Here is a 72,089-nt window from a genome sequence, read left to right as displayed (position 1 = left end):
CAATCATTAAGAGTATCTCTACTGCTCCTGCTGTCTCTAGAGAGTTGAAAACAGCAGGTCTGGGAGGATTCCCACCCACAAGCTCCACCACCACCACCAACACCATGTAGTAATCTCAGATCGTAACACACCACTGATATTGATTATGAAGAGGCTGTTTAAGCTAACAGATGGTGTGCTGCACACATTCACCCCTCCCTCAATGGGCTTTTTGGAGGAGGAGTGTGTCCCCCGGCCCCCTCCCACAACCAGAGGTGTATCCGTCTAGGGTGCAACAGTGGTGGAACATCCATTCTAGACAGGCCACTCCCTCTGGATGTCAGCAGACAGAACAGGGGACTGGGTGGCTGAATCACAGCCAGTGTGTTGTACGGCCACATTTACAACACAGAGAGGCCTGAGCAAGGTGCAACACACCAGACCAGTAAAAATCTGACACCCTCTGAGTTCCTTATAGTATATTTGGCGGAGACCATATTTCACCGAACTTTCATCTTTCATTATCTTACACAACTGTATGTGTACATTTGTATCTAATCCTCTGAAGTACTGTAAAATGTGAACTTCTGTTGAAGGCTGGCTTTGTAAACGTTTCTGGTGGAAAATCTGGTCATCTGAAACTGAGAAGGCAGTGTGTGAGGGAATTGGTGCTGTGCGTTGATGGTCCGGTTAAGGGAGTGATGTGTTGAAAAGCGGAGGGGGAATGGGGATTTGTATGGTAGGTCGTTTTATCACTGGGGTCATGAGGGACACATGAATAACTGGCTGCTGACGTGCTATAACTCATATATGTTGGGTCCTCAAGCTGGAGGAAACACAGACACTCTAAAGATGTGAGGTCGCCCTGAAGTATCAGATAGGCCAAGGGGTGAAGGACTACTAAAAGAACCCAAAGAGTGGGTTTATGGGAGAGGAGAGAGCTACAGGTTAGGAAACGCTCATATTTAGGGTTCCTAAAAAATCTCCAACTTGGGTTTTAGGATTTACAGGAGGCGATCTGTTTGTGTGGAAGTGAACAAAACACAGGAAGCACAAGCAGGCTACTGGGCAAGCGCCAGTACTGCTTCTCACCATATAATGGGGTGAATCTGAATGACTTCACCAGACAGACGAGCAGGACTGTGCATGATCAGCTCACACGGACAGAATCAAAGAACTAGAGCGTGGAGAGAGAAGTACCCCCCCCCCCAAGCCCTTCTTCCTTCTTTCGTCAGATTCTGCAATGGGCTGCTTGTGTTGCCCCCCTCAGAGTTTTCCTGGACCCATCAGCTCTGCCCTCCTGACCTCAACTCTTCTTACACACTACGACCCCTCACTGAAGCCAGCTGTGAGCTGGATCAGGTCCAACGCCCCCCTTTCATCCAGCCACTTTGAGGTACCGCAGGAAATCCAGGAAATTCCGAACGGATCTGTGGTCCAGTCGAGTGTTCCACAGGGGGAGGTTCAGGTTAGGAAACGCTCGCTGTCATCTAGTGTCTGTGGAACTGTAGCGACTATAGTGTAAGGATCATGTACACTCAGTGGTGATGAAGACGTTGCTCATGGCTTTGTTGTGGTGCTTGTATGATTATTCTGGCTGCTGTTGAGTATGAGGTAGACTACATTCCAAGGACCAATTTTAAGATTAAAAGAATTTCCCCATGCAGAGATAGTTTGAACTACAGACGCCAACGGTCATGCATTTGCTGTAATGTCAGAGAATGAGTGAGCTATCAATATTGTAGCTGTGGACATTATGTATAACGTCTGGATTACTCATATTGAAGAAGTAAATCAGTGAAACAGGCCTCTTTTTATATTTTCCATTTATTTGTAGGGGAGAGGGAGAGTCATCATTTCATGGAGTCTGTGAAGGAAGAAACCACATGGAAAAGGTGGTAAGCAAGTTGGGTCCACATGTATGTTGTTATAGGTTTCATGATGCTTGTATCTAAACCAAGGTAGATGTTTTAAGATTGTTTCATACATCATTTGGAGTCTCTATAAGCTACAATATGAGGTCCTCAACCTGGCATGAAAGTGCATCCTTGTAACTGTGTGGGCTAATATAGTCCAAATGTTTGCCTTGGGGTAAGTTGAGTCAATAGCCACCATACCCCATACATATTATAATTACGTTTTGGCAGTTTTATGCTTAAAATGCATAGTATTTTTGCATTGTGTCATGCTGTCATAGGGCTTACGCCACATTACATTGAAGAGGTACATTGACAAAAAATAAAACAAACTTACCTGTGTGAAAGAGAGGCTATGATAGAGTAGCAGAGGCACACAAGGTCTTATCTGATGACATCGAGTCTGAGCTTGCTAAACATATTACAAATCTTGCAGACCAGTTTCATGGGTTAGCTAGTAGCCTCAAATGCAGAGAAATTGTCTATGAAGTGACACATCGAAACAACATCCCCGTCCCTGCAACAGGTCAAGAAATGGAAGGGTAAGTGATATTGAAAAGAGAGACCTATATTTGAATGTAGGCATACATTTAAGATTTACAATATACCACACCCCCATTCCATGAATGAAACTTTGACCTTCCAGCACCACTCTCACAGGACAACATCACCCACTTACCCCAAGACGGCTCACCTTATGCTCAACGTACCCCATAAATTGTGTCAAGAGACCACTTATTTTGGACAAGCTATGTTTTCAAAACTGTTATGATTACATGAATTCTGATTATTTTTACACAACATTCGGAACATATGCAGCGCCACCCCAATTTTTTTAAACAAATCAAAATACATTGTAGATTCTTCAAAGTTGCCACCCTTTGCCTTGATGACAGCTTTGCACACTCTTGGCATTCTCTCAACCAGCTTCATGAGGAATGCTTTTCCAACAGTCTTGAAGTTCCCACATATGCTGAGCACTTGTTGGCTGCTTTTCAGTCACTCTGCGGTCCAACTCATCCCAAACCATCTCAATTGGGTTGTCGGGTGATTGTGGAGGCCAAGTCATCTGATGCAGCACTCCTTCACTCTCCTTCTTGGTCAAATAGCCCTTACACAGCCTGGAGGCACAAACCAGATGGGATGGTGTATCACTGCAGAATGCTGTGGTAGCCATGCTGGTTAAGTGTGCCTTGAATTCTAAATAAATCACTGACAGTGTCACCAGCCCCACACCATCATACCTTCTCCTCCGTGCTTCACAGTGGGAGCCACACATGCAGAGATCATCCGTTCACCTATATCTACGTCTCACAAAGAAAAGCGGTTGGTACCAAAAATCGCAAATTCTGGCCGAAGGACACATTTCCACCGGTCTAATGTCCATTACTCGTGTTTCTTGGCCCAAGCAAGTCTCTTCTTATTATTGGTGTCCTTTAGTAGTGGTTTCTTTGCAGCAATTCGACCATGAAGACCTGATTCACGCAGTCTCCTCTGAACAGTTGATGTTGAGACGTGTCTGTTACTTGAACTCTGTGAAGCATTTATTTGGGCTGCAATCTGAGGTGCACTTAACTCTAATGAATTTATCCTCTGCAGCAGAGGTAACTCTGGGTCTTCCTTTCCTGTGGCGGTCCTCATTAGAGCCAGTTTCATCATAGATGGTTTTTGCGACTGCACTTGAAGAAACTTTCAAAGTTCTAGAAATTTTCCGGATTGACTGACCTTCATGTCTTAAAGTAATGATGGACTATTGTTTCTCTTTGCTTATTTGAGCTGTTCTTGCCATAATATGGACTTGGTCTTTTACCAAATAGAGCTATCTTCTGTATACCACCCCTACCTTGTCACAACACAACTGATTGGCTCAAATGCATTAAGAAGGAAAAAAATTCCACAAATTAACTTTTAACAAGGCACACCTGTTAATTGAAATGCAAAGAGTGTGCAAAGCTGTCATCAAGGCAATGGGTGGCTACTTTTAAAGAATCTCAAATATAAAATATATGTTGATTTGTTTAACACTTTTTTTTGTTACTACATGATTCCATATGTGTTATTAGTTTTAATGTCTTCACTAATATTCTAATGTCATGCTTTGACCATGGAGAGCCCTTGGTTCTCTATGGTGTTGTATGTCAGGGCAGGACTAGGGGGGTGTTCTAGTTTTTCTATTTCTATGTTGGTGTACTTGGTATTGTTCCCAATTAGAGGCAGTTGATTATCGTTGTCTCTAATTGGGATCATACTTAAGTTCTCCAATGTTCCCAATTAGAGATATTGTTTGTGTTTGTGCTGGTTGCGCCACGTAAGTCGCTTGTTGTTTTTGTTTGAAAGTTTCACTTCAATAAACGATGTGGAACTCAACACACGCTGCGCCTTGGTCAGACGTTTTCAACAACCGTGACATCTAAAATGTAGAACATAGTAAAAAATAAAGAAACCCTGGAATGAGTAGGTGTATACAAACTTTTGACTGGTAATGTATGTAGATATCTTTGTTAAAAAGAATACCTTGTAGTGATGCTGAATGTACCCCTCTCTCCCCTACTCAATAAACTGTAAACACACGTCAGCACAAAGCAGGAGAATACAGCACAGACATTGATTATTTTTAGAAGTAAGAACGCTTACTACTTACAATAACAATACCCTAAGATGTAAGAGTTGAGAGAATTGGGAAATGTGCCATCTGTCTAGTGTATGGAAGAAAAGGAAGAGGAGGGTGACAGTTGCAAAGAGGAAGATTATCCACCTCCTCTGACCTGTGACCCCTACCACATGTCATGTACACTGCAAATTGACCACAACTAAGCCCAAAAAGAGATTGTATTTGAAAATAACTATAATTTAATATAATTTTACATGATCACATATGTATTTATTTATTTGTGGGAATACTTGGTGAACAGATTTCCTAAATGAAACCCATTGTTAGCTAAATTCCTGGTGATTTTATTATTTTTTGACCAAAGAGAATCACCTGTTTCCGACCACTGATGTAGAACGTAATGCTGAGTAAAAGGTATATAGAGTATGACATTCAGAACTTGGGTATCAATCCGCCTGTGCTCTGAGTTACCCGTGAGACCCACGGTATGTGGACTACGCCTCACAAATTTTAACTGTTGTATATTTTAACGAGGTATATTAGGATTTTTGACTCTACTTTCAATGCGTTTGACGTTGAGACATTCCCCCTGACCCAAACCACAAAACTCTCCCTGTCAGTCTGGTCTCTGTGGTGCGATGGATATAAGGTCCATGGCAACCTCTTAAAGATCTTGTTGGCTGGCGTTTAAAGCAACTTCTTCCTCCACACTCATTTCTTCTCTGGGAAAAAACAGTGCTGGAACTTTTTAAATTCCTCATTAGATTCTGTAACCAAGAAGGCTTTTGAGTATTTCGATTTGTGTATCCTCTGATATATTTGTTTGTACTTTTGTAGTAGTGCACATTGTCTGAACATGTTTCATGGTAAGTGTTGTTTACCAGTTTCCTGTGTCCGAGTGTTAGAGCTGATTATAACCCATGTTTCATCCAACAAATTGTGGACAGTGAGTACACAGAGACCTTAATCCTCAAGAGTCTATTAACGCACCCGTGCTACAATCTAAGTAACATAATAAAAAATAACCATCAAATTCCGTCAGTTTATTGCATGGGCTGCGACCCACCTATGTAGGTCTTCCACATCTGCGGTGGAAGGTGGCCGAGGTACAGCGGTGTTTGTCAGACCAGGAGACATCCCGGAAATCGGTCTTCTCACAAAAACATCTGTAGCGTCCGAACGGTTGGCCTACAAATTATGACCCCTTCATGGAAAGATGAGACTCACAGGTGTCAGGGTCTCGTCTGAAGGGAACCCATACAAATTATTATGACCCCTTTATGGAAAGATGAGACTCACAGGTGTCAGGGTCTCGTCTGAAGGGAACCCATACAAATTATTATGACCCCTTCATGGAAAGATGAGACTCACAGGTGTCAGGGTCTTGTCTGAAGGGAACCCATACAAATTATTATGACCCCTTTATGGAAAGATGAGACTCACAGGTGTCAGGGTCTCGTCTGAAGGGAACCCATACAAATTAATGGAGGTAGTTTTGTGCAAATGAAAATAAGGGGTTAAATATGTGTCCAAAAAACACCAAAATATTTCACGAGCTTTCTTATATCTCCTAGATATAGAACAGACACTTTACAACCTTATTCCTTATGATTTATTTTTTGACTGTCTTTTTGCCATTTATTAATGTGCTATTCCAGGCTTATCTATGAGATATAGCAGTAAAGGCTAAACTCAATATTTTGTCCAAATAGTTTGTAAATATTATTTTTTGATACCTAAAGGGTTCCTAAAATGTCAAAATCAAATAGCTAAATGATCCATGGTACTTAGTACTTTTAGAGGCATCTGCATGCTTCTCAGATGAAACAGTTTGGAAGAGTTTGTGCATATATTATAACAACATTTTGTGAAATTTTTGTTTGTTTTGGTCTTCATTAATTTTTTGGGGGGCTGTTCGAGCACACCAAACAAAATTCTCAAGGCAAGCTCAAGTCAGTAGCCGAAGTCTACGCCCCTTCGTCGGTGATTGGTCAACAGCAAGGATTCTTCAATAAAATCTTTGTTGTCATTCAATGAGAGAGAACTCGTTTTCATGCACATTTTTTTAATTGAGAAATACTGCATCAAACATCTTAGTAAGATGTAAAATTGTGTGACTAAGATCTCTCCTGCAAAAACTACAGATTTCTTGAGTTATCTTAGGTAAATTCGGACTATTCTGAGAAAGTGTGTATTGCATGAAACCGAGTTGGACTACAGGAAAAGGAGGGCCGAACAGGCCTCCATTAACATAGGCAGGGTTGTAGTGGAGCGTGTTGAGAGTTTCAAGTTCCTTCGTGTCACATCACCAACAAACTATCATGGTCCAAACACACCAAGACAGTTGTGAAGAGGGTACAACAACACCCTTTCCCCCTCAGAAGGCTGAAAAGATTTGGCATGGGTCCCCAGATCCTCAAGTTATACAGCTGCATCATCGAGAGCATACTGACCTGTTGCGTCGCCGCCTGGTATGGCAACTGCTCAGCATCCGACCATAAGGCGCTACAGAGGGTAGTGCGTACGGCCCAATACATCACTGAGGCCAAGCTTCCTGCCATCCAGGACCTATATACTAGGCGGTGTCAGAGGAAGGCCCAAAACATTTTCAAAGACTCCAGTCACCCAGGTCATAGACTGTTCTCTCTGCTACCGCACAGCAAGCGGTACCGCAGCACCAAGTCTAGGTCCAAAAGGCTCCTTAACAGCTTCTATCCCCAAGCTATAAGACTGCTGAACAATTAATCAAATGGCCATCCGGACTATTTACATTGAACCTCCACCCCCTTTGTTTTTACACTGCTGCTACTCACTGTTTATTATCTATGCATAGTCACTTTACCCCTACCTACATATACAAACTACCTCGACTAACCTGTACCCCCGCACATTCACTCTGTCTTGGTAACCCCTGTATATAGCCTTGTTATTGTTATGTCATTTTATTGTGTTACTTTTAATTTTTTACTTTAGTTTATTTAGTAAATATTTTCTTGAACAGCATTGTTGGTTAAGGACTTGTAAAGAAAGCATTTCACGGTAAGGTCTACACCTGTTGTATTCGGCTCATGTGACAAATACAATTTGATTTGATTTGGCTATGGCATCTCAAAATTGACAAACAGTACTATTGTCGCTTTCAAGGAAGGTATTTTAAGGGATTATGCAAAAACACTTGTTCGGTTTGTCTAGCCGTCGCTGGGTGCCAGCCGAACTGAAGCCTGCTGACACCTTTAGTGGGTGCTGCAGTTGAAAAGGGGGGGGGGGGGGGGGGGGGGGCATGTTGTTTGAGGATAGGTCTTGTTGCTAGTAGAGCCCTCTACAGCACCATCTCTCTGTTTTCCATTTTGAAGTAGAGACGTTACCATATTATTCTAGGGCCTTTTGTTTTTGTTTCCTGGAAGTGTGTTTGTTACGCCTGACTGCACAAGGCGACAGCAGTGAAGTTACTTTTTTTTCTCCCTCGTTAAACATTACAATGAGTAGAAGTCACAACCAAAAGCCTCTAAAATGAAGGCAAATTCATTTTTCATAATATCTGTTATTCTCAGACGATGGTCTGTGACTGTGTGTGCAGTGTTATGGTATAAGTTTACAATGCTCTGTTTTGGAGTCTTGTGTCTTACACTGGGTTTTTTTTTTCCAGCGGTGGGAGTGAGTGTTGTGTAGTGTCTCCAGCTGCTCCTTGTCTGACTCAGTCAGCCCATGGTATTTCCGCCTGCCAGACTAGTGTTCTCTATCTCTCTCTCTTTCTCTGCACACCACTAATCACAGAAGCCAAATCAAATATATTTGACAATCTGTGGACCTTGAGTCAGGTGTTCTAACTTGACTCCTATCTCTTCACCTCCTCCTTTCCGCTCTCCATCTTCCTCCCTTCTTCCACATCTTCCGTCCTTATGTTTTTAATATTCGTCCTCATGCAGCTTCTTTCCTCTCTCTTCACTTCCTTTCTTCCTCTCTAGTCTTTCCCTCTGTGTTTGATTTGGTCTTGACTGTCTAGGTCAAGCCTTATTCTATAGCAGGCTCCTATTACTTTCCCCCCATTTATCCACCAGTCGTACAGAAGCCCATACATAGGAAGCGTAGGCATACGTCAGGCTCCGCAACTGAACACTTCCCATTGAGAAAGGCTCCTGTCCCACGGTTTAGCAGGATGTTATGCTGGCCATCTAGAGATGGTGGAGACAAATACCAGGACTTGTATGTTTGTTTTGGGAGCTCATCTGTTTCGCTTGCTTTCTCTCTGCAATTATTCGTTCTATTTTCTCCACATCATCAGACAGCCAGGAAGAGACAATCGTAGCTTGTTTTGGTTACAACTAAACCCTGACACAGGCATGCTGTTGATGGATGGCCACGGGTGCAACATAGCGGTTGCCAAACACAATCCTCTCGTCTGGGCCTGCAACAGGCCTACAGTTTCAGCAATCTTATTTCATCTTGTTTGATCACATCTGACATCTAAACATCATGATGAGGTATAGCCAACTGTATGTACAGTAAATCTGGCCCATGTCATTTCTAGGTCTTGTGTTGCCTTGTATTGGATTAGGGAGACAATGTGCCGGCTTTGAGGGGGATGGAGTCTGGAGACACTTGGCTGCCTACAGGAACAGCTGAAAAAGCTTTGTCTGTCTGTCTTTTTGTCTGTCTGTCTGTGCCTGCCTGCCTGTCTGCCTGTCTGTCTGTCTTCCTGTCTATCTGGGGCAGGGCAAGGCTGCATCTGCTAGAGCCATGCAGACCCTAAATGTCTTTATGATGGTGTAATAGCTGCACGTAGTATGTGACCACTGAAACTGATCTGGGCAAACTGTAACATGCATTTGAAAGCCTCTGGTCATGTGACCATTTGTGGCGTTAGCTTGATTAAGCTGAAACTGTTTTATGTTTGTCTGGTTTAGCTAGCAGTGCTTACTGTATATGGTTTTCAGTAACTCACAGGTTTGGCTTCTCCTTTTTGCAGAGACGTTCCCTGAATCTCAGTGTAGCCCAACCAATATATTTCAATAGCATGGAATCAAGGTTGCTCATACTGTATCTTTACCCTAATCCATTTTTTTTGTCACATTTTACAAGTATATCAGTCCATACATGTATATATTGCCTATCTGCATGCTATAGACACACCTCAACACATGAAAACACGTGCAGTGTGTGTCTGATAACCATGTGCAGTGCAGTAGAGTTCTCGTTTTGTCTTCCTCCAGTCAGAGAGGTCCCACGGAGCGATGGAGCGTGGCAGGATGTGGCTGAACATCTCTGCTGCCTTTACCTGAGAACAGCTTTCATCTTCTCTTTTTTACTCTCTTTCTCTCTCACTCTTTCTCTCTCTCTCTTCCTGTGTCTGCTTTGCAACAGCCCACGCAGCTTGAGCTCAGAGAGAGAAAACATCCTGTCCTCAGGAAAAATGTGTGTTGAAAATATGATTGAAACATCAGCACTGGGCATCCAGCCGTGCATCTACAGAGCTAATGTAGCCTACTGTGTGTTCATTCTGGGGAGCGATAGCTGTTTGTTTACCCAAACGATGCAGACCTGTTTCAGTGATAAACACATGCTGCAGCCAGAACCCTAATGTACTGTTAATGAAGCAGTGTGTGTGGGAAAGACAGGCCGTTGAGCTTCATGCTCCTAGCGTGCCTCAATCTGTCTCTCATCATTGACTCACCCTCAAGCTCTCTCTCTCTCACTCTCTCTCGCTCTCTGAGTCCGTCCCATCATTCCTTCCCTATTACACAGTGTTCAGGACAGGAGAGCTGAACTGGGACCAGACATTGTAGCTTGATTAACAGTCATGATTCATCTAGTCGGCCTGTCTCTCCTGTTGATATACTATTGTAGGTGTTAAGAAATGACTAACATTATTCACGCTTATGAATGGCGCTCCCAGGCTGGCAAACGGGGTGTTAGCTTTGGCTAGGGTTCAACTCGGAGAAACGCAAGCAATTAGGAGTGTATATACGCCCTGGGGGAAAGGCTTGATAGATGAGTGCTATTTGGGTCTGCCGGAGGAAAATAAATAATTTCACCCCATTTAGACAAGGGTGTGTGGGTTTTGCACTAATTCAGCCCAAACAGTAGTCTACCTTGATAGCTGAAGGAGTTCCCCCATTTTGGTCATCAAGGAAAAGTTAATTAGACTGGAACAAAGAGTACTTTTAGCAGTTAATGAAAAAAGTGATTCATGAAACATATTTTACCTTGAAGCAACACAGAGAAACTCTCCAGGCCTAAGGTTAGATGCCAATCAAAAACAAGTTGGTATCTATGTGTAATATCAGTGCATAAATAATATAAAGTACCTACAGTTGAAGTCAAAAGTTTACATCCACTTAGGTAGGAGTCATTAAAACTTGTTGTTCAACCACTCCACAAATTTCTTGTTAACAAACTACAGTTTTGGCAAGTCGGTTAAGACATCTACTTTGTGCATGACACAAGTAATTTTTCCAACAATTGTTTACAGACAGATTATTTCACTCATAATTCACTGTATCACAATTCCAGTGGGTCAGAAGTTTACATAAACTAAGTTGACTGTGCCTTTAAACAGCTTGGAAAATTCCAGAAAATTATGTCATGGCTTCAGAAGCTTCTGATAGGCTAAATGACAACATTTGAGTAAATTGGAGGTGTACCTGTGGATGTATGTCAAGACCTACCTTCAAACTCAGTGCCTCTTTGCTTGACATCATGGGAAAATCTAAAGAAATCAACTAATACCTCCACAATTGTAAACCTCCACAAGTCTGGTTCATCCTTGGGAGCAATTTCTAAACGCCTGAAGGTACCACGTTCATCTGTACAAACAATAGTACGCAAGTATAAACACCATGGTGCCACGCAGCCATCATACCGCTCACGCGTTCTGTCTCCTAGAGATGAACGTACTTTGGTGCAAAAAGTGCAAATAAATCCCAGAACAACAGCAAAGGACCTTGTGAAGATGCTGGAGGAAACAGGTACAAAAGTATCTATATCCACAGTAAAACGACATAACCCGAAAGGCCGCTCAGCAAGGAAGAAGCCACTGCTCCAAAACTGCCATAAAAAAGCCAGACTACGGTTTGCAACTGCACTTGGGGACAAAGATTGTACTTTTTGGAGAATTATTCTCTGGTCTGATGAAACAAAAATAGAACTGTTTGGCCATAATGACCATCGTCATGTTTGGTGGAAAAAGGGGGAGGCTTGCAAGCCGAAGAACACCATCCCAACCTTGAAGCACAGGGGTGGCAGCATCATGTTGTGGGGGTGCTTTTCTGCAGGAGGGACTGGTGCACTTCACAAAATAGATGGCATCATGAGGGGGGAAAATGATGTGGATATATTGAAGCAACATCTCAAGACATCAGTCAGGAATTTAAAGCTTGGTCGCAAATGGGTCTTCTAAATGGACAATGACCCCAAAGTTGTGGCATAATGGCTTAAGGACAACAAAGTCAAGGTTTTGGAGTGACCATCACAAAGCCCTGACCTCAAACCTATAGAAAATTTGTGGGCAGAACTGAAAAAGCGTGTGCGAGCAAGGAGGCCTACAAACCTGACTCAGTTACACCAGATCTGTCAGGAGGAATGGGCCAAAATTCACCCAACTTATTGTGGGAAGCTTGAGGAAGGCTACCTGAAACATTTGACCCCCAAAAAATTATTTAAAGGCAATGCTACCAAATACTAATTGAGTGTATGTAAACTTCTGACCCACTGGGAATGTGATGAAAGAAATAAAAACTGAAATAAATTATTCTCTCTACGATTATTCTGACATTTCACATTCTTAAAATAAAGTGGCCATCCTAACTGACCTAAGACAGGGAATTCTTACTCGGATTAAATATCAGGAATTGTGAAAAACTGAGTTTAAATGTATTTGGCTAAGGTGTATGCAAACTTCCGACTTCAACTGTATGTCACCTCCATCAGATTGCATTTTGAATGTATCAGCTCTAACCTGGCATTGGAATCTAAATGAGAACACACAGAAATGCGCACAAGGCCCTCCTTTGCCCTCCATTTGGCAAATCAGACCATAACTCCATCCTTCTGCTTCTTACTTACAAGCAAAAACTCAAACAGGAAGTACCTGTGACACGCTCAATACGGATGTCGTCCGATTAAGTGGATGCTAAGCTACAGGACTGTTTTGCTAGCACAGACTGCAATATGTTTCAGGATTCATCTGATAACATTGAGGAGTTTACCACATCAGTCACCAGCTTCATTAATAAGTGCTGTGGCAGAACAAGGGGTTTAATCAAAATGTTTACACTGATCAGACATGGACACATGTGTGATCGTTCAGTTTCAAGTGTGTTTATTAAAATAATAAATAAAAATAAAATAATAGCTCTTCTCCAGGAGACGACCTCCAGGTTACCGTCTTTTGGGCTCCGGGGTATTTCTGCCTCCTTGGGGGGGGGGGGGAAACAGAGCTCCCTCGGTTCTAGCGGACCATGAGGATGCCTATATGGGAGCAACCTCTCTCCCCAAAAAACCCTGCGTGCTGCCCTTCTGGCAGCTTTATGGGACTAGCTCCCGGGTGATACCCTTGCAGACCGCTTCCCATAGGGAAATGGCCTCGGGATGTCGAGTGGCATAATCTACTTTTACCAGGATGTACCGGAGTCCTCGTGACGTTTTTACCAGTGGTCCCACTATATCCAAGGCGAAGCGTTCAAATGGCACCCGATGATCTGTAGGGGGACCAGCGGGTTTCGGAAGTGTGCTTTTGGGGCAGTGATTTGACACTGGGCAGCTGTGACAATAGCCTTCCACGGCCCACCTCATCCCGGGCCAGTGGAACCAGGCAGCGATTCGTTCCCGGGTCTTCTCCATTCCCAGGTATGCCCCAAATAGATGGGTGTGGGCCAGTTGGAGAACAGTTCCCACGTATCGTTGGGTCAGCAACAGCACCTCTCTAAGTTCACCCTGTTGGTGCGACACCTGATACAAAAGGTTATTCTTGATTTAGAAGTGGGGATATCGCCAGTGACTCAACCCCAGAAATGGCTGGCCATCCACCACTATCACATGGGCCACGGCGGCTTTCAAGTTCGGGTCCTTCACTGGGCGGTCCCGAACTGTCCCCACAGTTGGTCCATGGCAGGTGTCTCGGCTGGTCTCTCAAAATCGATGACTTGGAGATTGAGCTCCTCTTCAGGTTGTTCACTGGGGGAGATTGGTTCCGGCGCCCTCTTGGACTCAGACTCCAGACCCGTAGATGCGGGTTTGGCAACCGCTTGCGTCTGGGTCACGCAGGCTATGGGCCATCCTCGCTCTTGTCTCCTGTCGACTCGTACCTTTTTTCCCAGCTCGTGCCTCCACAGTGCTGCTAACAAGAGACAATCTCGTCCCACAAGGAGAGATCCCGGCAACTCGGGTACAGCACCCACCATAATCCGGCAGTTCCCTTGTGACGTCACAATGTTGGCCTGCACGGTCAGATACTGCTTGGTGTCGCCGTGGACACAGGGGATGGACATCTCCTCGCCACGTTCTGTCTACTGGGCCAGCAAGCTCGTGTTTCCAAGCGTAACCATACTCCCTGGAGTCAAACAGAGCTTGGGTGTCGTGTCTGTCGACTTTCACCAGGACCATGGGTGGTTCGCAGTGGGCCCAACATGAGGTGACGTAGTTTACTGCGTGGCCCGTCTCTGGGGCTCGCTGATGGCACCGACTCCTCTCGACCGGGCAATTACATGCAAGGTGTCCCAGGGCGCCACACTCAAAATATCTAATTTGGTCTCCATCCACCTGTGGTCGGCGGCGGCAGGTCGGCTCTACCCCAGCAGTCTCTCTGCGGTTCAGGGAATAATGCGGTGGGGTTTTCTTTTCGTCCCCTCTGATGGTTCCCCGACTTGTCCCGGCACATCCCGGCTCCCCTTCAGCATGACCTCTGTGTTCTGATGCATCTCCACTGCTCCCAGGAGGTCCTCCAAGGTCTGGGGCGTACGTAGACTCATCGCCCTCTTCACGTCATGGGGTAGCACCCGTAAGAAGCGATCCATGACCACTTTGTCTATGATGGAGAGGGTGAACACAAACTTGTGGCAGACCAGGGGGTTTGATCAAAACGTTTACACTGATCAGACATGGGCACAAGTATGATAGCTCAGTTTCAAAGGTATTTATTTAAACAATGAAGAAAAATAAAAGAATAGGAGATCTCCTCCGGGTTTCCATATATATTGGTATTGGGTATTGCTGTCTCCTTTGGGGGGGGGGGGGGGGGCAGAGCCCCCCTTTTCTAGCAGGCTGTTAGGACAACTATATGGGAGCAACCTCTCTCCCCGAAAAAACCCTGTGTGATGCTTTTCTGGCAGCTTTATGGGATTCGTACGGTTGGTGAGCAATCAGCCCCTTGATTACGCACCAGCTTCAATCAGCCCCAATTCGTCCTGGCTGGAGGGCTCATCGAGACCTGGCACGTCCAGCAGAGATCGCTGCCTTATGTAGACTCCATCTGTCACCAGGCCTCGACAAGTCTCCCCCTGGTGGTTAGTCCATGGTACGCCACAGTGCATTGATAACGTCATCCCCACAGTGGCAGTACATACATACCCCAACCAGAAGCCATGGATTACAGGCAATATCTGCTCTGAGCTAAAGGCTAGATCTGTCACTTTCAAGGAGTCAGGTACTAATCTGGACGCTTATAAGAAATCCCGCTACAACCTCAGACGAGCCATCGAACAGGCAAAGCGTCAATACAGGACTAAGATCGAATCCTACTATGCTGGCTTTGATGCTCGACGAATGTGGCAGGGCTTGCAAACTATCATGGACTACAAGCTGCCCAGTGATGCAGGCCTACCAGACAAGCTAAATTACTTTTATACTCGCTTCCAGGCAAACAGCACTGAACCATAAATGAGATCACCAGTTGTTCTGGACGACTGTGTGATCTCGCTCTCTGTAGCCATTGTGAGTAAGATGCTTAAACAGGTTATTAACATTCACAAGGGTGTTGGGCCAGGCGTAATACCAGGACAAGTACACAGGGCAAACGCTGACCATCTGGCAGGTGTCTTCACCAGGTGTTGGAACCAAAATTATTTTCCAATTGTTTCTTTCTGAACAGAACCATTATTTTTTTCGCTTACACTGTACTGACCACCAAAATAAAGTTCTGACCAGTTTGAAAGTTCTGACCAACAACAAAAAAATACGGTTTATATCGTTCCTTTTCTGTTCCTACTTCACCAATCAGTGCGGATAAAGCAGGCAAGCTAGTTGTTTACATGCACGATGGACAGATAAGTGCAGCCTCCCCTTATGGGTGGGGAGAGAGCAAGAGAGGGTTGACGAGCAGGTTTGAAGCACTAGGCATCTTGTTATGACATGCATTATCTGAATTAGGTCCACAGAATTATATCTAGGATGAGTGGCTTCTATGAACTATGAATTCCCTTTGTTCTAGCTAACAAGCTTGAGCTAGCAAGATAACAATCTTGTGTGTGCAGAGCGGCACCAGAATAAAAAAAGTATTACGTTTTTGTAGTTAATAAATCCAACGTGATATGTGATAACTAGGCCTATTGAGCTAACGTAGGCTAATGCGATTAGCATGAGGTTGTAAGAAACAAGAACATTTCCCAGGACATAGACATATCTGATATTGGCAGAAAGCTTAAATTCTTGTTAATCTAACTGCACTGTCCAATTTACAGTAGCTATTACAGTGAAAGAATATCATGCTATTGTTTGAGGAGAGTACACAATTTTGAACATAAAACGTTTTTAATTAACAAATTAGGCATATTTGGGCAGTCTTGATACAACATTTTGAACAGAAATTCAATGGTTCATTGGATCAGTCTAAAACTGTGTACATACACTGCTGCCATCTAGTGACCAAAATATATATTGCACCAGGGCTGGAATAATACATGATGGCCTTTCTCTTGCATTTCAAAGATGATGATACCAAAAAAATACAAAAGAACGTTTTTTTTTTCTTTGTATAAGCTTTTACGAGATCTATTGTGTTATATTCTCCTACATTCCTTTCACATTTCCACAAACTTCAAAGTGTTTCCTTTCAAATCGTACCAAGAATATGCATATCCTTGCTTCAGGGCCTGAGCTACAAGCAGTTAAATTTGAGTATGTCATTTCAGGTGCAAATTGTAAAAAAGGGGCGGATCCTTAAATATTGACTAAAGCTCAGCATTCAACACCATAGACCCCTCCAAGCTCATCACCAAGCTCAGGACCCTGCGATTGAATACCTCCCTCAGCAATTGGATCCTAGACTTCCTGACGGGCCATCCCCAGGCATTGAGGGTAGGCAACAAAACATCCATGACGTTGACCATCAACAAGGGGGGCCCTCAGAGCTGTGTGCTTAGTCCCCTCGTCTACTCCCTGTTCACCCACGACTGCGTGGACGCTCACGACTCCAACACCATCATCATGAAGTTTGCTGACGATACAATGATGGAAGGACTGATCACCAATAACAATGAAGCAGCCTATAGGAAGGAGGTCAGAGACCTGGCAGTGTGGTGTCTGATAACAACCTCTCCCTCAACGTCAGCAAGACAAAGGAGCTGGTCATGGACTACAGGAAACGGAAGGGCGAGCACGCCGCATCCACATTGATGGGGCTGTAGTGGAGTGGGTCGATAGCTTCAAGTTCCCTGGTGTCCACATCATTAACATGGTCCACACACACCCACACAGTTGTGAAGAGAGCATGACAGTGCCTCTTCCCCCTCAGGAGACTGCATCCTTAAATGTACTACAGCTGCGCCATTGAGAGCATATTGACTGGCTGCATCCCTGCTTGGTAAGGCAACTGCAAGGCACCTGGCCACATGGAGCTACAGAGGGCGATGAGCTCCCTGCCATCCAAGAACTATACAACAGGCGGTGTCAGAGGAAGGCACAAAAAAACTGTCAAAGACTCCAGCCACCCAAGCCATAGATGGTCTCTGCTACCACACGGTAAGCGGTACCAGTGCCCCAAGTCTGGAACCAACAGGACCCTGAACAGCTTCTACCCACAAGCCATAAGACTGTTAACAAGACTGCTGAATAGCTAATCAAATGGCTACCCGGATTACCTGCATTAACCCATTTTTGCACTAACTCTCTTGCAGTGACTCTATGCACAAACACCAGACACTACCCACACACTAACACATACTTACACTAACACCCCAACACACACATATACACACACACACACCACATATGCCCATACACACATAACACGTGCACACACGCATACTGACGCCACACACACACACACACACACCACATAAGCTGTTATTGTCTATTATCTATCCTGCATCCTGCTGCCTAGTCACTTTACCCATACTATATGTACATAGCTACTTAATTACCTCGTATCCCTGCACATCAACTCAGTATTGGTACTCCCTGTATATAGCCATGTGATTTTTACTCGTTATTGTTATTTGTTATTCACTGTGTATTTATTCCTTGTGTCATTATTTCTATTTTTATTTTGTATCTTATCTTTAACTCTGCCTTGTCGGAAAAAGACCCGTAAGTAAGCATTTCACTGTTTGTCTACACCTGTTGTTTACGAAGCATGTGAAAAATGGTATGGGAAGCGTATTTTTCACACTGATTAAAAACGACATGTGTCTGATAAATCTACTAGGCACCTGGGTGACCCCCCTCTTCCTGTATGATTGACCAAAGTCACACAGTTCCTCAGGAAACATTTCTTCACGTTTCGTCCTGAGAGTTGGAAAAGCTGCAGCAGTAAAAGGAGAAGGGGATTGCACTATAGGTGATTGACCCCATTCTTATTCAGCCCCACTGATCAAAATGCAACAACAATGGTTTGATTGTTATCATCCAAAACAAGATGATTGGGCATGAAAGCAGTTTTAGGATAAAGTTGATGGTCTGCATGTCAAGAGTCATTTGGTGTTAAACAGGCTAGTCAATATTTCTCAGTATCAGTCACCCCCTCGGATAGTGGTAAATAATCCTATCAGGGGTCTGTCTCACTTTGACAGCTTTATCTAAATCTCAATTTAGCTACCCTACCCTTTGTTGTCACCAATTATAAGTTCTTATAACTTATACTGCATGTTTGTCTCCATGAAGAAGTGACTTCAAAGTCAATCTAACATGAGTAAATACCAGTGGGGGCTGGTGGGAGCTATAGGAGGACAGACTCATTGTAATGTCTAGAATGGTATAATGGAACAGTATCAAACAGATCAAACATATGGAAACCACATGTTGGACTCCGTTCCGTTTAATCAATCCCAGCCATTACACTGAGCCCATCCTCCTATAGCTCCTCCTACCAACCTCTTCTGGTAAATACACATTGATGAAACCCCATTACTTTGGGCCTGACTGCTCTTTGTTCCTCTGATTACCAATGAATGAATGATATCACTTTGACATTCTCCTCCTTAATTTGCTCCTTCCCTCTTTGTTGTTTTATTCTCTACCCTCAGCTTCCAATGGTATTTGGAGTCAGTCTTTTTGTGCCTTTTCTATCACTTGAACGTCACCACGGTACGTCAGCAAGCTCTGTTGTGGCGAGTGATGCACAGCACCATTGTGTGGCCGGCGAGTGATCAGGACAGTACAACGGGTCCCCGCCAGCCCGATGGAGGGGACATTTGTTCCTTTTGTTAGCCACAATAGATGTGCCACAAATACCACTAGTTGGAGAAAGAGGGGCTGGGGGGCAAGACATGAGAGGTGTGTGTGGTAAGGATCTAAATCAACAAAAGCTATTAGCCCTATGTGGGGTGGCAGGTAGCCTAGTGGTTAGAGCATTGGGCTAGTAACTGAAATGTTGCAAGATCGAATCCCCGAGCTGACAAGGTAAAAATCTGTCACTCTGCCCCTGAACAAGGCAGTTAACCCACTGTTCCTAGGCCATCATTGAAAATAAGAATTTGTTCTTAACTGACTTGCCCAATTAAATAAAACATTTGGTTTTATGTGGTGTGAGACCTTCCTGCTCCTTCAAGGCATCTTTCCACTGAGGTCTGAACAAACACAGAGGAGAGAGCAACAGTGTGTGACCTGGGCCTGTCACCATAGTGACTCTGCAATGATATCATCCAAGATGGCCTACTGTCAACTGGCCCAATCATTCTGCACTTTTACAAGACTTTAGGCACCAAACCTACAAACCTTACAAGGCTAACAACCTTTAGATATTGGTTCTAGTCCCATCTGCCAAGGGTTTCAAATACCCCTGGATGACAGATGGCTTTGGTTCCCAAATACACACTACATTCAATCTACACTCACTCTGTGTGAAATAATAGTGTTTAACATCATTTTTATTATAATTCCCTCAGCTCTGTAACCCACATCTATAATTATATGTAAGGTCCCTCAGTCAAGTAGTGAATTTCAAGCACAGATTCAACCACAAAGACCAGGGAGGTTTTCCAATGTTTCGCAAAGAAGGGCACCTATAGTTTTGGTAGATGGGTAAAAAAAATGACATTAAATATCCCTTTGAGCATGGTGCAGTTATTAATTAGACTTTGGATTGTGTATCAATACACCCAGTCACTACAAAGATTTAGGCGTCCTTCCTAACTCCGTTGCCGGAAAGGAAGGACACCTCTCAGGGATTTCACCATGAGGCCAATGGTGATTTTAAAACCGTTACAGAGTTTAATGGCTGTGAGAGGAGATAACTGAGGATGGATCAACAACATTGTAATAACTCTTTGTCCTGAACACAAAGTGTTATGCTTGGGGCAAATCTGCCACAACACATCATGGAGTATCACTCTTCATACTTTCAACCATTGTGGTGGCTGCATCATGTTATGGGTATGCATGTCATCGACAAGGATTAGGGAGTTTTTAGGATAAAAAGAAACGGAATAGGACTAAGCACAGGCAAAATCCTAGAGGAAAACTTGATTCAGTCTGACTCTAACAATGGGAGACAAATTCACCTTTCAGCAGGACAATTATCTAAAACACAAGGCCAAATATTCATTGGAGTTGCTTACCAAGATGACATTGAATTTTCCGGAGTGGCCTAGTTACAATTTTGACTTAAATCATCTTGAAAATATGTGGCAAGACTTGAAAATGGCTGTCTAGCAATGATCAACAACCAACTTGACAGAGCTTGAAGAATTTTAAAAAGAATAATGGGCAAATATTGTATAATCTATGTGTGCAAAGCTCTTCGAGACTGACCCAGAAAGACTCACAGCTGTAAGCGCCTGTCACGACTTCCGCCGAAGTCGGTCCTTCTCCTTGTTCGGGCGACGTTTGGCGGTCGACGTCACCGGCCATCTAGCCACCGCCGATCCACTTTTCATTTTCCATTTGTTCTGTCTTTGTCTTACACACCTGGCTTCACTCAACCAAATACTTGTTTATTATTTAATCCTCTGTTCCCCATGTTTTGTTTGTGAGTGATTGTTCATTGTACATCGGTCCGCTTTTTGTGGACTCGCTATGTTGCCTTGTATTATTGTATTTTTGAGTAAAGTACGTTGATTACTCAAAACTGCTGTCCTGCGCCTGACTCTCTACACCAGCTACACACCGGACCATTACATCGCCACCAATGAAGATATTAGTGTTTAAAATTTCTATTAAGTACAAAAAATATATAGAATTCTTCTTCCACTTTAACATTCCAGAGTATGTTGTGTAGATGACAATTAAATCAATTATAATCACACTTTGTAACACCATAAAATGTGGAAAAAGTCAAGGGGTGTTAATACTTTCTGCAGGCACTGTATGTGCAGGTACGGTATTATACTGTAAACAAGCAATGACAGGCAATGCATCTCATTCATCCAAGACGGATTTAGGCAGAGATTAACTAAAGTAACCTTTCGGGGCATCACCCGTTCATTACTGAAGATCCCATAGTGCGTAAGCAACAGTTTAAATCTAAGAACCATAAACACAGCAGGTAGACAGCCAGCAATCTTCCTCCATGGGGATTGAACATAGTTTAAGTCTGCAACTGAAATCTTTCACCCCTTTTAACATGGCAAATTTCCTCATAGGGGTAAATCAAGGACTCTGTCTTTGTGAACATTATATTCACTCTATAACTAGTCAAGAAAGCCCCCCATGTTCATTTCAACCAACAGCCCTGTGGTTGGTTGCCTCAAGTCATCACTAGCTCAAAGTCTTCTGTCTGTAAACCACTGAAAAAATACTTAAAAACTAAAGACATATGTCTAAAGACATAAGTGTGCCAGAAACTCCATCGTCACTCTGTTAGTTCTACACTTTTAGAAAAAAAGGTGCTATCAGGAACCTAAAAGGGTTTTTCAGCTGTCCCCATAGGATAACCCTCTGAATAACCCTTTTTTGTTCCAGGAAGAACCCTTTTGGTTCCAGGTAAAAACCCTTTTAGGATCCATGTAGAACCCTTTCCATAGATGGTTCTACCTGGAACCCAAAAGGGTTCTACCTGGAAGCAAAAAGGGCTCTAATTGGAACCAAAAAGGGCTCCATCTTGTGGGGACAGCCGAAGAACTCTTTTGGAACCCTTTTTTTTCCTAAGAGTGTAGAGACGTGTTCAGTGTGTCAGATCGGGCTTTGAAATGCGATGCCTCTCACCGTTGATAGCACCCTTGGCGTGTGTGGAGACGGCACACCCTCCTCAGACCGCCTGCCTGCCTGCCTGCTGGTGCCTGTCCATGACATGCTGCCTCAGCCACGCTAACTCCCTCTCTGTAGAACAACAACCAAAACAGAGAGAAAAGGTCATGATGTTCCTTACCTCAGACAGAAAAGGAAAGTCACAGTAGTTTATCAAAGGAGAAGATCTCCACTTAACTACTCTAAGATGGTTTCTGAGGAGCCTCATAAAGGAACAGCAGCAGATGCCTATCTACCAGCATGTGACAGGGTCTAGGCCTAGGGAGAAAAACACTTATATAACACATTTCCCAATTAACAGACCCTAGTGGCACTAAGAAAGAGAAGAGAAATATCCATATTGATTAATTGGATAAAAGATCTGTTTCACTAACTTAAATCCAGTTCTAACTAAGGGTGCTTGGCAGCGTAGATTCCTCCTGATATTTCTTCCAGTCCTTAAGTTCCCAATTCCTCCGGTACGTTACACTCATCCCTTTCTCCCTCCACACGGATGATGGCAGGCACCTCATGTGAGGAAGGATTGTGTGTCACATGATCAGTCTTGTGAGGAAAGATTCACTTAGAGGGCCCTTTGCCTTGACATGTTTGTCTGTGTCTCTAGCTGGTCTCTCAGTGCTATTGGATGTCATTGGATTTGCAATGTTGTGACTGAGACAACGTGCCCAGCCACACCTCTGTGCTTGTTTGTTTCTTTTTCACGTGTGCTTACCGTATGGCCATGTAAGACTTGCACACAATTTTATGCTACTCTTTTTCTGAATGGAACCATTTAGCTTACATACATAGCTAAGAGTTCAGATTTTCCCTGATATACAGAACCATTCAAATGCCAATTGAAGAACATCAGGCACATAACTTTGACACTTTATCTATCGGCACCGATCCAAAACCGATCCAAAACTTACACAGAAAGCTTGGTCCAGACCGATTGGTTCCAGTCCCTCTGAAAGTGCTCACGGTTCCCAGGTCACGGCTGAACATCTCATATTTATGTGAGTTGAACTGCAGGCTGGCAGGCTAATTCAATGGTATGTTTTCATTAGGGCTCCGGGGCCGAGTAGAGCCCCCTCCCTAACGTGGCCTGTCTGGACTCTGACCCCGGTTTTATGCAGGGTGATAGTGATGGGGGTCAAGGTTTTGGAACGCACCCAGCCCAGACTTAAGGTAACAATTTGAGGAGGCAAGCAGCAACATTACAGGGTTATGTAACACATAGTCGCCGGTCCTTAATGACTTCACAGGCCCGCTGGAATGTCCAATTCTCAATAAGTCTCTTTTTTCACCGCTCTGTTTGTGGCAACACAAATTAGGTTTGGTATGGTAACCTTAAACTAATTATTTTCTGTGCTGTCCTGTGCCGTGCAGTGGTGGAAAAAGTACTAAATTGTCATACATGAGTAAAGGTAAAGATACCTTAATAGAAAATTACTCAAGTAAAAGTGAATGTTACCCAGTAAAATACTACTTGAGTCAAAGTATCTGGTTTAAAATGTACTTAAATACAGTGGTGGAAAAAGTACTGAGTTGTCATAATTCAGTAAAAGTAAAAGTACATGTTTACTTAAATACTGTGCATGAGACCGGTGGCGATTTTCTAAGAAGCATTAGTAGTTTTCAATGGCCACCTGACAACCAGACATAGACGTCTGAATTTTAGATTGGGTTCTTTCCATTTATCTTTTGTTCTGCATTATTTATGCATTCCTGTTCGTTCCCGCTTATCTGCTCACATATTTCTCTCCTTCAGTATAAACACAGGGAATGAAGATTGGGTTATCATGTACAAAAACAAAGTCTCACCCAATTTCAAGATAAATATGTTTCCTACCATTATGACACCATTGATTGATATTCAACGTCAGCAGCAGTACATTTGCATTCTGCTACAGCAGGACCCCGTAAGCTGACTGGTCCTGTGAATGAATGGCTTGATAAAGATCAATATGGCACCTTGCCACATGTGGTCTTTCCACTCTACACCATTTGTAAAGTGAGGTCATAACCTTAACCTCTACCCCCCCGCTCCCTTATTGTCTGGGATGTGTCTCAGCTGTGTAGGGAAACTAGCCCCCATACAGAATGACCAGCTCTGTTTGTCCAGAGGGCAATCCACCCCAACACAGGGGCCTTCAGCCCTATAACATTGAACATCCTCGGCCCAGGCCAGCCGTGATGTCAGCAAGCCTCTGGTGCTTAGGTGACACATTTCCCAGGGGACGGAGCCCAGCCCAGGTGCTGCTGCATCATGGGCCAACTCACTCTGCTCTGCTCTACTGCCAGTTGTAAACAGCAATTACTTAATGAGGATGCCTGAATTCCTGCCATGCATGCTGCCCAATTTACTGGGTCTCCACTGTGGTTGCCCAATTTACTGGTTCTCCACTGTGGTTGCCCAATTTACTGGGTCTCCACTGTGGCTGCCCAATATACTGGGTCTCCACTGTGGTTGCCCAATTTACTGGGTCTCCACTGTGGCTGCCCAATATACTGGGTCTCCACTGTGGTTGCCCAATTTACTGGGTCTCCACTGTGGCTGCCCAATATACTGGGTCTCCACTGTGGCTGCCCAATTTACTGGGTCTCCACTGTGGCTGCCCAATATACTGGGTCTCCACTGTGGCTGCCCAATTTACTGGGTCTCCACTGTGGCTGCCCAGGGAGGGATGCTATCTTATTATTTTGGGTCCTGATGAAATTATGCCATTGTAAGATAAAGGGAAAACTGCAATCCTTGACAACTGCCCTACTTTTTAAGTTATTTTGGACTTTAACATTGTTACGGGCCATGATATTTCAGGCCATGGTAGTTCTACTTTGTGTGTTTGTCTGAATCTGTCTGCCAATGGATGGGGACATGTTGTACATTCTTGCCAGATGACAGGCAGCAGGGCAGGGACACTGACATAAAATGTGCCACTCCCAGTGGTGGGGTGAAGGATACATGTTCAGGATGAGAGAAGAGCAGTTCCTAGCATCATGCCCCTTAGGCAGTCTGACTGACTGCCATGATTGCAGTATATGTGGGAGAGATGCATGCCTCACCTGGTAAAATCTTGCCCAAAGTAATGATTGACACATTTGATTGCTCACTTGCCTACAGCATATTTCTGTTACATCAAACACGTATTGTTTTTCAAATCAAATGTTATTTGTCACATACACATGGTTAGCAGATGTTAATGCGAGTGTAGCGAAATGCTTGTGCTTCTAGTTCCGAAAATGCAGTAATAGCCAACGAGTAATCTAACCTAACAATTTCACAACAATTACCTTATGCACACAAGTGTAAAGGAATGAATAAGAATATGTACATAGGTGTGTGTTTTTGTTGCAAAATCTAAGCGGTAGGCGGTAATGTTTGGTTACTTACTACCTGCATTAGAGGTGTAGTTGTGTTCATTTTTTAAAAGACATCTACAGAGGCGGTAGGAGTAGGCAACCTGTTGAATGCCACCCCAAGTAGGCTAGTGCCTGTCTATCAGCCGTGTCGTAGTATGCGCACTGCCTTTAACCCTCCCCCTTAACAAAGTCAAATGGCCATTGGCTTTCATGTCACAGCGTCACTGAGAAAGCCTGGCCCTGAGATAGAGCACAATTTTGGGACTGTCTATCCACACGCAAACCAACATACAGCGCTTGGCTTGATTACAACTGCGGTCTATTACCAGTTCCTTCATACTTTAATGATTCATCTGTCTATTTCTTGTCAGTCAGTCTTTTTCTGAGGGTCACAGAATTCACCTGGGGACTTTTTTTGTGCTGAGAAGTTTGCTGTTCTATTACAACATATTTTTCTCTTCGTTTATCTTCCTCTGCATTTTTTTGTGATGAAATTAACTTGAACGTATAGAACAGCAAATATAACTTCTGTCAAGGAAATATCTTGTATCATCTCTCTCCAAACGGACAGCGAAGCAATGATGAACAAGAACGGGATGGTGACAAAAATTCACACGAGAATTAGGACCGATCCTTTCACGAGCAATTATGATTTGCTTGGCAGAGAATTGGGCAGGTAAGTCGCATGAAATGTTGAATAGGTTACCCTGTCCAGATCATGAAATGATGAGCTAGAATAGATGTCAATGCGTGCTGCAGTGCGAAGTAAACACGGGGAGGCAGGGGTATACGCACTGTTCAGTCTTTAAAGTGAGGGATTACAAATTGGAAATGTTTGTATTTTTCTCTCTGCACGTGCAAACGGGAATAAGTAAACATTTCACCGTGTCGGCCCGATCCGGATGAGTGGCGCTGGCACTGCCATGAAGACTCTCGTTCTGCGCCCATGAAATTGTTTTGTGTGGTTGTCATTTTTTTTTTTGCAAGGGAAATCTGTAGGATTTATTCATCTTTGTGTGAGCCCTGATATTTCTGGAATTTGATTTAAGTATAACCAGTCTGGTCTCATAGACTAGACGTAACATAGTAAACGTACATTTGGATTTACTTAAATTTAGTATGATATGTTACTTTTGGTATGGTTACTTATGGCAAAAAATAGTTTTTTTGGCCAGGTGTATAACGTGAACGTCTAGCATGCTTGTTGGATTCTCATCGTGGACAACTTTAGCATTTTAGCAACTTTGAAACAACTTGCTACTTTGCAACTACTTAGCATGTTAGCTATCCTTCCCCTAACCATAACCCTTTAACCTAATGGTGGTGTAAAGTACTGAAGTACTATATATGTTTTTTGGGTACTTCTGTACTTTACTATTTATATTTTTCGCAACTTTTACATTCCTATAGAAAATGATGTACTTTTTACTCCATACATTTTCCCTGACACAAAATTACTCATTACATTTGAATGCTTAGCAGAACAGAAACATTGTAAAATTCACACACTTATCATGAGGTCCTCCCTACTGCCTCTGATCTGGTGGACTCACTAAACACATGCTTCATTTGTAAATTATGTATGAGTGTTGGAGTGTGCCCTGGCTCTCCGCTAATAAAAAAAAAATGTCATTGTGCCATCTGGTTTGCTTAATAGAAGGAATTTGAAATTGTGTACTTTTACCTTTGATACTTAAGTATATTTAAAATGAAATAGTTTTAGACTTTTACTCAAGTAGTATTTTACTGGGTCACTTTTACTTGAGTCATTTTCTATTAAGGTATCTTTACTTTTACTCAAGTATGACAAGTGAGTACTTTTTCCACCATTGACGCTTAACCCTAACTCCTAGCCTAGTGAACGTTAGCAGCTAGCGAATGTTAGCAACAACAAATTGGAATTCGTAACATATCAAACTTTTTGCAAATTCGTAACATATTGAATGAATTGCAATTCGTAATATATCATACTAAATGGATGATGGACAGCCACAAATGATTACATACCATATGAAACCTATTATACTAAATGGAGTGTTCGGATGACAACAGCGCAGGCGCGTATTTTCAATCACACTAAGGAGCATCATAATTATGTCTCTATTGTAATCTGAGAGATGGTTTTGTTTTGGTATGTAGGCTTCATTTTTTTCATGGCTGATTTTCCATGAGGAAGGACTTGAGATGATAAATGTGATGCTAAATCAACCTTGTTTTTCTATGTGCTGTTTTATTTTGGGGCAGATGGTATGTTGAATGTTACTTAATTCTAAAACGGGACCATTTTTATGCTCATGATACACATACAGTATCAACACTAGCACAAAAAAAAGGTCCTCCATTTGGAATTCATCCCAGCCTCAATCAATGGCTTGTGAGACTTCTCTGATTCTCCTTCAATTGTGGCACATTCAGAGAATAAATTGAGATGTCATGGAATAATTTTACCCTATTTCCCTAACTCTCCCCTCTGTTACTGCTGTGGGGGCCCTCGGTAGAAAGGTGAATATGCAATGCATTTTACCAGCCCCAGTATTATTAGCAGGAAATATGCTCTGACCTACGTGTACCATCACTGGTCTCAGTAGCTGCCTATCTCTATATCTCCACCATCCAAGGAATCTCTGGCACACACAAGCTATTAACACAGGAAGAGATGTTTGCTATTATTGAGTTTTTTCCAGAATCCAGACCATGCCTACAGCCTCACCCATGGCTGTTTGTTTGGGATTGTTACAGTGGGCTAATTCCCCACCAATCAGCCCTGTTTTGTCCTGGGGGTCAGGGTGGAGGATAACGTGCAATTACCTTCAGTCTCCCTCCGCCCTCCTGTTGTTCTCCACAGATCAGCGAGTGTGACCTACAATGCATTTGAACCCAGACACCAAAATGTGTGCATTCCAAGGCGGTTGAATGGGGGGGGGGGGGGGTGACTCAGAGATTTTAAACTCCCGTTAAAAAGCCAGTAGCCAGGCTACTACTTCCCTAGGTCCAACATGTTTTATTTAGAACCTGTTGACTAGGATTATTAAATCCTCTGGACTTGGGTCATCGCATCGTTTCTGTCTCAGGTAATATTGTACCAATACCCCATGCAACCGTCCTTTATAACTTCATAGGCAGTGGGAGACAGGGAGGTGTTACATGTTTCTCTCTTTTCTGGATAGTATGCAGTCGGGTGCTAAATAAAGACTCATTCACTTTGCCAGTTGGTAGCAGCCAGATTTCCCTGTCTGACACCATGGGACATCCTGGGCCAGCAGCCAGGACCTGGGGGGGCTGTTTGCTCTGAGCGAGCCCAGCGTCCTCTCAGCACTTCTCCCACCCCCATCTCTCTCTCCTCCTCATCCTCCTCTCATTACCTCCTCGCCCCCACAACATCCTGATCTGGCCTCATAAATCCCATTAGGTGCAGGAATGTGAGCTGTGTTGGATGCCAGGAGAGCAGCGTGTCAAGATTTAGATGGCCAGTAGAAGAGGAGGGATGGATCTATCCCCCCTTTCTCTCTTCTCCACTATGTTTGAGACATTGGGGCCCCTGGTAAACCTGCTGGAGTGGATTTCCGCAGTAACACCTTTTGAAGGCTTCTGAAATCTGCCCCTGATTGCTTCCCTTCAATGACCCCCCTCCCTCTCTGTAAATATACTCACACAAAAATCAGGCATTTAGATAACGTAGAAGAGTTTTGACTTTGAGGACAAGTTACAAGAGTTGACATGAAAGGTATTGACTTTAAATTAGTTGGAACGATCCCTGTTTCTAGGTCAAATGGGTGTCCTCTGATATTTACTTAGCCTAGATTTTCACTATCTTCACTATGATTTAGAAGGACAGCAAAGTGATTGTCATTTAATAAAAATGTGTGCGATTTTGTGTCGTCTGAGAGGAGTTTATGAACAGGAAGAGGAACCCAGCCTGTACTGTGTGAGGCGGCTGAAGGCGATCAGTTGTCTGTTTTTCTCAAAAGGGGAGTGACTCATGTCTGGGTCACTCCCCTTTTGAGAAACACAGACCCCACAGGAAAAACAGTTTCTCAGTTAGATTAGTGCCATCACCACCACAAGTTCCTGGGTTGGTGTCAATGCATACGGAATGAAAACGTCCTTTTATGACCCCCTGTTGATTTGGAGAGTGACACACCACATACATGCAGACATGATGACGTGAAGCTGCATAATGATAGATCAGCAAATCAGGTGTTTGTGTGTCTGCATAATTGCCTTTTCTGTGGGTTTTGGGATTTACACAACATGTTAAAAGCAACCTTCAAGTGGCAGATGTGGTTTCTTTTTGAGTGTCTCTAAGGAGCAGCTTCCTGCTCAAGGAGAAGGCTGAAAGTCATGTATTCTCTCATGGGTCAGACATTTGAAACATGTTGAATTCTACGTCTGTATCCACCTATAACCCCTGTGCTCTTGTTTCTGGTGTGTTACTACAGACAGTGTGTGAAAACATCAGGGTAATGATGGCCTAGTTTAGCAACCTTTGACCTGTTGTCACCATCTTAAAAGGCCTCCTGTTGCTCCTCAGCATCGCCTGTGGTTTCTTTTAATTTCATCGGCAGTTCCCAGCACAGAGGTAGCTGCTCTGAACTTGGGGAATTGGCTAATTAAAGAAGAAAGGCTTTGACTTTGACTGGTTTGGGTCTTTTGATTTGGAACAATGTGCCCTAGCAATCCTCACTAGGGCTGGGAACCAGTGGGAGTGAAGAAAGGGGAAGGAGGAACAGCCCACAGGGAATGGGCCTGTGCCAGCTAACATATCCAGGAGGAGTAGCAGGCTTTGGTTTACAGCACCGCCAGCCTGGAGGAAAGATGTGAGAAAATGACCAGCACCAAGTTTACACTCCCTCTCCATACAGACACTGCTTTTAATAGCAGAACTGTAGGGATGCCATTGTCTACCTGTGCAGTTTCTATGAATGGTTGCCTTTCACTGCCAGGCTCTGTCTGGGTAAAGACATTGACTCCAAAGCAGTGTCTGTCGTATGTCAAGTAACATGGCAGAAACAGTTGTCAGTTGAACCAGGGAAGTGATGGAAGGCCAAAATTCACTAACAGGGATGCCAAATGATTTGGTAAACCCCTGAAGTTTTTTTCAGGGGTTAGGAGGACTCTGCTGTGGCCTCCTGGACCCACTTCTCCCCTAGTCCAGCCCCAGGGAAGTGGGTGGTCCTGGTCGTAGTGCAGGCACTGCCATGTTTGCTGGGCTGTCATGTTTGCTGGTCAGCCTGCACAGGCCTTTGTGTGGCTGTCCGAGGAGATGCAGGGTCCTGCTTACGGTCTGGGTGGAGGCGTTTGGGAATTCCATTTTCCCCCCGCTGGTGTAAGAATGGGAAGTGTACAAGGCTCCGTTATGGCCCTGGGAAAGTGTTTGTAGAAGGCTGGACACAGTGGGGTGATTCTACACATCGGATTTCCTGCCCACACCCGCTACTGACCCGCGACACCTCTGCTGAATCCATCACTGTATGAAAGCAGCAAATGGAATGCTCAGATGGTATTCTAGAATTGTGGTTGTACGTTCCTCTTTTCTTTTCTCTGGGGGTGGGGCTTGTGGACAGACAACAAGCCCAGCTATTGCACTCCTCTCTTTATGTTGACTTTTAAAGAGTGCTATTAGTCTTATCACCCCCGTCCCCGTCCCCCCGTCCATACAGCCACTCAGGAGTGACGGTTGGGCCCATCTCCTGCCCGTTAGGCCCTCCACAGAGAAGGATATCTTACTACACTGATGAGGGAGCCTATCACTTTGTGTTCATCATCAGTCCATTGCATAACAATGGTAGATAACTCCATGTGTATCCCTCTGTTTTGTAATACCACTCAGTCCACCTCTTCATTTTCCTTGGTGGTCTTTCAGTGGCCTGTGCATCCTACCTATTGTAATCTGTTTCACTGCACTGCATTTTTGTTGTTGTTACTATATTGGTTGTGTCATAATTGTTTGGAACTCTGTGCTGTAATTGCTGTTTATCTCTCCCATGATTACTCCCTGCAGGTTCATGGCCAGAGTCAATCAGATTTACCGATAAGACAAATCAAACGTGTAAGCCTACTGTAAATGAAACTGTTAATTGTGTTCCTGATTATTCATCATATCCCTTTCCCCCACTATTTTTCTCTTCCCAGGGGAAAGTTTGCTGTGGTGAAGAAGTGCATTGAAAAGGCGACGGGGATGGAGCACGCTGCCAAGTTCTTGAGGAAGCGCCGGAAGGGCGAGGACTGCCGCATGGACATCCTCAACGAGATCGCTGTTCTGGAGTCAGCCAAGGCTAACCCTTATGTGGTGGCGCTGCATGAGGTCTACGAGACCAACTCTGAGATCATCCTCATCCTCGAGTGGTGAGTAAACTCGTATGCATCAAAACGCAAAGACCATGGAAAAACGTGGCGTGCACAGTATGTGAGTGTGTATTTGGATCTCTGCACCACCCTTAGCTCATGTCGCCAGTGATGGGAGAAAATGCTGGTCATGGTAATCTAGAAGACCTTTTTAAACTCTCCGTACATGTTGATGCTCCCCCACAATGCAGCACTGGCAGGAAAAAACGGGATGAAATGATAAGGTTCCTAATGAGGGGGGAAATGAATAACCTTTATGCTCCATTTACCGAAAAAACTTTCCGTCTCTGCAGGTTTTTATCTTTCTGAGTAGTTTCGAGGGGTTTGATGCGGTCGCCTGAGTAAAAAAGTAAAACATGGGATTTTTTTAATGTCATCTTTGTTTCAGAACTGCATGAGATCTTGCGTAGACAGGATGTTGAGTGACGCGAATGTGAGAGCGTTGAGTTTCTCGATAAATGGTAGAACTTCCTGTGTTGCACTCTTTCTGCTGAGGATGCAGCTGCGTGTCACTCAAGAGTTTCTCACCTTAAAAACAGCTGCATGAACACCCACGCCAAACACACGCATGCCTGCTTGAACCGTGTAACCTTATAAGGAAATGATAAGTCCCCTGTGGTTGGTCGCTGTGCTCAAAGCCACATCTCCGATTCTTGTTACCTTGCCGGACTGTGATTGTGTCAGTGCTTCTATAAACAGACGGACGAAGATGGACCAAATGACTCAATCTGGAAGATTCTTGAGAATAAGTATTTGTCACATGCTAGTTTTCCTTAATGTATCATCAGTCAAATTTATTTCATCATGCATCAAAGCATCCATTCCATCCAAACACAGGTGAACCAGTCAGCATCTGAGCTGCATCCATCTGATCAACAAAGCACGTAGGTCAGGGTGGAAGGAAAGGATCTGTCTGGTGTCATATACTATGACCACTATCTAGTGTATGTGTCAAGGCTGTCCTCCATGACCACTCTGGTCTCATTCTAATTAGGAGCCTGAGATGGTAATAAGCATCGTAATGATCCCCAAGCCCCATTTACAAATAGACAACACCACACCAACCAGTTCATCTAGAAGACCAAATGACTGTGTCCCCTCCTGACCCTGGTCTGGTCATAAACCACCCACATCTCCACCCATTCTCCTCCTAGACATAGAATGCTCCTGCAGAACAAAAGGTTCCCTATAGGGGGGGTGGTGGTATGTGCTTGGCCTTGGACCCCAGGGCGAAAGAGAAAGCAGAGCCACTATTTCATGCCTGCAGTGGCAGGCACTGGTCCATAGCCCTGCACTAGCTGCCAGATAACTTTGCACTTCCTTGTGCAGTCTTCCTTTGTCTGTCTGAAAGTTTTAGAGATTCTTATAGGCCTTTGTTCATCCAGATCCCAGTATAGGTTATGGTTCCTAGTGAAATACCCTGCTAACTTGGTAATCTGCAGCCATTGAGATGCTGTTGCAGCCTGTATGACTGTGAACTCTTTGCCTGTTAAAGGGCTCTCTGACCTCAGCGTGGGCTAGCTTTGCTGCAAACCAGAGAATAATGTTCCATTTCCTGTGGGTTTACATAGAAGCAGTTAGTAATGCTCCCAAAAGTAGAACACGCACACACAAAGTAGCATGCGCATACACACACTCATACTCACACATTGGTCTGCACATAGCCACAACCACATCCCCACGCAACTTATGAGAAATGGAAGCGAGAAACAACATTTTCCTCATCAGTAAATTTAAACCCAGTCTGTGCGAGCAGCACACATAATGACTAGTCAAACCAAAAATACCACTTTTTAATGAGAAATGAACCTGCGTCGTCTCTGCTTAGAACACATTCTGACGGTTTAATCAGAATGGTTTTCTGTGCTCGGGGCACAGTCCATGGCCTGCTTCTGATGGTGGTGAATAGTTAGTTGCAAGAAATAAATTTCTTCAATGATTCTCCAACAAACATTAGATTGTCACCTGTGTGTTCCCAACTCTCTACATGTCTTGTCAAGGAAACCCATGGTGTTCCCAGAGATCAAACAACCCTCTAGGATGAGACCAAACATCTTACGTTTTTGTCATATTGACAAATACAGTATTGTGCAGGTGCATTTCTAGAGGTCTACATTATATGTGGGAAAATTAGATGAACCAAGTCACCCGACGTTTGTTTTTCGAGGTCAGTGTACGCACGGCTAAGGTTTGGTCCAACCCTCAGTCACTACATATTTGTTTATCTGGCAAACAATATGAGTTACACGTTTTGTGAATACTCAACTTAGCCTAAGTCTTTGAACTCATGACACTGCTGTAAACTCTGCGGTAACTTCAGATAAGAGGAACTCAAAATCCTAACCAATTACAGGCAATCGGATAGTCTTGGGAATGGCAGTCCGGTCCACAGATTGCCCGGCCAATCATAACCTTAGAGCAGCTTTAAAGCTCTACAGGGTATGTTTCTGACAATGTATCACTTTGACTCACTCGAGCTTGATCTTTCAGCGCTGACGGAATCATTCCTGAGGTTATTTTTTCTAGAGCAGTTTTTCAGCCCCTCTGTAATTGGGAAAAGGGTGATGTTTTCTTCTCCCTCCGCTGTCCTCTTAATTCTGCTTTCATCCTCAAGCGTAACGGTATCTGATGTTTTACGTGGGTATTGAAACATCTTACGTAATGCAAATTGAAACCCTCACCTCCAGTCCATGTCAGCCATTTGTCTTTGTCACTTCAAATGTATGCAGTCCTCAGATAAGTAAATGGATAATATACAAGTCTTTGACACACATCTCCACTGTCTGGCATGGGCTGGCCTTCATTTAAAATGCAATAAAGTCTTCAGGAAATCTTTTTAGGAACTAGTAAAAGTGTTTTTGAGGATGAGGGCTGTCTAATAAATTGTATTCCAGTTTTCGAAATGGAAAAACCTCCTTGAAAAAACAGTTTGTACCGAGTTCTCTTCGTTCTAGTAAGGTTTGACACATCAGGTCTCCTGTAACGGAGGATGAGTGTTGTCACAGCATAATCCCATCTAAATGATGACAACTCTGAAACCAGAGTCTATGTACTGTACTGAGTACACAATGCAGTCAACACACAGGCCTTGTGAGAAGTGATCAGTAGTAGGCTTTGAGGTTTGGTAGCTGGCCAGCGAGAGTAAAATGCCTATTCCTGGAGATCTTAAGCCCAGACTAACCAAGTTGGCTTGTGAGAATGCAGCCAATATCGTGAAGTACATACGTAAATACACACTCTGTCCCACATCCTCTCATTGAGAAGTCATGGCTCGTCGGTCTTCAGCTCATTCTCAAGTATCTCTTTGCCCGCCCTCCGCCCAACCCTAATGTTCTGCGGGTGACGGCTACTGTGAATATCTTTGATGGAACTCTGCACAGTTATTCTGTCTTAAGTGGATAGGAAACCGTTCCATGTCATCGGTCTGCTGACTGACAGTGGGGAGACTGATCCACTGAGGCATAGAGGGGGGAATGAGGCCATACAAACACGATGGCAGGAGATGTATCAGATCTTTCCATAGTGCTTGGAGAGTATGTCCGCAGTCCATTTAATTTCTACAGGATGGCTCTTGTTAGTACTAAAAGCCTTGTTCCCTCACCCTCCAAAATACTTGAATAAACTCTCGTGTAGGAGATCTTTGTTTCCGCCTATTGGTAATTAGTTCAAACGGGGGAAAGGAAGGGGTGGGATAATTAGACCTATTTGAGTCAGTTGTATTAAATTGAGACCCAGCACATGGAACAGACCAATAACGGGTGGCACAATCTTTTTTTTAACATTTGATTAGATTTTTTAAAAATCATGCAGTTGTCAGCAAGCATAAATCAAAGCCATGCTTCCAACGACACACTGATGTCACATTTCCTCTATCCTAAAACTGGTCAACTAGGACTGCTATGCCTATTTGGTATACATGTGTACTGTCGGGACTTTGGTCCCCTTTCTTCTTTTAGTAGTCTTCCAACAACACTTTTTTTTTGGGGGGGGGGGGGTCAAAAGAGACGGCCTGCATTTAAATGTGTGGAGCCTCAAGCGAAAGGGGATTTATAGCCCAATGATGGATATCCAGAAAAACACAATCTCCTATTTTCACAGCTGAGGACAGTAAAGGTGAGGATGCAACAGTGCGAGGCGGCCCAGGGATTAGATGGTGTGGTTATGTAACAGTTATGCCCGGGCCATGGTCGCAGATAGAAAGCATGTGTGCTGACTAAATCCCCCACACATGGCTGTGCTATTTGGCAAGCATCCTCTCTCCAGGCTTTTCATCTGCTTTGGAGAAACATCCAACACAAATCTGCCATGTCCCGGACGGCATTGCTTACCATTGTTACACAAGCATGACACGAATTGACAAACCAAGAATTTGGCTTAACAAAAAAGATGTCAGCATTTTAATTTGCTAATTAGCCTTTCTATTTTCTAAGTGGATCCAAAAATAGGATAACCCCCCTAATCCTGAGTAGTTAGGAGTGGATGCCCAGATTGAATAAACTTCCAATTTTTGGGGAGCGACACAGCAGTGTGGTGGTAATCCCAGCAATTTAGTGTTCTATCCACTACTGTAAACTATGGGATCGTTTCAGTGTGCCGTCACTGTCTCAAGTCTTAGGAAACTCTTTATTATACGACAGGGATCTCTAGTTTGATAGATTCTTTCCCCTTAGTTTTTTGTTTTTGACTTAACTGATCTAGGAATGTGTGTGTGTGTAAACTCTGGAAAGTCTTATCCGGGGCTGGCACTGACTGATATGGGTCCTCGTATCTCGAGTCAAAGCTGAGGTCAGGGAGGCACCATTTCTCTTCTGATTTCCCTGTGGGAACGTCGGAGTGCCACAGACAGGAGTCACATGCTTTGTGTGTGGATGTGGAGCATGGACCCTGTTCCCAAGCCCAAAGTACAATAACCACAGGGCCAGTTGCGTAACGTTAAAAATAGAAAATCATGGTCTAGGGCTCGACACACTTCACCGTGTGTGTGATAACGGGATAGGGGTGGGATTGGCATTGTCATCATGTTTGAGTTGATAGTTGTACAAATGCAGTGATTTTACAGTGTAAGGGTGTAGACTTCATGGGTGTAAATGCGTTACAATGCATAATCAGCAATCAATCACAGCAGCCCAAGTAAAAACTACAGATATAATAACCATGTACTGTTTGTTGTTCATCTCGTCACCATGGCTCTATTTTGATCCCCCATTGCCTCTGTGTTTTCTAGTGCCGCCGGTGGAGAGATCTTCAACCAGTGTGTTGCGGAGAACGACGAGGCCTTCACAGAGAAGGATGTGATCAGGTTGGCCAGACAGATCCTCACCGGCGTGGCCTTTCTGCACCGCAACAACGTGGTCCACTTGGACCTGAAGGTCAGTAGAAAGCTCATCTCGGAACCCAGAACCAAATCCGCTACTAGTTACGGCTGTCAAAGCGAGAGAAGTAAATAAAAAAACAGGGCACCCCTGGAATGGGCGACTGTTTATCAACTGCCATATTTCTCCCCTTAAGCAATGAGAACCCCTTAATGTGGCAGAGCAGTAACTCTTCCTGTACATGGGACATGTCTAGCAAATAAAGACGCCCATCCAAGTTACTCTGTCAGCTTTTAACGAGTGACAACTGTTTTTATGTGAATGCTGCATAGTTCCCGCTCTTACACATGAACCCTGTCAGGGTCTGGTTTCTCTCTAGAACTTATTTTGTAAAATACTACAGGGTTGTGTCACACAAGACACAGAACAAAGGCTGTAAGTCTTATAGGTTTGTTTTGTCTGCCCAGTGATGTCAAAAACATTTGTATTGTTGATAATGATGAATAAAAAGCTGTTTTGGAGTGTGTTACAACTTGGCAGACAGGTTATATATGAAGAAACCCTCCTCTGATCTAGGGGGTTTATGAGCAGGGTTTTGGGGTGAGGGGGACTGAACCGACTGTCCCCAGACTAGATTTGATTGGCTCCCCATTTTCCTTTTCTACTCCCCCAGTGATAGACAGTATTAAATCTATTCCTGGTGAAATGTCACAGGCTTGCTGTCTCTGGCTCTGTTCTGTCTCTCTTGGTCCTTCATTTATCCTAGATTTTTTTATTTTATTTGACCTTTTATTTAACTAGGCAAGTCAGTTAAGAACAAGTTCTTATTTACAATGACGGCCTACCCCACCAAACCCTCCCCTTACCCGGCCCCAGGCCAGGAATCTAGCCAGTATGACCCGGAGGTTAAGCATCATATATGAGCCATCTAATCTGATAGGCCCTCCAAGACATCCAACCTTTCCTAGGAATCATCTAATAGGCTAAGGGGATGAACCTGGTTTAGTGGTATTGATGTAACCAAATTGAATCCCTCTGTGGGTTTGGCTTATTCATGTAGAGGCAGATTAGACTCTTTAGTGGAAGGCCTTGAGGCTCAATGACTACTCAACTGATTAACTATCTATCAAGCATGGTATGTGACCTCTGTCTGTCAATTCACTTACCATGCACTCTTTGGATTTGGTCTAATCTGTCTATCTCGGTCTCTCCCCTCAGCCCCAGAACATCCTGCTGACCAGTGCCATCCCACTGGGTGATATCCGCATCGTGGACTTTGGCCTGTCCAGACGCATGGACAGTGTGACAGAAGTCCGAGAGATCCTGGGCACCCCGGAGTATGTGGGTGAGTCCTGCCTCCTGGCTTCTGCAATCAGATTATATCAATAAGGAAGATAGATAAGCAATTCTTAACTTCAGTACTGTAAAATGTTTATTAGGACTAATTGGCTTTGTCTATGCTATTCCAGCTCCAGAGATCCTGAACTATGAACCCATCAGCATAGCGACAGACATGTGGTGAGTATGCGCTAAAGGGACTGTGTCAAGCAGATATCAGCTAGTGTCCTCAATACATCTTGGTTTTTCCAGAAGCCATAAAATATCGATCACCAGCCAGCTCCACAGTGGAAATCTGAGAGAAATACTTCCCCATGTCTTATAGTCTGACACCTTTCCCTCCTCCTCATCTCTCAGGTCCATAGGGGTCCTGACCTACGTCATGCTGACGGGCGAGTCTCCGTTCCTGGGGGACAACAAGCAGGAGACCTTCCTGAACATCTCCCAGGTCAACGTGGACTACTCCCAGGATGCCTTCGAGGGCGTCTCCTCCCTCGCCATTGACTTCATCAAGACCCTGCTGCTCAAAAACCCCAGGTGAGGAACAGGACAGGTCCAAGAGTCAACACTCACTTAGTTCAGTGCCACAGCCCGACAGATGTTCTCCCACATGTCCCATAGTGAGTTCAACACTGATTAACAGGTGAATGATGTCATTCGTACTGCTGCTTGCGGCACACCCTCGTTAAGTCTCCCGATGCGTGGTAATGCATATGAATAATTTAATATAAGGATACTGGTCCTTGTTACGTTTCATCTATTAACACATTCTGTGTCACCACTGTCACTATTTGATCAAGTGTTCCAGCACAGAAGGGCTAGATACTGTATGTCACCATCATGTCTCAATGACAAACAGCAGTAGTCTATCGCTGTGATCCAGGGACATAATCTTCACTCAATATAATTTAATTGCTGCAGATCCTCGGCAGTATCTGAGTAACCCCAATGTCTGTCATGTCTGAGTAATCCCAAAAAGCGTAATCGCTGGGATGAAAAAGTGGTCTTTGGTGGTTTTTCAAAAAGACTGCCTGGGAAAGAAGAGTGTCTGAGGGACGGGGAGGGACAGGAAGTTGTATAACTGCGTATTTGTCACCTTTTTACCATTGGCTTTCCTCTACATATATTCACATGAGCTATTTCAGTTTTACTTTCAAAACGGATGAACAGAAGCTTTAAAGTCCTTTCTGCCTAGACATTGATGATTGATTTGAGATCTGACACGCATCCTCTCCGTCTGTGTGTCCACAGGAAGAGAGCCACTGCAGCGGAGTGCCTTAACCACCCCTGGCTGAATGGACCAGCTGACCTCTACACCCAGCTCCACGCCAGCTCTCTACCCTCATTGGACGAGCCTGAGACCAGCCAATCAGAGTCTGAGCCTGAGAGCCCGGCACCCTCCCCAGAGCTGGAGAGCATGGGTTCGTACCTGATGTGCCCCGGTCAGGTAGACCTGAAGACAGGCCGCAATGCCTTTTCCTTCACTTCTGAGCCCTTCCCCGCACTGCCAGAGATCCAACATGAGCTCATCTGCTGAGGAAGGGCTCCACTAGACACTGTGTGTGGTGACTGACTGGACTGCTGTCACAGAATGGACACTGACTGGAAGCCAGTGAGACCTGGTCTGGTCCGATGCAGGGCCTCCAGTTCTGTTTGACTCTGTATGTGTGCTGCTGCTACTGCTGCGATGGATGTGTGATATCTGTCAGCTGACCGTGTGCAGTAAATCCATGCGTGTTTGATGCATGTTACCCTGTGCTGATAGTGTGCTGATGCGTGGCGTCTGGTAATGAGCCACACTGACACACTTTAATGCATGTGTAGCGAGGGTACTGTAACTGTATGCGTGCTGTGAATGGAAGGAGTGGGCCAGTTCTTTGTGCTCGGCTATGAAGACTAGAACAGTGGGACTGACTTCATCCATCACTTGGTCTGGTCTGCACTCTCAGTGAAGGAAGTCCTGTTTTGTCCCAGGCTGGGTTGATCCCTTGTTGGCCCTCAACCTGGCTCTCACCTTGGCTGCCCTTCACGTTCCACTCCCTAACCGACCTTTGAACCAGGACTTCGCCTCTCCTTTGTGAGGATGTAACTGCTCACCCTGAGAGGAAATGACGTTGGCCAACAGGAAGTTGGAACCACTTCGCTTTTGTTGAGGTCTGAACCTTAAATGCCTTTCATGATGATGTTGATTATGAAGGATGCCAATGTGGTTAGATAGATGTCCCTAGATGAGATGCTGCCTACGCAGCAAAGGATAACTGACTGACTGTGTTAGGGGAATGCCCTCACAGAAACCAGTCAGAGGGTTAAATAGTCTTTTCTGATTTTGTTTGTGTTCATATGACCACTTCAGGCCTCCAAACATAGAAAGCCATCTCAATCACCACATCTAATTAAATCACATCCTTTGTTTAGTGTAAGGACAATCTTGATGTCAATTTAAAGCACTTTTTATTTTGAAAAATGAACTACACAAATGATCAAAGTATTAACCAAAGTCTTGATGAAATGGCTCAAAAAGCAGTTTAGTCAAATGATTAATTAAGACACAAATGTACATGGCCACTTCCCACCATCTATTGTTAATATATTTGCATCACTCGTTTCCACCAAGTGCCATATAGTTCACCTGTTGTGTTGATGTTTGTTTATTCTTGTAAGATTTTTTTTTTGCTATTGTTGCACAATTTCCATGTACTCATGTTTGAAATATCAGTTTGCAATGTTGGATATGTCACAATATATTTCGCTTCAGGCTTTGTGAACAGATGTCTTTTTGAAGAGGAAGTGACTAGGATTCAATGACGTCACAATAAGTTTGAATTGTGGCGTTTTAATGACAGTTCAATGATTTGCAACCAATTGAAAGGCTTTGAAGAAAGCTCCTTTGGATATGTGGTGTTTGAGAGTGAAGAGAAATTACTCCTGAGGACTTACTGAAGTGTATATTGTTTGATAGTGTAGGAATAATCTGTAAAATATTTTAAGATCCATAATGTATGAACATTTTAATAATTATTGTATGCCTCTTTTTTTTTTTATCTCGACTCTGTACTTGTGACTTTCATTCCTGGTTACTGCTCATGAATTTCAGGCAGGTTTGCACTTGTGTCCAGGTGGACGTTACATTGAAATTAATAAATGTTGATGGCATGCCTCGCAAAAATGTATCGAAGAACAATAAATGTACATTTTGTATTAAACTATTCATCTTGATGAATTTACTTCATTGTGTGGTCTGTTTAGGCATGGAACAACCACTGCTTGTCTTGTGCCCTCAACCACAAAGCTTTAGTCTAGTCAGAATGCAGTTCCTTGTACAAAGGACCAGGGAACCATTGTGACCCATTTTAACCTTATTCTCCTCTTGTGTGCTGAATATCAAGTCTCTCCACTTGAAAAACATTCCTCAAACTACAGTATCTTTAGTTTACACTGAAGACCATTTCCCAAGTGTCTTTCTTTCCTGTTTTTGGTCTTTTTGGGGAAAACAAGTTAAATGTAGCAAGAACAACTGATGGGTTTCCAGAAATATCTAGCCACACTTCACAGGAAATACCAGTGTCACTTAAAGGGACATGCTGCTCTGCTTTCTTCACTGGTGTGTGTACACACTGTCTCCTGTTTACTTGCAGCAGGTTAGTGTCCCTGCATGCCAACGTTCTGGATTCTTGCTTTAATGTGCTCTTCCGCTGAGGATCGGCACTAAGCCCAGTCCAGCTAGCTCCACTCAGGCCGTGTTGAGCTCTGGACGGACGGAGAGACTGGCCCTGCCTGGAGTGACCGTTTCCCTTTTATATCCTGCTCCTCAGACCTTTGGAATGCAAATGTTAGTAACTTTCCCCCTCCCTTTATTCACCCTTGTTAATATAGCCTTTGTTTTCTCAGCAGGAGTGGCTCTGTTTTACACCCTTGCTATATTTTCACACCTACCAACCCCAGACACAAATTCACACCCTCGCACGCTCACATTATGCAAACCATGACAGAGGTAATAGTCATAGCCTATGTTGCTGAGTTTCTCACAGTTGCGGGAACATTTTGTCCTGATATCTGGAAGACAGCCATTGTGAGGATTTTAAAAATGAATTCAGGTGTAGTTATAGCAAGACCAAAGCCTTCACGGAAGAAGTACAGCTCAAAACCACTGGACCAATACAAATGAAAAGAATAAAGCAAAGCTTCCATAGACACTAAGATAACCTGCTCTCTGGAGGAGAAGCAGATGCAAAGGCTTTGGAGTAGAGGTTTCCCTTTAGTTTATCAGTCCTGGCCATCTTTTTCCACCATAGCAGGACATAAATTGATTCAATGATCTGTTACAGCATCTAACTCATCTCAATTGACCTTCACCCTCACATCTCCAGCCATGATGTTAGTAGTACTCTGTGTGAACTGTTTTGCTGATGTACAAAACAAAATGTGTCCGTTCCGTCCGGAAAATGTCAGACGTCTGGATTCTAAATCTTTCCTGCTAAAAGCAGCCAGCAAGCTTTTTGTTCCCTGTTAACCAAGCATCCTAAAAGAGCAGAAGTTGTCACAACCTTGATCCCCGAGTTGAAAATGTAACAGGGAATCAGAAAAGCAGAACGTGGGGAAGAGGCGGAATCTTTTATCTTCCCATATAGACACCATTGACTGAACTCAACATCACCAGTTACAAAACCAAGATTGACCATGTTTGACAACAGGTTGGAATTAGGGATATGGACCACTGGACCGGTGTTCATTTGAATTGTTTGAGCATAGAGCAAATTGAATGTTGGACTTTGTTCCATAAGATCATATCGATATGACGTCTTGAGAGATCTTCCTTATGAGATTAGTGTGAATGAAAGACCAAGCCAACACACGGCCTTACCATGCTCTATTTCAATACTTAAAAACATTTAGCAGCTGACACCATGGGAATAAAATGACTTTTCTTTTATACCCCTGCATACTTATTTTTCTCTCTCACTTTTCTCTTTTTGTTTGTCTTTATCCGTCATGTTTCTCTGGTGCTCTTTCATATTTCATTCACCCCGTTCTCTTCAATCTCTAGATCTCTCAGTCAGTCTTTCAGCTTTCCTAGAAGCTGCTCCCTCACACCTTACATAACGGGGAAATTATTTGATGCGTATGTTCTTGATTAAAGTTTCATTATGGTGTGATCATGTTGATGTCAGAATAGTCAAGAGGGGGGATCACAAAACAATCCCTGCTCAGGGCCTTGGAGGGGGTAGGAGGTTCGGCTGCCTTAGGATACTCCCTCCCTCGCTCCACCCCACCCCCTTTACGCTCTTCTCTCTCAGGACCTGCTCACCTTTTAAATATCAGAACTTGTATCAGTTTGACAAGCTTTGTATGTGAACAATTATTAAGGCATTGTTAATGGTACAGCAATTAGATTCCAGTGAACTTTTTGTGCCACGTTGTTCAATAGGCAAGCCTGTCAATCTATCAACCCCTCATCACATCATGTGGCATTCCATTCCCCAGGCCCAGACAATTGATCCAACAGCGTTCCAGAAAATGACTCTAGTTGCCCTCTAGTAGCACAAGTGTAGCCTACAACATGGACAGTTCATTGACATACCAATTAATCTGGTATGTGCCTGTTTGTCTGGCCCTCTCCAATTAGTTTACTTGTTGTGTTACATTCCAGCATTGACCTCAAGTATCTCATGTCATCAAGTGCAGTTCACAGGAGACTGAGAGAAAACTCACTGAGAAAAGACTCAGATGTTCATGTCTTTGTGTTTCATGGCCAGTAGTGTTTCCTATTGATAACACGACCAACCACGGCACGTGCAAATACTGTTCCTCTAATGTGCAGTGACGTTCTGCTCGTGTCCTCTATAGATATCAACTAAGACAAAATAAAGAGAAAATTGCTTTCACAACTTAGTCCCGCTTTGAAGAGAGAAAAAAGAAAATGTTCAGAGAGCACAAAGCCTATCCTAACCACGGGTAATATGTTTCTCATGGCGAGGCATTCTCAGCCAAGACGTTGAATGCCTTTGGTTAAGCACAGCTATTTATTCTTTCCCTGGAAAAATCTTAAGAACACAAAAGGCGTTCTAAACAAGAAGTTGCTAGGTCCCATGGCTGATGTCTGTTTTTTCTCTGTCTGTGGCAACTGTATCCTGCCACAACATGGAAGAGGCATTGGCAGAAATGATATTATTGAACTTGGTGACACTCAACTCGGGGATCTTCTCAACTTCAACTCAATACCTTTGAAAAGGCCCCAATCAAAACAAGAGGCACAGCTAAGCCAGTCCTTATTGGGTTCATTTTCTGTGTGGTGGGTAAGCTCACTGACAGCAATAAAAATACTGCCAAATGCAGTTGTTTGGACTGGAGTACTGTACACGCACACACACACACACACAACCACTAACGTGAATACACACAGGCACCCACAGTGCACTCTGTGGGCTCATTGGGACTCTACTAGCGTGTAAGGGAGTCCAGTGTTTCAGAGTGAGGGGGAACAGAACTGAATCTGGTGGTCTGGATCATTCAGAGCTCTTAGTCATTTCCATCCCAATCACAACATGTACACTGTTCCCTTCAGCTGTGGGGTTCTGGGGTTGGGGAACAGTCAAGTACACAACACGCTTTCTAGCTGCTATAGGCTGATACTGTTGGTCTTTCCCTCCTCTCCCGGCCTATCTCATGCACCAACTATCTTTCTCAATACCTCTCTACCCTGTGACTTCTTCTACTCTGCCACGCTTGTAGTTGTCAAAGAGGAAGGGAACAATACAACTCTGGCTTCCTGGATTTAATTGCAAGCTATGACTTGCGATTCTTCAGTGACGTGACATAACTGCCACTTGGTGTGCCCATGTGAGTTGAGGATCAGACTAATTTACCATGATGGTTTCAGCTGGTGGCTGGCATTAGCTGTTTTTGGTTCTGGTTTGGTGACATAACTGTCATGGTGTGTGTGTGTGTAAAGGAGAATGGTGACAATGGTGTGCTGTGTGATGATATGATGGCCATGGCAGCCGGTATTACTGGTTCTGTTCCGGCGGGTGTGTTGATGAGGAGGCAGGGAAACCAATAAACCTGTGTTCTTTCAGTTTAGGACCAGCTGATGTATCAGGATACCATGGAAGAACTTGTTGGAACCCTCTAAGAATACTTTTAAGGTTGCTCGGGGGAGCACAGGACACTAACGAGAAGAAAGGCTGTCATCGGTTAATGTGTCTGTAGCTTCTTCTTCCTCCACTCCACCTCCCCTTTTTGTTGTTATGTAACTCACTCCCACAGAGGTGTGTTTGTGTATGCGTGTGTAATGCCGTCATTAGAGTCAGATGTTCATATTGTGAGAAACTTCCTGATGTAATCGGCCAAATCGTTGTGCACAAAAAAAAACAGCTGATAACAATGGCGAGGTCAGACAGGTCGTGGAAAAGTGTTTCTGTAACAATGTTATCAGAGCTCTTAGCAGTAATAACACTATCGTGAGGAAAAGCCCTAGCCCTCAGAATAGGGGTTCTCTCTGTCCCGGCCTCACCTGGGCGTTTAACATACCTAATGTACCTGTCACTCAAGTGTCTAACGCTTTCCTTTATCATCTCATCTGTCTCTCCGACTCCACCTTCTTACACTATCCGTCAGCTGTGCCAATTTAAGTTTAAGGAGTTTTTCTTTAACCTGTCTCAGGATAAACTGACAGATGGTACATTATTTAAGTTTAAGAGGTAGCTACTGCTGTGGGGAAAAAGAGGGGCCTTCAGAGGAATGTCAAGAGGTAACAAGTCCTACAACTCCCAGGACAAATTGTCTTGTCTTTCCGCCTCTGTTATTAAATGGCAAACAGGAGAGACTTGATTTCTTCAAAGTTTATTTCTGTTTTTAAGTCAGAAATTTTACTTGAAAGATACATCTTCTAGGACTGGGTCAGTCATCCTGGTCAAAATGGGTAATATGCTATGGTTAGGCCATGTTCCACAGTCGGGGTCATTAATGATCCTGTAATTCACAGATCATTTTACTCCCATTACTGAGTAATGCCTGCGGTTTATAGTGGTGCCTTGGATTAAAGCTAGAATAGGATTTCTCCATCATTTCAATGTGCCTGCAACTCAGACAGTAGAAGCAGATGCACATTGGAATAACTAAGCAATAACTGGGGCTAGAAATGATTGGATATGTGCGCCGCCAGTTTGTCACCTCTAAGAACCTTGTGGTTGGCTGAGCACTGGGGTTGTCATATCCAAGGTTCATTGGCCCTAATTGTGGGAGGGGGAAAAAAGTGCCGACCTAAAGAAAAGCATATGATCGATCGAATTCCGGGGGAAAAAAAGCTTCCGTAAGCCTGTCAAGAGGATGTTAAAGGGGTGTTAGAATCAGGCTAATGAGTTTAGCAAGGTACACAATGTTCCAATTCCATGGTAGAGTACACTGCCGTCCCTATAGACCTGTGTACTGTACACACAGGCCACACAGACAGGCAGTGTACAGTACACACAAGTGTATAAAAATAGACTGTGCAAATAGTTATTCAACAAAATACTGGGCTTTGAAATGGGGAGGGGGGGTGATACCTACCACAGAGCTGTGACTGTGCACATATTTGTACCTAATTGATTAATATCACATCTTGAGCCTGTAAGTCCCTATATCTTACTGTACCTGGATCATTGGATGTGAAGAGATTTGAGAATCAGAGCCAGTGCAATTACAACAGCTGTAAAAGCATTTCTTGACCCAGGAGAAATCTCTTGTAACCATGCTAGAAAAATAACATTCCAAAGGAGATTATTTGTGGTCAGTTAAAGAACACTGTATATTTTAATTAGGTAAAGGAGAAAAATAAACTCATCCTTACTTTCTGCTTTGAAACATGACCAACGGGGGGGGGGGGGCTGGTGATGTAAACACAGTGGGGATTGTAGGCCTCTTACGCAGGCCAGCTCTTACTGCTGCTTATCCATGACACGCTGGGAAATAAAAGTTCGCTAAATAAACAACTATTATTACTTTGTGCTGTTATGACAGATGGGGGGGCTAGTGTTGAAGGCCCTAGAAAAAAAAATATTGTCAGGAGAAGAACACAGTGTTCCCTCTTTCTCCCAATGTCTAAGGACTACTGTTTAAAAGGGCACGTCACAGTAACACATGGATCAGAACCACACCAGCCTCAGGGCCCCACCATGTAGACAGAGACCCCATAGACATAGATCAATTGAGGAGCACCTCGACATGCCTTCCCTTGTGTTGTCCTTATTCCTTGAGATAAACCAGATCAGGTTTAATTATGGGATTGAGTGGGGCTTCTATTTTCAAGCTGTCTTCCACAGGATAAGAGGGTCAATGTGACTCTGAGCTGGCTGTGCAACAGGAGAAATATCTAGTGTGCACTTAAGATTTTTGGAGTAATCATATCATTACACAATCCCCTGCCATAATAAGTCTTAATCAGGTCAATCCATTATGCAATGAATAAAAAGTGGTTTACTTTAAGAAAAAACCCATTATGTGAGAGCGGATGAGTGTACCTTGATGTGCTACGGTAAGTCCCCAGCCGTTTCTGGACTCATTTCGGTAAGCACGGAGCGTTAAGATATCACATTCCAGCCACAAAGTACACATGTAGAGCAGGTCATTCAAATAATTGATGTGTCACGGAGACGTTTTAGCTGATGTTAAGACCTTTTTACACATATATCGGATTCTGGTAGGACAGCCAAGGAAAAGTTCCCTTACGGTGCAAATTAAGTGTCCTTCCGTTGACAGCTAGTTTTGAAGAACAGAGCACTGTCTACTAAATAACATTTACCTTACTTGAATGATTAAAGTGAATAAGCTTTTGCAGTGAGAATGTGTTTGGCTGCTCGACCAGTGAGAACTCCAGTGCAATAGCTCCCTCATGGGGACTGCTGAGAAACTAGAGACACTGATACTGAAAACCATACCGGCACTACACTCAGTAACCACCAGAAAGTGCCCTTGGCTTGGCTTTTGTCATCCCTGTATTCATATAGCCAGTTTCAGTTTTAGCACAGGCTTAGACCTTGACATTTGTGAATGTATATTGAAAGCATGCATAATTCATTAACCATTTGACATACATTCAAATCCAACACTTTTTGGGGGGGGGTAGTAAGTGTGGTGCTAGCATTCAATTAATTATTATCCACTTAACGGCATCTTACACCCTTAAACACTCAAAACCCAACACTAAATTGCTTGATCTGTTAACTGCTCACTTGAAACGTATGACCCTCCACCAATCCCAGCCAGAAGAATTGTAAAATGTGTTTGTTTAACCAGCTCTTTCCTGTTTAATGACAAACACATACAGACAGATTCTCAATGCAACCACCCTCATACACAGATCTAGTTGATGTCTCACAATTATGACGATACACTGATCCCCTTTACATATTCCCGTTGTGTGGTTTGTCCTTCCCTCTCCCCTCACACGGGCCGACACTCACGGTGTACACACTTAATTAGACAGGTGTGGAACAAAAACAACACACACAATGACCAACAATCTCATAGTCACGGATTATCACAGAAAATCCAGCTACTTTCTACACTATTGAAATACTCCACACTAATATGACACGTGACAGACAGGTTACCCAAAGTTCACTGCATATCACAGATATGTGTAGACCAAAACAGTGCAGTCAGTATAGAACACATCAGGTCAAAAGGGCAGAAAATGATAGGACGTGTCAAGATCGACCTCTGATACATACGAGATTCAATTCACTGCGTCGCATAAAGAAACTGCTAGCATGAGTCATTGTACGGTAGAACTCAATCCCTTTAGACTTTTTTTACAGTAGAGGTCTGGCTGACTTTATGTGCCGCAGAGAATGTGTGGGTGAACATTTTGTGTATTAATATGAGCAGCGACGTGAGAGGGAGATGTTGATAAGAACAAGGGACGACTAAAAAAATAAAACACTTAAAGACCTCCAGTAATCGCCTTTACTGGATTTGAGCCCGGTGCCATTTTCTCTCATTTTCCATGGACATCTACTGTATCAATGACAATCTGTAGATTAACTAAATTTAGACTACCGGAAAGCTAGTCCTCGTTTACAATGATCAGAAGTGCAATTCTCACAGGGAGGTTCAAACACATCATCGGATAGGTTTCACAACAACAAAAAAACACATTAAATAACTTATCGAACAAACAAAACAATCACTGCACCAGGATATGAAATACAGATGTGATTAACTTCAGATTTTCAAAAAGAGCTATTTTACCCAAGATCCTGACCAGCGAGCTCAGAGTTAATCACATGGGATCCTGTGGCAACACCCAGGGTGGGTGGAGTCTACCTTACACCAACATCACATTGGCTGTCAAGAGAAACAGAGAGGTTATAGAAGCAGTGGTCAGGACAGTGTTCAGTCCTCAAACCTTCCCTCCAGAATGCTTTCAAAGGTGAACGGGAGGAACTTGAAGCCTTGGCCGACGTAGAACTTATTCTGGAATTCCACCCTAGAGAGAACAAGAGAGGCAACAGTTAACATCAGGCATATTACAATAACAATCAATCAACGTAAAGATCAATGCTGCACAGACATACTAGTCCAGCACCATCAACGGTTATACAAACATCTTTTGAAAGGAAGTCTGGAGTCCCTTTAAACTAGAGTTTCTTTGAGGTGCAATATAGGTAGCCCTTACTGATTGTGTCAAGCCAAAGCCAGACGGAGATGATGGCGAGATGACCCCTGCTCTCCATTCCACAACCTCCCTGTGTAACCCACTTTGTATCACACCCACGTTAGGGCCTAGGCCTGGTCCTCAGAAGCGAAACACAACCCTCTTTCCATCTCCCTATTTATAAAATCTCCCTGCAAACTAACGGCTGGATAACCTTTCAGTGGAGGAAGCAGACATGCTTGTCATTCCTCCCTATGTCTGGAGGTAGATGTTCATCTGGGTAGGCTGGGGCTCTAGAATATTCCACTAGAATACGCTTTCAAGAGAAGGTAAAACTTAGCGGGATATGTTTGATGTAGTCAACTAGCACTACTTTCTTTAAGAAATTTAAGGCAAAGAAACAAAGAAAAAAAGTGATAGGCTTTGTGTTTCTATGAATCTGAGATGGTAATTCCTCCCTAGACTGAAAACTGATTTACAGTGAGCTCCAATAGTATTGGGATAGTGACAAATGGTTTGATGCTTTGGCTCTGCACTCCAGCATTTTGGATTTGAAATGATACACACAAATGTCATACCCTTCACAAAACACTAACTTCCCCTGTTATTGTTATGGTGAGAGGCTAGCATGTCTTGGGGGTATGATATTTATGCGTCTAACTTTCTCGATCATCATTATTCACAATTCATTCAGGAGTATCCATAATTATGGTAGCATCCACATTAATGTAGTGTTTAGAAACAAATGATATTCTTATTATACAATAAAAGTGATTACAAAACGATATTGACCATTAATTTCTACTGGGCACAAAATAATCTGAAACCTCCAAAACAAACAGCAAATGCATCCAACAAGTTTGTAGAGTCACAAGCTGGATGTATTCATTGTGTACTAGGAATATGGGTCCAAACCTTTAACTACTTTAATACACAAGTGAATTTGTCCCAATACTTTTGGTCCCCTAAATGGGGAAGGGGGGCTATGTACAAAAAGTGCTGTAATTTCTAAAACGTTTCACCTGATATGGATGAAAATACCCTACAATTAAAGCTGACAGTTTGCACTTTAACTACAGTCATTGTATCCTTCAAATCCAAAGTGCTGGAGTACAGAGGCAGAATTTGATTGAAGCTAAAATGTCAGAATCTAAAATAGACCAAGAAGTGTTTAAGGGATGACTCCTCTCTCAGCTACTGGAGGAATCTCTGGCTGGATCAAATGGTTTTGGAATAGGAGCAAGTACGTATGCATGGTGGCCACAGCTAGATAAACATTTACTACTGCTATACATTTGACAGACGCCTGACATTACTTTGGCAGTTCAAAATCACATTTACAACTGTGTTAGTTAGCGGCCACTAAGAAAAATAAGTTTGAAAAAAAAAAAACAGAGAGAGTGGAGCATTAGATTCCAATGTGCTGGGTAAATACAGTGATGAGGGTCTGTGTCAGTGCTGTGCGAGGGTGCTAGTGGATGATCACTTCCAGTTCAACAGGGCTGTTCCGAGACACCAGAAGTTTCTCCATGATGGCCAGCATATCACACACAATCCTCCACTGCTTTATGGGATGCAGAGAGGTTCCAGGTTCCTGACCAGGACAGAGCTGAAGGTGAGCGCTGGATAACCACAGCTCCCAGTAGCACCGGTCTGCTTAATACAAGTAGGACGGAGAGACACGCCCTGTTTCCATTGAGACACACACGGTTGAGGGCTCAGACGATGCCCAGAGTAACTAGAGCTAAAACGTCTGTTACCATAGTTTCACCAGCAGGGGGCACTACAGGGCTGAGCCACACCTCCATGCCCTCTGACAGAGGAGGAAACTACTGAAGACATGCTCCTTCCTTTACACGGTCTACAGACAACCACGGATTACAAAAATAAAACCAGCCCCGTCGTGGACTTCTTGCTTCCAAACAAATTAAACAACTTCTTTGCGTGCTTTGAGGACAATACAGTGCCACCGACGTGGCCCACTACCAAGGACTGTGGGCTGTCCTCCTCCGTGGCCAACATGAGTAAAACATTTAAATGTGTTAACCCTCACAAGGCTGCCGGCCCAGACGGCATCCCTAGCTGCGTCCTCAGAGCATGCGCAGACCAGCTGGCTGGAGTGTTTACGGACATATTCAATCTCTCCCTATCCCAGTCTGCTGTCCCCACATGTTTCAAGATGGCCACCATTGTTCCTGTTCCCAAGAAAGCAAAGGTGACGGAACTAAATTACTATCACACCGTAGCAATTCACTTCTGTCATCATGAAGTGCTTTGAGATACAAGTCAAGGATCATATCACCGCCACCCTACCTGTCACCCTAGAACCACTTCAATTTGCTTACCACCCCAATAGGTCCACAGACGATGTAATCGCCATCACACTGTCCTATCCCATCTGGACAAGAGGAACACCTATGTAAGCATTTAACACCATAGTACCCTCCAAACTCGTCATTAAGCTCGAGACCCTGGGTCTCGACCCCCCCCTGTGCAACGGGGTCCTGGACTTCTTGACGGGCCACCGCTAGGTGGTGAAGGTAGAAAACAAAATCTCCACTTCGCTGACCCTCAACACTGGGGCCCAACAAGGGTGTGTTCTCAGCCCTCTCCTGTACTCCCTGTTCACCCACGACTGCATGGCCAGGCACACCTCCAACTCAATCATCAAGTTTGCAGACGACACAACAGTGGTAGGTTTGATAACCAACAACGACGAGACGGCCTACAGGGAGGAGGTGAAGGCCCTCGGAGTGTGGTGTCAGGAAAATAACCTCTCACTCAATGTCAGCAAAACAAAAGAGATGATCGTGGACTTCAGGAAACAGCAGAGGGAGCACCAACATATCCACATCGAAGGGACAGCAGTGGAGAAGATGGAAAGTTAAGCTCCTCGGTGTACACATCACAGACAAACTGAAATGGTCCACTTATGCAGGTGAAGAAGGAGCAACAGCGACTCTTCAACCTCAGGAGAATGAAAAAAAAAAAGTGGTTTGTCACCGAAAACCCTAACTTTTACAGGTGCACAATCGAGAGCATCCTGTCGAGCTGTATCACCGCCTGGTACGGCAACTGCACCGCCCACAACCGCAGGGCTCTCCAAAGGGTGGTGCGGTCTGCACAACGCATCACTGGGGGCAAACTACCTGCCCACCAGGACACCTACAGCACCCGATGTCACAGGAAGGCCAAAAAGATCATCAAGGACAACAACTGTTCACCCCGCTTCCATCCAGAAGGCGAGATCAGTACAGGTGCATCAAAGCTGGGACCGAGAGAATGAAAAACAGCTTCTATCTCAAGGCCATCAGATTGTTAAACAGACATCACTAGCAGAGAGGCAGCTGCCTACCTACAGACTTGATATCATTGGCCACTTTAATAATAACTGGAGCACTAGTCACTTGAATAATGCCACTTTAAGAACGTGTACATATCTCACATTACATCTCATATGTATATACTGTATACTACACCATCTACTGCATCCTAGCCGCTCTGTCACTGATCATCCATATATTCTTATCCCATTCCTTTACTAGATTGTGTGTTTTAGGTTTTGTTGTGGAATTGTTAGATATTACCTGGTAGACACTGCTGGACTGTCGGATCTTCACCACACTCACAATAACATCTGCTAACTATGTATATATGTGATCAATAAAATGCGATTTGACCCAAGTCAATGAGGCCTCCAGACTAGCAGAAGACGGAGCCCTCCACAGCTTACAGTGGCTGTTAAGTGCAGGGAAGGTTCTAGAGATCTCAGTTTGAGACGCCACAGACTGAACAAACATGTTGTCTATGTGCAAGAGAGCAGTGTGTCTCTCACCAGTGCAGACGCAGTGCGTGCAGGAAGGCAGACAGGCCCTCCATGATGAGCAGGATGCAGACAGTGAGGACGGCGAAGGCCCCGAAGATGATGGACAGGGCAACGAAACCCCCAAAGCTCCTGGAGGACAGGCCAAGGTGCATCACCATGGTCCACAGAACCTCTGACAGCTCTGTTGGATCACAGAGGAAGAAAAGGAAGTCAACTGTTTTACTGTACCCTTTCAAAGAGAAACCAAAACGGGTAGAGAGCGAGACGCAGCGAGAGAGGAGAACATGAGAGAGAGAGGTTTATGTACTCACGTGCGTGGGCCAGGCTGAGGGCCCATAGGCGTAGGTAGGAAGCTGTGTTGGAGATGCAGCCCAGACAGTATTCTATGGTGTGGATGGCCTGGTGCACAGCCACGTCCCCAAAGTTAAACTGGAGGAGGGAAAGAGAACACACATCCAGTATGAACCCCTAGGGGACAAGGACACAACAGTACAGGGACCGGGAGACCGGTCCAAATGAGGTCCGGGGCAATCTCTAACGACAGTAAAGTTCATGGCTAAACAGTACCACATTGAGGAAGACATTGACCAGATTAAAAGAGCTCAAGAAACAGCAGCCTGACCCACTAGTCAGACCTCTGTAGCAGAGGTCTCCCAAGAAGCTCCTTCCCTACGACCCATGAACCAGACAAATGAGGAGCTCTGCAGGATATGCCATGCTGGTAATGGTAGTACCACCTCAGGATCGGGGCAGAAAGGAAGCACTACGAGTCTAAGGGTGCGGCCAAGTGTGCTGCTGCACTTTAGAAGAATCCGTTGAACACCCAGAGACAGCAAAAACTCAGACCACACACACAGTCAACAGCCTCAGGGGACAGAACACACACATGCAGGACAGAGATACACACGATCATACACAAGCAGGGGCATAGAGAGACTAGCAAGACATGCACTTTGGGTAAGGGGAAAGGGGGGGGGGGGGGGGGGGGGTGCCTGGCTTACCACTTCCTCCTCGGGTGCCTTGAAAGCGATTGACAACAAGTTAGGTTTGTTAGTGACAGGTGACATGACAACAGGACACAGTGATGAGAGAAACAAGAGAAAACAATGACATTAAACATAGGAAGATGTATAATATACACAATGTGATTAGGTGTTGCAGTCATCACAGGCACTGGATCAAAACTACTGAAAAAATTTCCTAAGGGGCTGCATAAAAACATTATGGCACTGGTATCTAGGTGATGCATAGCGATTCCTCCAAAAGCATGCATTTGTGCATGCTTAGTATTTTGTGACAACATTCTCCTGTGACATTTCCAGATATATCTATAGGCCTTTGGTCTTTGGCATATTGTTGTTGTGTTTACGTCTGTGGTTGCCAGGGGAGACAGTGATGGGGAATGTAATGACCAATGGGGTTGGTGACCCACTTCTGACAGTGACAGCAGGTGGGACTGGGCTGTTTGGGTTACACCCTGCTCAGCCATTCAGGAAGGCTGGTTAGGGAAAAGCTAACTAAAGCTTTAGCCTAGTTAACGGTAGTATAGCTATTTACCATATCTAAGATCAAAGACGGTATTTCCCAATTTACCACAAATTAATGAATTAAGTTCTGTCGTTGAGGATTAACATGGTTAGCGTAATTTGGATACTTGACCAGATGACCCGAGTAGTTTATAGGCAAGAATTCTGTAAAGGTGGCCTGTTAAAACGAGTTCCTCTATGTTAAAACAGAAATGCTATATTTACTGTGTTAGTTACTTAGCACCCTGCCTGCCTGAACACCTGCTAGCCAGAGGGAGGAGCTGCACAACTCTAAACACATAACACAAATGCAGTCTGGTCAGTGAACTGGAAATACACTATGCAATGAATAAATGGCTTGAAGCAGATTGCATGGTGATACATGCAACCACTGCAATCCATCCAGCCTTTTGTTAATGAGCCAGAGCTCCCATGATCAACATGCGATGTAACACGGCTCTAAAAGGTCTTGGAAATGAATACAACATATTAGAATTAAAAGATTTGTTCCAGCACAGCCCCGTCCACTGAATCACGTAGAGATCGCTTCTCATCCAAGGCCATAGTTTATAGTGGCATGGACTGTGGAGACTAACATTGCTAAATAAAGTAACCAATCAAATAAAATTCCTCTCCACTTCAAAAGTCAACTATGATAGGAGAGGAATCTGTGTGAGGCGCTTTGAAAGCTGCTCTATAAATCTTCGGTCCTGGAAGCATAAAAGAGCAAGCTCCGTCTTAACAGCCATAACTGTTTCCTGAGAGCTACAGAAACAAACTGACAGCTCGTCTGGTTTGAGGTTCACAGGAGCCTGTTGTATCGTTTCATAGGTTTATCAGAAACTCCTGAAAAGGTGAGGGAGAGAACACAGAACAATCCCACAGACTTGATTCAGTGTGACTGTTTACCGTCTAAAAATTAAACTACATTTTTGTAGGTATTACAATAATGCACATGTTGAGTAAAAAGAGCTGCTGGATTAGCTTTGTGGTCAGTTTCATTTGCTCCTGCCAGATCCCACTTCTATAATGAATACATATTATATGCTGCTGTTGGTGAAGCAGGAAATACGAGAGCTCTGGTAAAGTAAATGGGTTGGGTTTCTATATGTGACTGATGACTTCATTACTCAAGGTTATTCCATCTGGGCTAGGTCTGGATCATATTGCCTACAGCAGTATCTAATGGAGTCCGCTATTGGGCCAGCATTATAATAGACTACTCTGGTCACATACTTCATATATGCTAGGCCAACAGAGTGGAGGCTAGGGGTATCCTCGTTTCTCACCTCATGCTCGTCGTTCTCCGAGTGCTGGGAGAGTTGGTCATGCTGGATGATCTCAGCCTGGTCCTCCGTTGGGCCGTTTCCCACCCGGATCCCTCCAAAGTTCTGGGTGCCCTGGAGGAACAGACAAGAGGACGACAGGGGTTACTGCTGGGGTCACAAACGCTACACTCCAGATCCCAATGGAACTCAATGGAACAAATGTGTGTGGGATGGCAGATGTTAGTACAGTACCAAGTTCTTCTTCCAGAGGTACTGTCGCCGCATAACCAGGGTTTTCACTATCAACATACAGGGAACACACGCCAGGGCTATCAACACCAGAAGCGTCTGAATAACCATCTGTGGAGGGGAAGGACGAGAGAACGAGGGATGTTAGATGCGTATGGGGCGTCACACATTATCCCACCATAAAATGGCTCGCTCAATTAAAAAAAGGGCAGATTGACAGATGAAAGGATGGCTGGAATGATCACCTGTCCTCTGTAGAGGGGTTGGTTGGTGGGGTCGCTATAGTTGAACAGGAACATGTTGATGAAGGCGATGAGAAGACTTGGAGCATTTCTGGAGGTGTGAGCGTCGTAGGCCAACCACTTATAGAAGACCAGGATGACCAGGTACCCAAACAAACTGGCCATGAACACAATCTCTGGGATGAAGCCCAGGTAGATATTCAGGGGTTTCTTGAAATACCTTCAGAAAAGAACAAGACACGTTGACCATCAGATAAAATAGTCATGTACAGACAGGAAACAAACTGTCATGTTTCCTTAAAGTTAGTCTGGGATAATTAAAATACATTTTAAAAAGTGCCGCACCACTTGTTTTGATAGACAGCAGAGGAATAAGGCTGGGGAAATATAAACCCTTTTAAATTCATAGACAGTGCTCTATATACAAGGACTGTGGCTTCTAAGCGTGACTCACAGGTGGTTGAAGAGACTGAGAGACACTCCAAACAGCATGTGGATGACCCCCAGGATCACTGACATCTTCATCTTGAAGGAGTTGAGGAAGGTCAGCTTGTTGGTGGCGATGTTCCAGATCTGAAGAACACAATCAAACAGTTATAAGACAATGAAATCAGGATGATATAAAATGTAACATATTACATTTATCAAAATATTACTTTTTTTTTTGCTCACTATCCATCTTTATTGTAAGGGGATTTCAGCATTTTCTCACAGAGACGGAGTACTCACTGGGTCAATGCCAATGGGGTAAGGTCCATTGAAGACTCCTCGTACTGCAGGGTCCAACTGTAAAACCTTGTTTTCATCAAGTGTCTGAAACCTGAGGAGAACATCAAACATGAATCATCACTTCACAGAGGGCACTGCCAACAAGGTCCAGGAGGTAAAATAATCCAATCCACAGACAGCATGAGACCGACAGAGAGGGATACTTACGACCAGGTGAGGTTGTTAACGCGGAGGTCGAACATGGGCCTGACGCTCCAGCCAGAGCCAAACAGGTTGAGGGACTTGGAGAAGCAGTCGTTGTAGATGATGCCGGTGTAGATCGAGAAGATGCCCATCAGTAGGATGATGTAGCGCCCAGCAAACACCATGCTGAACATCTACACACAGACAGGAAGTGACACTGTTTGAATCTAACACCATGTTGAACATCTACACCCGCAGACAGGAAGTGACACATTACACTGTTAGAATCAAACTATGGCCACGTTCTGTTGCAAAACACTGTAGAACGTTGCAGACAGAAAAAACATGAGAGCCGAAGTGATTCCTTAATCTACACGTCAGAGGCATGTTTGTTCTACATAGAATATTTTTTATCTGAATGTTCCAAAATATTGCGTCCTGCTGAACGCGCACCACATCGAACATCCACACAGACCAGAAGTGATACTTTACACTGTTAGAATCTGGTCTCAGTTACATTTTGTTTTAGCCATAGAAGGATTTGGTTATTTATTCACACTCAAAAAGCATCAACTGGCCATCATGATGCACCTACAGTGTTAGGGCCATAGAATCTGTCTAAAGCAGAGAGGGAACCAAGCCCTGTTAAGTTCCCAGTAATGGAGCTAGAGGCTGGATAAGGGGTGAGGGATGGAGCTGATTGGCTGATGGCAGGGGTAGTGTTGTCCATACCTCGTTGTCGTTCTTCTGGGCGACCAGGCGGCTCTCTCTCAGGACCAGGTAGAGGGCAGCGCAGGTCATGAGCACCCCGTGGCCCAGGTCCCCAAACATGACAGCGAATAGGAAGGGGAAGGTGATGATGGTGTATGGGGCTGGGGACAGGGAGGGAGGGAATCATGAGCGTACACATTGTGGAATGGGAGAGTGAACCAACCCAAGTTCACACGTACCAGTGATACACAATACAGCATGATCGACAGTGATGGGGTGATAATGGGGGAAATAGACTTGGCACCGGGGGTGAACATTTATCACCTGCTTTGGCACAGTGATCTAGCCAGCTGGATACATAGACATGATGTGAGTTATGAGATCCCTACAAAATAAAAGTCTGCTGCCTAGTGAGGTTATTGAAACAACAATGCCTATTATTTGAACAATAGGTAGTTGAATGATAAAAGGGGAATAAAGGATGGCGAGAGAGAGAGGAGGTTGATCGTGTCAGATGTGGTTACCTGGGTTCATCTCGCGGTAGTTGCCGATGCCGTAGGCGTCTACGATGTTCTGGAAGCCCGAGGTGAACTTGTTGGTTTTGTTGAAGGTGGGCGGGGTCTGCTTGGTCTGCATCCTGTTGAGGATGGAGGGGACGGTGGAACCACTCTTCTCCTGGAGACCAAGACAGAAAGACGGCCTGAGAAACACGCTCAGAGAATGGTCAGGAGGACTCAACAATACCACTCTGTTAACCTCTACAGGGAGTTGAGGTATTCAGCCCTACAAGGCATTGAGACCAGCAGGAGTTGCCCTGCTAGCTCAATCTCCCATGAATGTGTCTAACAAAGGGATGTTGCATTGTTCCAGCCAGAGTCTGACTGTCAGCTGGCCTGGGATCTCCTCAGCACTCAGGAATGAGAGGAATCCTCCTGCTTTCCCCATTAGTCTGTAGACTGGGCACTGGGACCTTCCATACCTCCATCACTCAAAGATCTGCAACAACGTCTTCAATAAATCAGATGAATATGACAGACTCATTTCCACAGCTGATTTGGAGATGAATCTCTCATACTACATGTATCATCTGATCTCCCACGCCTGCTGTGTGTGGAGGACAACAGCTTGTCCAAGGGATGGTTTGATGGCTGAGATAGAAGTAGAATCGTTGTGTGTATTGAGGGCAGTATATCCCCGTGTTTCTCAACGAGACATGTTGTGTAAAAATAGCCTGGTGGGATAAATGCAGCATGGAGACTGAATGCTGTGCGTGACAGGGTTAAGCACTTACTGGCATGAACAGGACAACAGAACAGGACTACAGAAGAGGACAGGACTACAGAAGAGGACAGCATGACGTCCTGATACCGCTGGAATCTAGCCTCATGATAAGTGTGAAATCCTCACATACCCAGCACTCACGCAGTGCCTCTCCACGTCCTGTTAGCACTGTCTCTCAGTCTGGATCTGTTACGACTTAACGGCCTAGCAGAGTCCAGGCATAATGGTCTCAAAGCTGGGTTAACTGGCGACTATGAGGCTCGCTGGTTCGTAATGTCTTAATGCTACGGTGTTCTCCATAAATGAACTTGACCTAAACAGTATGATAGAAATGTCCCATTAAATAGATACGGGATATGAACCCAGTCCCACTATTTTCGACCAGAGCCCTATGGACTCTAAAAGGTAATAGGGTGCTATTTGGGACGCAACTTAAAACTTCCTGTACCTCCCCCACGCCTCTAGTCGAGACGGGTGTCCACTCGACTCACCGTGCCTCTCCGCAGGGCGAACTGGATTGAGTCCATGTCTGACACGGGGCACCACACCTCGGCGATCAGACACTTCTGGGTGACATCGATGTTGCACAGGTTCAGGGTGTGGTAGACAGCCTTCATCTTCCTCACCTTGATGAACCACACCCTGACGGTCTTGGCTGCAGCCTGCAGGACCCGCTGTCTGTGGTCCTCCGTCTGGTTCAGCACCTGCAGCGGAGAAGGAGATCAGGGTTTGAGATATGGAGACAAGATGCGACTAGGATGCTACTGTAGTTGAAACCTTGCGTGGCTGGGTACAGAACATATCCAGCTGTGTAACTAGCTCAGGTGCTCTGTCCTAGACAAGTCTACCGGCTGTTCATGTGTCTGACAAGGTTTGCAGGCAGTTCTCAATTAACACATTCGCACTCAGCATTTAAACAAACAAAGGTATGCGCCTAACTAAACCGACCTCAAATGGAAAACAGATGCAGGCCTAGATGTAGGCCAGGGTCGGAGACTGTGGAATCAGGACAATCCTCTAGTAGTTTCCACTCAACGCTAGAATTGTGTGGGGAGTGGCATTGGTCTACATAGTGTGCCTTCCCTACATGTCCAGAACAGCAAGTGCTGTTGCAATGAGTCATGTTCCGCTTCTTATTTGTGGAGGTGGTTCACATTAATAGAAGGCTTTGCTGGACAGTGTGCACTATGTGATCAAGTTTGATAAGGGGTTATATCAGACCCAGCATAGCAGGGTTTCCCGTAAGAGCCGGCGGAGGCGTTCTCAGGTATGCAGCACTGATTCATATCAAGTGAATGTCTTATGATCAGCGGATTGCTAACATGCCGCTACCCTACACCCACTCTCGCCCACGTTGTTGAGCCCCTCTCATGCCCACGAACACACACTGTTCACTCCCAAACTAGCAGGCCGGGCATTTCCCCTCCACCCTCGCCCTTCTCTCTTGTCGACGACTATCCCGCCCCCGTAGCGACGGGCATAACAGTGGACCTTCAAACAGCGAGGCAAGCATTCCCAGGCACTTACTGGCAATGAGAGGATGCTAACATTTCTGGCAGACAGGGGCCCTGCCAAACGTAATGCAGAGTCGCTCACGCTCTGTCCACACTGGGGGCTGTAACTGATCCTGAACCACAGAGATTCTCAACACACACCACTGAAACACACACACACACACCACTGAAACACACACCACTGGGTGTCTGTCTATCAGAGAGAAGTGCATTGTGAGTGACTCATTTTTTTTAAACTTCAAGCTAAGCCCATTCCTGAGAATGTGAGTAGTAAATGTGGTCACTATGTGAGTGGAGTGGGTGGCTAATTGGCTGAACTCAGTGTAAACCACCCTGATGATCAGCTGGTTTCCTATATACGAGGCGAGTGAGGGTTCCTCCTAGCCAAACAAGGAAAGGGAGCCTCCTGTCCATCCAAGTGCAAACCGTCTGCACCACCAGACTACGTAGGGCTTTGGAGCAGAACACAACAACAGAACTGGGTATTCCCAGAGGGAGTATTGGGTTTCTCTTCGTATAGGGATGGTGTTGCACCATACGCTGCTGCTGTTCCATGGAAGGCTAAACTGAAGTTCTGTCTGTGTGGGCTGGACTTCTAAAGACCACAGCTCACATGTTGCTCAACAGCTGCAAAAAACAGAAAACACTGAGACAGGCATTGTTCCTGGGTCACCAGACACAGTTGGCAAAAGGAGACAGGGTGTTAGACACTGGATTATAATACCAAAGTGGTGTGTTTGTGTTGGGATTGTCCTTTACTCCTAGTCCCGTGACTGTTTTTGCCCCGTTTTAGAGCAGTGAGTCACTGTGCCAGGTTTAGAGGTGCTCTCCCAAAGCCAGGCCAGAGGCAGATCCAGTTCAGCCGACTCATGGGCCTGGCACGGCACGAGTGACAACCGTTTCTGACCTCTCCCTGTAACTTTTTCACACCCAGCTCCACCCAGCCCATTGATGCACTACCGCCAAAGAGGTTGAGTGAGTCAGACACTGAAGCCAGAACGTTGAGATATGAACACTGCAAACAGACAGAAGTTAACTCAATTTGAAGGCCTCCCTAATGTGATCAACAAATATCTCCTCTGTGGTTTTGTGTGATAGATAAAATATCTATTACTGCAACACTGCTGGGGGAACTAATCTAGTATCAGTCTTTCCCTCCAATTCATCACAATTTGGCTGAGGGCTTGATGGCTCAGTACAGAGGAAATGGCAGAAAGAGGAACTGAAACTTCCGCGGACATTGAAGCAGCAAGACGCAGAGCAAGAATCCTGACGACGCAAAAGACTAACATTAGCAGAAAGTTAAATAAAGGCCTATCCAAAAATCACATCAAAAGATGACTAGTGTCATGTTGAACAATAGAAAGAAGGTTTCGTTCCTCAAACGAATGACTAAAACCGCTTTTGAATTAGCCACACACCTCATGTGGTCACCTACCACTCCCCTCCACCACAGCCTCTGGCAGCTGAGTATACAGTTACAGGGAAAACAGAACACTGATCAGAAGCCATGATAGAGCCCAGATCAAGTTCACAATGAAAACAGATGAAATATTGAAGGACTAATTCACTTGAAAATGTAAGGATCTGTTAGATTTAATTTATGTAACAAGACATGACGTAAATATCTGTTAGTTTTGCTAGCTGACTGTGTGGACTCCCTGTCTGTGTTACAATAGGCCAGGCAGGTCGTACCATCTGCAGGTCATCGATACGGGTGGCCACCCCTGCAGCCATCTCCTTCCTCTCCTGGGGGGTCTCTGGACAGGGGTACAGTGACGCTCGGAACCTGAGAGGTGAAGGAGAGAGGGGTTGATCAAACCAGAATGCCTGGAGCAGAACAGAAAACCAACTACAACATGTCTAGATTAGTTAGTGTTTCTTGAATTTCTCAACCAATCATAGCCCCTTACCCTTCACATATCTTCTTAACCCGAGTCTTCAGCTGATCTCCTTGGAAGAATATGATGAAGACAGACTTGTAGACCTGGTCACCCTGTAGCGGAAACATATCAACATGAGTTAAGTGAAGAGAAGAGGAGACAAAACATTCTCTAATAGTGATATGTCTGCTCTATCATAAAGAGTATGGATGAGGTAGCATGAATAAGGAGATCAATGCCACTCATATGACAATCACACAATGTCACCAAGCGGTCATGGTACAACAGTATACCACTGAATAGGTCACACAAAATCCTGCACAGTTTTTGTTCCCCTAAACCCTCCAGATTATTATACTAGTATCAGTGAATAGTTACTGACCGTGGCAGGGTCCTCCAGTGAGTCTTCAATGTCTGCCTGCCTCAGGAACACGTTACCACGGCAAACCCTCCACAGCATCCTCTCAAACGTAGGGATGCGCTCCCTGCTGATCACCCCAGCAACAAACCTACAGGAGGACGATAAGGCATGGATCAGCATTTACAGTAGAACAGCTACGAAATGTATCCCTCATCTCAAAATAAGGTGTTTGATATTTGCAATGAGTTAGGGCCCTAAATGGCAGCTCAAGTTGGAGCTGATCCAAGATCAGTCCGTAATGCAATGGCATTACAGAATGAAACGTGGGCACATAAGGACAGAGGTCATTGATTTTGTTTGTTCACACTGGTGATGGGAGCACTGCTGATGAAAACATCCTCTCTGGATAGTGGTGGATATAGGAATGGTAGCTGAGGGCATGGGAGCCATGGAGGAGCATCAAACAGACATCAGATAGGAAGCCCTAGGGCCTTGGGGCACTGCATCCGTACCAAGCAATCCATTACCAAATGAGCGCTAAACTTTGCCACAACCACAGTATTGAGCTATTTTAGTTACGGTTTTCTGAGAGTGATTTTTTCCCACCATTTTCTGTTGAAATTGTCCCCGATTTGCTTACACTTTATGACATTTAATCAAATCTATTTTCTTTGTCTCTGTCTGCAAATAGATGACAAACTTTGAAGTCCCCCTCTTCTAGAATGTATGTGACCACGTATCAATTCAATTGTCCACCGATACTGACAGAGCATGTGGGCTGTCAGCTTAGGGACTGAGTACGCAGAGAGACACAGAGCACCGCCACACACACCCCGTCATGTGACCTTAGTGGCCCAACTAATCTGACAGCCTGAGCTTGTCCACCATTTAGGTTTCACACTGACTGACTCCAACTCCAGGAAGTAATGTGATGACGGTCTTTTCATTGACATTTAAGTCTTGAGGAGATGGCTAATGCATCCTTAATAGAGTGGACCAAGGACTCAGACTCACCCCAGTCTGAGAGGAGGACGGGTCCCTGCTTCAGCGGGATCCATCAGGGTAGACGATTCCTCCAGCAGGTTGGGGTCCTCCATCTGCAGCGGAGTGGAGAATGACAACCATTACATTTAGACCAAGATATTTTCAACCAATTAGACATATGATAAAAAGCATTTTAAATGCATCCCTGTTTTCAGGAACAACTGGCTTGCTTTGTTGGGGAACGATTTACACCCTGGGAAGGTTTGACAGTTCAGTCGGCAGGAGCATGATATTGAACACAGGCCAGGCTCTTTAGAAAACATTGCAAACAGCTAGCTAGGGTTTATATGAACCGTAAATTATTGGCAAAAAAAGCTACACATTCAGCTGAATGATTTACCCCCATGCAACCTCATAAGCGCTTGTAAAATAGGTGATAACATTCTAAGTTCAAGTAGCTTTGCTTGCAAACTCAGTGGAGTGGAGTTGATGCAGGTCAAAAGTACAGACAGTAGGTAGTCTCGTCTCGGTCATATGTGAATGACTATCTGTGTATGGCGTATTACTCTGCTATGTAACCTAGGTGCATCATTAAACTTGAATAACTGGTCTGGGGTTGGGAATGTAATTACCGAACCGTTATAAATACACAAGCCTTATGCTACCATATACTGTACATAGGATGCAGACATCTGACCCATACTAGGTTAATATAATCCTATGATTCACTATGAAGTCCGCAAGGGGCCTAGTCAATAAGGCAGGCACAGAAACTCTGTGAATAAATAGTGAACTGGTTTGTGTACAGTGGAGTTGACCTCGTCGAAGAATTGCTGAGTGCGGCGCAGGATGTGCTTGAGCTCCGTCAACTCTAGGAAGTTCTTCTTCAGGGCCTCCTGGTTGGTGTTGATCTCCTTAAGCTCATTCTCCAGCTTCTCAAAAGTGGCCTATAGAGACAGACAGAGGGTGATGGGGGAGTTAGTGAGCTGGGGACATGGTGAGTTGAGCACTTTGTAACCAGAGTGGATTCTAAGAGAAAACAGGGTGAAGTTACCTCCAGGTCAATCATGTCCCTAGGGGGGGGGACCTCTGGGTTCTCTCCCGTGTCCACCATTGGAATGTTGGCTTTCTTGATCTCCTTCTCCACAAACCCTGTGAGAGAGCGAGATGACTGGGTCTGAGTAGGGATAACTAATAGCAGTGATGCTGTTGTAAATATGGGGGAGTATAATGAGTGAAGCAATGGGTTAAACACTTGAGCTCACTCACGAAGCTTGCGGTCCATCTCCTCACATCGACGCACTTCGTTAACAAACTTGCGCTGAAACACGTTCACGTCTGGGTTCAACTGTAATGCAAACACGCAAACTATTCAAAACCTTTGCCATCGCAGGGATAAAAATGCCTTCAATCCATTTGCCATTATCTGTCACATACAACTAGAGACAAACATTGTGTCATAACACTAAGATGCATTCAAAGAAATTATAACTTAGGTTACTTCTATAAAAATGCAATAACTTATCCAGGAAACCTCAGAGCGAAAACAGCATTGCTAATATCTTCTGAAAACAGTGCGGACACCAGTTAGCTGTCATTTGGTCTTATGAATGAGGAGAGGTAATACAACCAAATAAAGGGTATAATAACAACATACTGGGTACAACAGCTAGTCCCTTTCAGTGTTCACCTAGGATTTTTTTCAGAACGTGTGGCAACGTTGGTATGGGGGAATGGGGAGAATGTCCTTATGCCGGGGCAGTCTGGGGGCATGCACACCAGTGAGTTTTTGGGGGGAGAACGACTGAGAAATTCACTTCTGGTGACTTTTTAAAAAGGACATTTTACGGCAAAATGCATTAAAGTTAAATTATGTTGACACCATCTGAAATATAATTTCCCTTTAAAAGCACTGTAGCCTAACTGATGCAGTATAGCAGCTTCAAATACATTGGCTGAAACATGGCATTGCTCATCTGTATTTACCTCATTGAAAAACACCAAAGACTCAATGAGTCTAATGCTACAAATATACACAGAGTGTACAAAACATTAGGATCACCTGCTCTTTCCATGACAGACTGACCAGGTGAATGCTATGATCCCTTATTGATGCCACTTGTTAAATCCACTTCAATCAGTGTAGAGATGAAGTGGAGGAGACAGGCTAAAGTAGGGACAATTGACTATGGACTGTGTATGTGTGCAATTCAGAGGTTGAATTGGCAAGACAAAAGATTTAAGTGCCTTTGAATGGGGTATGGTAGTAAGCGCCAGTCACACCTGTTTTAGTGTCAAGAACTGCAACGCTGCGGAGTGTTTCACGCCCAACAATTTCCCATGAGTATCAAGAATGGTCCACCACCCAAAGGACATCCATTCATATTCACACAACTGTGGGACGCATTGGATTCAACATTGCCCAGCATCCCTATGGAACGCTTGACACCTTGTAGTCCATGCCCCAACGAATTGAGGCTGTTCAGAGGGCAAAATGGGGTGCAACTCAATATTAGGAAGGTGTTCCTAATGTTTTGTACACTAACTCCAGGGTTTTTTCTGGAACAAAACGGGGCTTAGGTGGTGAGTGTGGACATGGTCAGTAGCGCGATCCCCAACAGAACATTTGAGGCCCTCTTGGCTACAGAGACAAAAGTTTTCCTGCAATTCTACACATTTTGCAGTGTTCTTATGCTATCTGAGTGATTCAAAAACTAAAATCAATGGGGGCCCCAATGTTTAGGTCCATTATATTTCCTACATACTACTTCAGGTGTTAGTCATTTATGTTTCAAATTAAAACATTATGCCATCCCAAAAATGTATAATAATATTTTTGTGGGAGTGTCGGCAACGATTTAGCAGCGGCGGCCCGAAACACTGCCTTGGTTTCCCCCCACACCATATGATCCCAGGAGGGATGTCATGTCAAAGAGTCAGCTATGTGCACATGATGAAAATGTTGCAGACGCCAAGGTATGTGCTTTCACAACCATCTGACTGATTCGATGTTACTACAACAGACTACCATATTCATCTACCTTCTTCCTGAGTTTGTCCTTTGTTAACAGCCATACATTACACTGCTCTAGATCTATATAGCCTGAAGATGGATTGACAGACCGAATAGCACTCAAAATAGGAAAGGAGAGATAATAAGCATAGTCTAGCTCTAGAGCAGCACAATGACGAATGGAAGAGAAGCCTGGACAACTCACATCACGGAATTGCACCATTCCGATCTCGCCCAATTCGCTGACGCAGCAGTAGGCAGACTCTGATTGGAGGTAGAGCTGGGCCAGGGTCATCTCCTCACTTCTGAAGAGTTCCCCCATGATGGCGTAATGTGGTGCACCTGCTCAGCGATCAATGGGATCCTCCTGGATTTCTAGCTAGATTGAAGATTGAAAACGTCACCTGCACAGTAAACAGGAGAAGCTGAGTCCCACCAGAAGGAATGAGCCTCCAATGTTTTCAAAAAGACAGCCAACTCTGAGAATACATAAGCCTACATTGCCAACGAAGTTCCCTTGTGTTGTTTTCCTTCACACTACAATGGCCTTAACTTTATGATTTGAAGTGTAATTTCAGAGAAAAAGATATTGACCTGCACCCTCTTCTAATGTGTGTTGTAAGGATGACCCTAATTGTATAGCATTAATAAACATTCTGTATTAGTGATGTGATAGTTTATACTTAAGTGAGGAGCAGGCATGTTTCAGAAAAAAATCTAGCATCTAGCCCCCATAATCTTTGCAGGAATTCAGTTTGGCTCATTAGTCATTATTTTGTCATGAAACTGGGGAGCCACTCTTCAAGAACCATAATACATGTAAAAGTACCATCATATGTGACAGTACGACCCTTATTCAGTTTCATCTCACAATAGGCCCCCTATCTCATCTTGTACAATCAATGACAGACTTTCGAGCCAAGCCTTTGAGTTTCTCAGTCTAGGGTGCAAACTGACTCAGGACAGACAACAGGTTCACACTTTACTCATTATAAGTAAATTAAACACACATATTCATATGTTCTTGAAGTGCAAATGCCTCGAGTGCCATAACAGGTTTAGCTAGCTAGCTAGCTATGGATTAAACCGCATCATGTGATCTGATTTACCAGTCAAGCAGGATTACGTCGTCAATATCAACACTAACTACAACGGTTGAACTAGTGGGGATACATTTAGCAAACTATATCATTAAAGTCCATGTAAGAGGATCTTTTTTGTCGGGTCACTGCTTGTTTAGCATATCTGCGTGACCATTTTTTTGTCTGCATCCTTGACAGCTCGAATCAGGCAGTGAGTCTTATCTAACGTTAGTGTTTGTGTGTTTTGACAGTGGTTAACGTTACTCGTTAACTAACGTTAGTTACATTATAAGAACAAAGCAGTTCGCTATAAAATTCGGAAGCCAGCGGTACAGTTAATTGCCAGCATATATCTACGATATGAACTGACAATTAATTGTACCGCTGGCTAACTGGCTAATTTAGCTAACTAACAAACATTAATAACAAGCTAGCTAGTTCGCCAGGACGCAGGCGAAGCACTTGTTGGACCTCAAACTTTCTGGTAACGTACGCTGGCTAACGTTCAGCAAAAACAACAATGTTATATTACAGTACAAAATGACTAGCTAACGTTCTTACTCGACTGACACTAAGGTTATTTGGCTATTTGACGTCTTTTGACAGAAATCTAACTAATCTTAAATCATAGCTAGCATAGCAAGTTAAACCTAGCTACGGTAACCGGATAACGTTAGCGAGCTGGTGAATGTTACTGAATCATCCGTAACGTTTGCTTTACTAGCTACAGGGGTAAATATATATATATATATTGTAAACAATGCTGGTATTGAACAACGAATACTGTCACCAAACCATACGTTTCTTACTATTGTTGGAGCTAGCTACTAGTCTTCCACTCCCGGCTCCCAGTTTTCAACGCTGTTCCACACACAGCGCTCAACGAAATATCAGCTGATCAGCCTTCATAACCAGAGGCTTGGCTAGTGCGCTTCACATGACTGACGTCACCTAAGCATAATATTGATGATCATGATGATGCACACCTCAACTCATATGAAGATAACATCTAATTGTTGGCATTCACGTTAAAAGAATGTGTTATCAGAGCGATTTACAGGAGCAATTAGGTTTAAATGCCTTGCTCAAGGGCACAATGACAGATTTTTCACCTAGTTGGCTCGAGGATTCAAACTAGCGACCTTCCGGTACTGGCCCAACTCTCTTAACCGCTATGCTACCTACCAATTAAACTTGTCCAAGCCACAGATCTGGGTGCAGACCCGTCAACTCAAAATTCGAAGGATAAAACATACAGTGACTTCAGAAAGTATTCCTACCCCTTGAGTTATTTTCTCACTCTTTTTCTCACCCATCTACACACAAAACCCATAATGACAAAGGGAAAACATGTTTTTAGACATTTTTTCAAATTTATTGAAAATGGAATACAGAAATATCTAATTTACGTAAGTATTCACACCCCTGAGTCAATGCACATTTGGAAGCGATTACAGCATGTTTCTTTTTTTTATTTTATATTCAAGCTCTGTCAAATTGGTTGTTGATCATTGCTAGACAACCATTTTTAGGTCTTGCCATAGATTTTCAAGTAGATTTAAGTCAAAACTGTAACTCAACCACTAACATTCACTGACTCTTGGTAAGCAACTCCAGTGTAGATTTGTGTTTTAGGTTATTGTCCTGCTGAAAGGTGAATTCATCTCCCAGTGTCTGGTGGAAAGCAGACTGAAACAGGTTTTCCTCTAGGATTTTGCCTGTGCTTAATTCCATTCCATTTCTTTTTTATCCTGAAAAACTCCCCAGTCCTTAATGATTACAAGCATACACATAACATGATGCAGCCACCACTATGCTTGAATTGGAGATTGGTACTCAGTAAGTAAGGTGTTGTATTGGATTTGCCCCAAACATAACACTTTGTATTCAGGACAAAAAGTGTATTGTTTTAGAAATGTGTTTTGCAGTTTTACTTTAGTGCCTTGTTGCAAACAGGATGCATGTTTTGGAATATTAGGTTAGTATTGTGGAGTAACTACAATGTTGTTGATCCAGCCTCAATTTTCTCCTATCACAGTCATTCAACACTGTAACTGTTTGAAAGTCACTATTGGCCTCATGGGTAAATCCCTGAGTTAGGAGAGACGCCTTTATTTTTGTAGTGACTGGCTGTATTGATACACCATCCAAAGTGGAATTAATAATAACTTCACCATGCTCAAAGGGATATTCCATGTCTGCTTTTTTTTTTTACCCATCTACCAATATGTGCCTTCTTTACAAAGCATTGGAAAACCTCCCTGGTCTTTGTGGTTGAATTTCACTGCTCGGCTTGTTTGAAATTCACTGCTCGGCTAAGGAACCTTACAGATACAGTTGAAGTCGGAAATTTACATACACTTAGGTTGGAGTCATTAGAACTCGTTTTTCAACCACTCCACAAATTTATTGTTAAACTATAGTTTTGGCAAGTCGGTTAGGACATCTACTTTGTGCATGACACAAGTAATTTTTCCAACAATTGTTTACAGACAGATTATTTCATTTATAATTCACAGTATCACAATTCCAGTGGGTCAGAAGTTTACATAAGTCTACGTAAGTTGACTGTGCCTTTAAACAGCTTGGAAAATTCCAGAAAACGATGTCATGGCTTTAGAAGCTTCTGATCGGCTAATTGACATAATTTGAGTCAATTGGAGGTGTACCTGTGGATGTATTTCAAGGCCTACATTCAAACTCATTGCCTCTTTGCTTGACATCATGGGAAAATCAAAAGAAATCAGTCAATTCCTCAGGAAAAATAATTGTAGACCTCCACAGTCTGGTTCATCCTTGGGAGCAGTTTCCAAATGCCTGAAGGTATCGCGTTCATCTGTACTAACAATAGTACGCAAGTATAAACACCATGGGACCACGTAGCTGTCATACTGCTCAGGAAGAAGACGCTTTCTGTCTCCTAGAGATGAACGTACTTTGGTGCGAAAAGTGCAAATCAATCCCAGAACAACAGCAAAGGACCTTGTGAAGATGCTGGATGAAACCGGTACAAAAGTATCTATATCCACAGTAAAATGAGTCCTATATCGACATAACCTGAAAGGCCGCTCAGCAAGGAAGAAGCCACTGCTCCAAAACTGCCATAAAAAAGCCAGACTACGGTTTGCAACTGCACATGGGGACAA

General features: G+C 44.1%; 2 protein-coding genes across 7 annotated transcripts; one reads left to right on the top strand and one right to left on the bottom strand.

Annotated features, from left to right (window-relative positions):
• The first annotated feature begins 25,679 nt into the window (after positions 1-25,679).
• LOC129829748 (serine/threonine-protein kinase 17A-like) lies at positions 25,680-41,680 on the top strand. The gene is made up of 7 exons (XM_055891644.1): positions 25,680-26,137; positions 31,594-31,806; positions 37,031-37,175; positions 38,337-38,463; positions 38,588-38,636; positions 38,814-38,993; positions 39,708-41,680. The coding sequence occupies exons 1-7, from the start codon at positions 26,040-26,042 to the stop codon at positions 39,991-39,993; spliced, it is 1,098 nt and encodes a 365-aa protein (XP_055747619.1). The 5' UTR covers positions 25,680-26,039; the 3' UTR covers positions 39,994-41,680.
• A 7,035-nt stretch (positions 41,681-48,715) lies between these two features.
• LOC129829716 (V-type proton ATPase 116 kDa subunit a 1-like) lies at positions 48,716-69,859 on the bottom strand. 6 transcript variants are annotated; one of them, XM_055891593.1, is made up of 22 exons: positions 69,753-69,859; positions 68,067-68,265; positions 66,118-66,196; positions 65,903-66,000; positions 65,655-65,795; positions 64,879-64,961; positions 63,886-64,012; positions 63,534-63,616; positions 63,316-63,409; positions 60,598-60,810; positions 59,350-59,500; positions 58,847-58,986; positions 58,139-58,308; positions 57,932-58,022; positions 57,657-57,775; positions 57,206-57,422; positions 56,964-57,071; positions 56,733-56,843; positions 54,919-54,936; positions 54,229-54,346; positions 53,927-54,098; positions 48,716-49,923 (listed from the first exon to the last, which is right to left on the bottom strand). In XM_055891593.1, the coding sequence occupies exons 2-22, from the start codon at positions 68,181-68,183 to the stop codon at positions 49,830-49,832; spliced, it is 2,544 nt and encodes an 847-aa protein (XP_055747568.1). In that variant the 5' UTR covers positions 68,184-68,265; positions 69,753-69,859; the 3' UTR covers positions 48,716-49,829. The 6 variants fall into 6 exon arrangements, with proteins under 6 accessions (XP_055747568.1, XP_055747592.1, XP_055747576.1 ...); XM_055891617.1 differs by having other exon boundaries at positions 65,667-65,795; positions 69,753-69,858; XM_055891601.1 differs by having other exon boundaries at positions 68,067-68,240; positions 69,753-69,857.
• Positions 69,860-72,089: the final 2,230 nt, after the last annotated feature.

Source organism: Salvelinus fontinalis, chromosome 2 (genome assembly GCF_029448725.1).
Source record: "Salvelinus fontinalis isolate EN_2023a chromosome 2, ASM2944872v1, whole genome shotgun sequence".
Taxonomy (NCBI): Eukaryota; Metazoa; Chordata; class Actinopteri; order Salmoniformes; family Salmonidae; genus Salvelinus; species Salvelinus fontinalis.
Note: the sequence above shows the minus strand (reverse complement) of the source record. Positions and strands in the feature narration are given on the sequence as shown.

Coding starts and splice junctions, on each gene's coding strand:
- LOC129829716 (XM_055891593.1), bottom strand. CDS start 68,183: ATGGGGGAACTCTTCAGAAGTGAGGAGATGACCCTGGCCCAGCTCTAC. Junction 63,410..63,533: donor GTTAAGAAGATATGTGAAGG/GTAAGGGGCTAT, acceptor TTCACCTCTCAG/GTTCCGAGCGTCACTGTACC. Junction 57,423..57,656: donor CTCAGTCTCTTCAACCACCT/GTGAGTCACGCT, acceptor TCTTTTCTGAAG/GTATTTCAAGAAACCCCTGA.
- LOC129829748 (XM_055891644.1), top strand. CDS start 26,040: ATGATGAACAAGAACGGGATGGTGACAAAAATTCACACGAGAATTAGG. Junction 38,637..38,813: donor AGCATAGCGACAGACATGTG/GTGAGTATGCGC, acceptor CTCATCTCTCAG/GTCCATAGGGGTCCTGACCT. Junction 38,994..39,707: donor CTGCTGCTCAAAAACCCCAG/GTGAGGAACAGG, acceptor GTGTGTCCACAG/GAAGAGAGCCACTGCAGCGG.